At 36.6% G+C, this 72,089-nt stretch overlaps 4 protein-coding genes and 1 long non-coding RNA gene across 7 annotated transcripts; all 5 read left to right on the plus strand.

Annotated features, from left to right (window-relative positions):
* Positions 1–17,521: 17,521 nt before the first annotated feature.
* On the plus strand, positions 17,522–28,854 carry LOC142526277 (uncharacterized). The gene is made up of 3 exons (XR_012815215.1): positions 17,522–17,565; positions 17,646–17,756; positions 28,683–28,854. It is a non-coding gene; the product is annotated as an uncharacterized LOC142526277 (long non-coding RNA).
* LOC142527161 (uncharacterized) lies at positions 20,989–23,291 on the plus strand. 3 transcript variants are annotated; one of them, XR_012815410.1, is made up of 4 exons: positions 20,989–22,143; positions 22,230–22,338; positions 22,431–23,090; positions 23,189–23,286. XR_012815410.1 is itself a non-coding variant. In XM_075631887.1 (3 exons), the coding sequence occupies exons 2-3, from the start codon at positions 22,300–22,302 to the stop codon at positions 23,082–23,084; spliced, it is 693 nt and encodes a 230-aa protein (XP_075488002.1). In that variant the 5' UTR covers positions 21,943–22,143; positions 22,230–22,299; the 3' UTR covers positions 23,085–23,099. The 3 variants fall into 3 exon arrangements, 1 of the variants encoding a protein (XP_075488002.1); XR_012815409.1 differs by having other exon boundaries at positions 22,431–23,291; XM_075631887.1 differs by lacking the exon at positions 23,189–23,286 and having other exon boundaries at positions 21,943–22,143; positions 22,431–23,099.
* On the plus strand, positions 26,177–28,005 carry LOC142527078 (uncharacterized). Its single transcript, XM_075631793.1, has 6 exons — positions 26,177–26,253; positions 26,323–26,526; positions 26,994–27,101; positions 27,175–27,260; positions 27,343–27,691; positions 27,772–28,005. Exons 2-6 carry the CDS (start codon positions 26,362–26,364, stop codon positions 27,811–27,813), a joined length of 750 nt encoding a protein of 249 aa, XP_075487908.1. The 5' UTR covers positions 26,177–26,253; positions 26,323–26,361; the 3' UTR covers positions 27,814–28,005.
* A 2,981-nt stretch (positions 28,855–31,835) lies between the features above and the next one.
* LOC142527147 (uncharacterized) lies at positions 31,836–32,324 on the plus strand. The gene has a single exon (XM_075631870.1). It carries the CDS (start codon positions 31,836–31,838, stop codon positions 32,322–32,324), a length of 489 nt encoding a protein of 162 aa, XP_075487985.1.
* A 19,355-nt stretch (positions 32,325–51,679) lies between these two features.
* LOC142527124 (2-carboxy-1,4-naphthoquinone phytyltransferase, chloroplastic-like) lies at positions 51,680–55,503 on the plus strand. The gene is made up of 10 exons (XM_075631841.1): positions 51,680–51,843; positions 51,928–52,183; positions 52,341–52,444; positions 52,538–52,609; positions 52,701–52,839; positions 52,928–53,034; positions 53,116–53,206; positions 53,294–53,443; positions 54,884–54,949; positions 55,255–55,503. The coding sequence occupies exons 1-10, from the start codon at positions 51,752–51,754 to the stop codon at positions 55,384–55,386; spliced, it is 1,209 nt and encodes a 402-aa protein (XP_075487956.1). The 5' UTR covers positions 51,680–51,751; the 3' UTR covers positions 55,387–55,503.
* Positions 55,504–72,089: the final 16,586 nt, after the last annotated feature.

The following is a 72,089-nucleotide window of genomic DNA, read 5'->3' on the forward strand; positions in this document are numbered from 1 at the left end:
TCGGCCAACTTCTTCTCAGATGTTGTCTGGAGATGTTCCCAACATTCACGGCAACACGTGATCACCACCCTTCAACCAACGTTGGCTTCGCAATTTTTATTGCTCTGAAAATCTCCACTTTATGTATATGTGTATGTTCAATATTGAAGCCGCTTTTCCCATATGCTTGACCTCTTGTTTATAGATGAATAATCCTATCTCCATAAGGAAACCTAGTATCATAAGGAAAGTAAGAGTTTTATTAGAAGTAAACTCTATTTAAACATTGATATCATATCTTTTTAAATCATTCCAATAAATATCATATCTAGACTACTTTTGAATGATTATATCACTATCTAAGAAAGGCAAAATCACATAAAATATTATACTCAAATAAATCAATAAGGAAAAGATATTGTTAGGGAAATAATTTAAAATTCAAGGACTTATATCAATTAAATTCCGAAATAATATTTCCCTTCGATATATATATATATAGACTTGTCAAAACGGGCTGACGGAGTGGGATGGGGCGGGGCGGGCCAGCCCTCCATTTTGGCGGGTCTCTAAATGGTCAATCCAGCCCAACCCACCTTGGGCCGCGAGTTAGGTGGGCCGACTCACTTATTTTTTAAGAAAAAAATGCTGAACAATATCACAGTAAACATGGAAGAAAAATATATTTCAGTCAAATAGTTTCATAAAATACATAAAAACATTGAAATAAAATTAAGAAAGCATACAACATAATCCATAAAAAGTAAAATACTTAAACCAAACATGAAGAAATTAAATGATAGATGTGGTTTTTACATGTTTTATTGCATTAGTTTGTGTGTGTTTGCATTGTGCATGCGTACATTTCATTTACATTTTGTTCATTTTAGAGTAAACATATGCATTTGATCATGTCTCACTTGTGTGTGACAAATTTGCAGGAAAAATGACCGAAAAACCGAATCTGGAGCAAAGTGCGCAAGCCAAGAAGGAAATGGCAGAAAGGCTGGCGTCCAAGCGGTATAAAATTACCGCTCGTGCGCGAGAGGTGATCCGAGCAGCAAATCTTAAGAGAGGATGGCGCTCGGGCGATAATATTCTACCGCCCGGGCGCGAGAAATGATTTCCTGAGAAGAAAACTTACAGAAGACTCGGTGCTCGGGCGGTAATTTTCTACCGCCCGAGCGCGACTGCCACATTCCCCAAGCAATTTACAGAAGGTGTGGCGCTCGAGCGGTAATTGACTACCGTCCGAGCGCCACCTATTCATGGAAAAAGTTCCTTGCCGATTCCTTACCTTATTCCGGGGATGTGGATGATATGGAAGGGATCTTTGGTCGTTTGGAGGGCATTCAGACTTTATTGGAGAGCCATCACAAGCTTTGGGAGAACTTTGCGCTTGGAGTTGAAGATTCGAAGATTTCCGCGCATCGTTCCTCGCAATTTTCGTCAAATCTAGTATTTCTAACTTAGTTTTTATCTTTTAAACATTGTTGTGTTTATGTCTATTATGAATTCGAGTAGCTAAACTAAAATATTTGTTGGGATTTAAGGGGATCCTACCCCGAACTCTGATTTAGTTAATTCATATTTCGATTTGTGATTTATTCTTGATTTTACTATTGTTTTATCGTGTTGTTAAAGCGTTGCTAACTTTAACAACGTTTTTAAATTGCGAGTGAGTTCGAGAGAATAACTTGTGATAGTAACGAGTAGTATAATCCGTGGATCTACAATTTACATAGATATATAAAATTGGATACTGCGTCGATAGTCATAGTCCGGTAGGACGAAAACTAGGGGATTTCATAGATCGGTTTGCAATTCACTCTTGATAAATAACTAAAGACATTTAATTACTTCATTGAGTAGAATTAGTTTGGCATAGCTCGAGAGAGTGTGTTCAATTGTATAGAAAATCCTGTCGGAAGCATACAATCACTATCGAACGAATTAATTATTTAACGATGGGTAGGTGAACCGAAATTCCCAATAAATTCATTTCTTATTGAATTTTAATCAACCATTTTAGATATTATATTTCATTATTTAATTATTGAATCTTTTTATTTGCATGTTCATTCGAGCATAGTAGTACTAAACCAATCAATCAAATTTCGTTGCTAACGATTGAATAACTGAAAATAATAATTGTCAAATACAGTCTTCAGTGGAACGATACTCGTACTCATGTACATTATACTATTACTTGACATTGTGCACTTGCGATTAATTTTGAGCATACAAAATCATATTTTTATTAAGGATTCCACAGTGCAAGTTTTGCTCGATCAAGTTTTTGGCGCCGTTGCCGGGGACTGTTAATCTATAATTTTATTTTCAATTATTTACTTTAACATTCTCTATTTTAATTTGTTTGACACCTTCGATTTCTTCACAGGTATCTCTCTTGTGCATACCAAGGTCTCTAGAGTCTGAACTAGAGATATTCGATCCCGAGATTGAAAGAACCTTACGGAGGAGACGACAACAGTAGAGGCTTAAAGACATAATGAACAGGAACGAGCGTGAGGAGGAGCATCACGAAGATCTAAGGGTCGAAGAGCCAAGGCGCATACCCATGCTTGAGTATGCGCAACCGTCGCTTGATGGAGCACGTCCAAGCATAGTGCGACCAACCATCAGGGCAAACCAGTTTGAGATCAAGCCAGCCATAATTCAAATGATCAAGAACACTGTCCAATTTGGGGGGAATGCGCTAGATGATCCGAACACTCACATCGCCGACTTCTTAGAAATTTGTGATACTTTTAAATTTAATGGAGTTTCAGATGATGCTGTTAGACTACGTTTATTTCCGTTTTCTTTGATTGATAAAGCTAAATCTTGGTTGAATTGTTTGCATGTAGGTTCAATCAGAACTTGGGAAGATATGGCCAAGGCATTCTTCTTGAAATACTTTCCTCCATCAAAAACCATGAAGCTGCGAGCGGACATAACCACCTTCTCTCAATTTGAGCAGGAGTCACTCTATGAGACGTGGGAACGCTACAAAGATTTATTGTGAAGATGCCCACACCATGAGATACCTCTTGGGTTAGTTGTCCAAACTTTTTACTATGGGTTAATTTCCTCTAACCGTACCATGATAGATGCTGCGGCCTGTGGAAATCTGTTGAGGAAAATAGCCGAGGAAGGATACGAGTTACTGGAGGAGATGGCTGCTAGCAGCTATCATCCTCAATCTGAAAGGAACAACCAGCGAAGAAGTGCATGAGTTCTCCAGGTAACTGACCTTTCTGCTATTACTGCACAACTTGATGTCTTGAACAGAAAACTGGACGGGTTGAATATGGGTGGCACTGGCTATGCGTCTTCAAGAGATATTTTGTGAAAAATGCGGAGGAGAACATTATGTTAAGGACTGTCAAGACAATGGTCCTTTATATGTGAATGAGGAGGCACCAGTGAATCAAGTGGGGATTCAAAATCGTCCGAGGAATGATCCTTATTCAAATACATACAATCCTGGATGAAGACAACACCCCAACTTCTCATGGGATGGTCAAGGTAGTCAGACTCGATCACAAGGAGGACAGCAGTATAGTAAGCAACCGATGTATATCGGTATGAGCCTCGAGATGAGAAATCTAGTTTGGAGCAAATGATGTCTAAGTTCATTTCAGCCACCGAGACTAGACTGCAAAACCAGGATGCATCAATAAAGGGCTTGGAGAATCAGATAGGTCAGTTGGCTAAAATGATCACGAGCAGAGAATCAGGGCACCTTGCCAAGCAACACGGAAACTAACCCGAAAGAGCAAGTGAAAGCCATAGCGCTGAGGAGCGGAAAATTACTTGAACAAGAAGAGAAAGAAAAAGAAGATCAACGAAATGGAGCGGTTGAAACATCTACAAGTAAATCTTCTAAATCTACACTCGCACCCACCGCAAAATCTACAATTGCAATTCCCCCACCTTTCCCTGCATCATTAAAAAAGGCGAAATTGGATGCGCAATTCGGTAAGTTCTTAGAGATATTCAAAAAATTGCACATTAATATTCTTTTTGCTGATGCTTTGATGCAAATGCCTGAGCTATGCTAAATTTCTGAAAGACATCTTAGCTAACAAGAGGAAGTTGGAAGATCACATGACGATAAACTTGACTGAGAACTGCTATGCATTGGTACAAAACTAGATACCACCGAAACTAAAAGACTCAGAGAGTTTTTCTATTCCTTGCGTGATTGGTGATATTGTTTTTCATAAAGCCTTGTGTGATCTTGGAGCAAGTATAAATCTTATGCCGTTATCTGTATTCAGGAAACTCGGATTAGGAGAACCTAAGCTAACAAGGATGTCCTTGCAACTAGCAGACAGATCTGTCAAATACCCGCGAGGATTCATAGAGGACGTCCTGGTAAAGGTGGACAAATTTATATTTCCAGTAGATTTTGTAGTACTTGACATGGAGGAAGACGTGGAGATGCCCTTGATTTTGGGGAGACCATTCCTTGCGAATGGCAAGGCACTGATTGATGTTCAAGAAGGGAAGTTGAGATTAAGAGTTGAAGAAATTACTTTTGACGACTTTACTGCTCTTAAGCACACACTGCACACCGATAATTATTTTAGAATTGATGCTGTGGATTCGCTTGTGTGTAATTTTGTGCAGGAGGCCATGAAAGACCCATTGGAAGCCACCCTCACAACTGAATTGGAGGATGACGATTTTGACGAAGAAAAAGCTGAAATAGTGGCATACTTTAATGCCAACCATCCATGGAGAAAGCCAATGAGGATGAGACTGGAGGATTTAGGAGAGCGCCGAGATTTGACCCTTCCAAAGTCAAGCATCGAGGAACCACCAACACTTGAGCTCAAACCCTTACCTCCGCACCTAAAGTACGTATACCTAGGTGAGAATAACACTTTACCTGTCATTATCTCTGCTGCTTTGACAGATGCTATGGAGGAACAATTGTTGAGTGTTCTCAAAGAGCACAAAAAGGCATTCGCCTGGAAGGTAGCAGACATCAAGGGAATCAGTCCATCGATCTGCATGCACAAAATCTTGATGGAAGAAAAGTACTCACCCCTCGTGCAACCTCAAAGACGACTCAATCCAAAGATGCAAGAGGTAGTGAAGGCTGAAACTATTAAGCTTCTCGATTCATGTATTATCTATCCTATTTCCGATAGTGCATGGGTGAGTCATGTTCAATGTATGCCTAAGAAAGGTGGGATTACGGTGATCAATAATGAAAAGAATGAAGGTATTCCCACGAGGACTGTTACGGGGTGGAGAGTGTGTATTGACTATAGGAAGTTGAATGATGCCACCCGTAAGGACCATTTTCCCCTTTCCTTTATTGATCAAATGTTGGAGAGACTAGCGGAGCATGAGTTTTACTGTTTTCTAGATGGGTATTCGGGATATAATCAGATCACTATTGCACCTGAGGATCAAGAGAAAACCACTTTCACTTGTCCTTATGGAACTTTTGCTTTTCGCTGTATGCCTTCTGGTCTTTGTAATGCACCTGCTACATTTTAGCGCTGCATGACTGCTATATTTCATGATATGATTGAAACCTTTCTTGAAATATTTATGGATGACTTTTCTATCTTTGGTACAACATTTGATGAGTGTTTGCAGAATTTGAGATCCGTGCTGAGGAGGTGCGAGGAGACTAACCTGGTACTTAATTGGGAGAAGTGTCACTTCATGGTCCAAGAGGGAATTGTCCTAGGGCATAATATTTCAGAGTATGGAATAGAGGTGGATAAGGCAAAAGTGGAAGTTATCAAGAACTTACCACCTCCGACATCTATAAAGGGAGTTAGAAGCTTTTTAGGCCACGCCGTTTTCTATCGGCATTTTATCAGAGATTTTTCTAAAATTGCCAAACATCTTTCTTCCTTACTTAAGAAAGATGTACCTTTTGATTTTAATGCTGACTGTGTACAGGCATATGAGGGTTTGAAGGAGCGCTTGGTGACGGCTCCTGTCTTGGTGGCACCAGATTGGGATCTATCCTTCGAGGTCATGTGCGATGCCAGTGATACTGCGGTTGGTGCCGTCCTCGGCCAAAGGCGGAAAAGGTTTTTCACACTATATACTATGCAAGTAAGACTCTAGATGAAGCACAACTAAATTATGCCACCACTGAAAACGAGTTACTTGCAGTACTATTTGCACTCGACAAGTTCCATGCATACCTAGTTTTGTCTAAAGTAATTGTGTTTACTGACCACTTTGCTCTTAAATATTTGCTTGCTAAGAAAGAGGCCAAACCACGATTGCTTAGGTGGATATTACTTTTCCAAGAGTTTGACCTCGAAATAAAAGATAAAAAAGGTGTAGAAAATGTGGTGGCGGACCATTTGTCTAGACTAGAGCTTATTAGTAATGACTGTGTAGATCAGGCTATTGATGATTGGTTTCCTGATGAGCAAGTGTTTGAGGTGAAACATTGTCCTTGGTATGCAAATTTCGTTAACTTTCTTGTCACAGGACACACCTCCACCAAATCTATCGTTTCACCAACGAAAGAAATTTTTTTTCTGACGTGAAATATTATTTGTGGGAGGAACCGTTTTTGTTTAAGATTTGTGCAGATGCCATGATAAGAAGATGTGTTGCAGAGGAAGAGTTTGGTCAAATTCTCCACCATTGCCATGACCGTGAGGTAGGTGGTCGTTTCGGACCAACAAGGACGGCATCAAAGGTACTTGAATGTGGCTTTTATTGGCCAACCATTTTTAAGATGCTCGTTCATATGTGCTAGCATGTGATAAGTGCCAGCGGACAGGTAACATCTCTAACCGTCATGAAATGCCATTGAATAACATCATTGAGTGTGAGGTTTTTGATGTGTGGGGGATCAACTTCATGGGACCGTTTCCCAGCTCGTTCACGAAAAAGTATATTTTGGTGGCGGTTGATTATGTGTCTAAGTGGGTAGAGGCAGAAGCATATGCCACTAATGATGCTCAAGTGGTCCTGAAATTTTTTAAAAAAAAATATTTTTAACAGGTTTGGGACACCAAGAACAATCATTAGTGATGGTGTCACCCATTTTTGCAACAAATTATTTGAAATTTTTTGAGCAAATACGGTGTCACACACAAGATCTCTACCCCATATCACCCCCAAACGAGTGGTCAAGTGGAAGTGTCTAACCGAGAGATAAAGCGAATTTTAGAGAAAGTGGTAGGTGTAAGTCGGAAGGACTGGTCTATGAAGTTAGATGATGCTCTTTGGGCATATATGACTGCTTTTAAAACACCTATAGGCACTACACCATATAGGTTGTTGTTTGGTAAAGCATGTCACTTACCTGTAGAGTTGGAGCATCGAGCATACTGGGCCACAAAAGCATTAAAATTTAACTGTACTGCTGCAGGTGAACGACGTCTGCTGCAACTGGATCGGTTGGAGGAATTCCGGAACCTGACATATGATCTTGCACTGTCATACAAGGAGTAAACAAAGAAGGCTCATGACAAGCGGATCGTTGCGATGGAATTCAAGGAAGGTGAAAACGTCCTGCTCTACAACTCCCGATTGCGACTCTTTCCCAGAAAATTGAAGTCACGATGGTCTGGTCCATTCGTGATTTCCGAAGTTTACCCATCGAATGTTGTCTGCTGTCTTTAAATTGTTTTTCATCCTGGATTGTAGAAAAGAAAAACATGCGAAATTTGACGTGTTTAGGTTATATTTGAATTGATGAATTTGAAGACACAATAACAAATCCATTGATTTGTTTTGAAAATCTACTTGACAATGAATTTCAAATCTCAAATAAATTTTTTTTTTGGTATCAAACGTGGTGAATTTCATATTCATCCCAATATGAATTCATCTCAAATCCTCATCTCAAATCAAAATCTTTCAATTCAAACGCAACCTTAGAGTTGCATATATGTAATTAGTCTCATATTGGCCTTAGTTAGTAAATGAATAAATAAACTTAAGTTATATTTTTAGAATTTTTAAAATACTGACTGACATGACACCTGATATTATTCGACACCGTGTCAATACTCATGAGAATAAAATACTGCAATATGACCAAATTTGACTAATGAGATAACCAAAAACCTATATAAATAAACTTATTTTGCTTTTTTCGGACAAACGTTTGTGTTACGCCCCGGGACGGGGGTTGGTCGACACCGACGTTGCTCTCAAATTTACATTCGAAAGCAACAAGCCTCAGAAGTACAAAATTCAGAAACCAGTCTTTTTATTCATAATACTCAATAATCCATTATCTGTTACAACCCAAATACTAATGTTTTACAGCGGAAATGTAAAACCATATATAACAGTATCTTAACAGATGCAGCGGAAATAACATAAACTAGAATCAGAACTGAGAATGGCAGTCTTCTTCACCAGCCCCAAAACTGAATCTGCTCTTCTTCTTCTAATATTTCTTCCTCGTTCTTATCTGAGATGGTTTTGGTGGATGAGTGATATGGTTGTCACTCAGTAAGCGGGGGCGGGAATAACTCTCAGTTTTCGAAATCATTTTCAACAGAAACAGTAATACAAATAATATACAGAAAACTCTTCTTTTCAGAACAGGAATCAATATTCAGAACATAAATTAGAAATTAGCAAGTAAGTAAGCACTGAGCACGTTTGTGAATTTCATGGCTAAACTGATATCAGTCCCTTATATGTTCTCTCTTCTAAGGGGTGAGGCCAGAATCAGAAATCAGAATTCAGAAATTTTCACAATATATATTCCTATCATTAGTTCACTAGGTTTTTTCAGTGCTTCAAAATCAGAGATCAGAAATATATAAAACATGAATTATCAAACTGATTTCAAGATATTTATACATAAGCCCACTTACTGTAATTTTTTATAAGATTTCGGTAGAAGTCTGGAATCTTCTTGTTCTTGCTACTGGTTTCTACTGCTCGAAATTAAACACTCTCTTAGCTCGAAAATTCAAGTGATAATCTCAAGATTTGTGTAACATCAATTCAGAGGTTTGAGGGTGTTATTTATAGGTAAAATTCTGACTGTTAGCCTCCCAATTAATGGCCATAATCTGACATTAACAACCTTTATTACATGATAAATGCTTCAGTTACAAGTCATAAGCTGAATCAGTAACTGTCTGCTGGAATCTCGCTCTTCTGCTGCTGGATTTTACCTGTTGTCTGCTGCAAGATTCTAATCGGCTGGAAAAATACCAGCTTCTGAATTATTAGCTTCGGCTAGAATTTTTGCATTGCTGCTGAAGTTTTGCTAGCTGCTGCAAAAATGCTAGCTAGTGCTGGAAATTCGGGTTCTCACATCCCTCCCTCCTTATGAGAAGTTTCGTCCTCGAAACTTGGCTATACATGACCCTCAAAGAGATATGGGTATTGTTCTCGCATCTTTTCTTTCAACTCCCAAGTAGCTTCTTTCTCAGTGTGATTGGATCATTGTACTTTGACATATGGAATAGTTCGTCGCCTTAGTACTTGGTCTTTGTTATCCACAATTCGAATTGGAATTTCTTCGTACTTCAGTTCTTCATTTAAATTTCCCTCAATCAACAGTGGTCCAGCTTCAAGAATATGACTTGGATCGGAAATATATCTTCTTAGCTGCGAAACGTGAAATACATTGTGAATTCTTGACATGTCGGGTGGAAGTTCTAATCTATAAGCAAGTGTTCCCACTTTCTCAAGAATTTCAAAGGGTCCAACATATCTGGGATTCAGTTTCCCAACCTTATTGAATCGGATTACACCTTTCATGGGTGACACTTTCACATAAGCCTTTTCGACCACTACAAATTCCACGGGTCTTCTTTTCAGGTCAACCCAGCTTTTCTGTCGATCTTGTGCAGCTTTTAGTCGCTCTTTGATCATAGAAAATTTATCCACTGTTTCTTGGATTAGTTCGGGTCCAACGATGGATTTTTCCCCTACTTCATCCCAATACAATGGTGATCGACACTTTCGTCCATACAGAGCTTCGTATGGTGCCATTTCAATACTATTGTGATAACTATTATTGTATGCGAACTCGATTAAGGGCAGATGTTCACTCCAATTACAACTGAAGTCTAGAGCACATGCTCTCAGCATAGTCTTCTAGAGTTTGAATTGTCCTTTCTGTTTGGCCATCGGTCTGAGGATGATAGGCCGTGCTAAGAGTAATTTTGGTCCCCATAGCTTGTTGAAAACTCTTCCAAAAACGGGATGTAAACCTCGGATCTCTGTCTGATAGTATGCTAGCTGGAACTCCATGTAGTCGTATGATCTCATTCATGTACAATGTGGCTAGCTTGTCCAGATTATAGTTCATGCGGACAGGTAAGAAATGCGTAGATTTCGTGAGTCTATCTACGATTACCCAGATGCCATCATGACATTGTCTCGACTTGGGTAAACCAACTACAAAATCCATGGAAATATGTTCCCATTTCCATTCCGAGATTTCTAATGGTTGAAGAAGTCCACCAGGTCTCTGGTGTTCTGCTTTGACTTGTTGGCACACGTGACACTTAGAAACAAACATTGCCACGTCCGTCTTCATTCCACTCCACCAGAAATTTTTCTTCAAATCTCTGTACATCTTGGTACTGCCAGGATGGAATGAAAATTTCGACTTATGTGCTTCAGAAATTACTTCTTGTTGAAGGTTGTCGATGTTTGGTACGCACAATCGTCCCTTCATCCACAAGATTCCCTTGTTATCCGTCTCGAAATCTGGTGTTTTCCCTTCTTTAACTTGTTCTTTTAGTTTTACCAAAACAGAATCTCTATCTTGACTTATTTTGATTGTCTCTCCAAGACATGGTTGTGCTGAAAGTGATGTCAGGATCACCTTACTCGTATTCTTTCGACTTAAAGCATCTGCTACCTTGTTGGCTTTGCCTGGGTGGTAGCTTATTGTCAAGTCGTAGTCTTTCAAAAGTTCAATCCACCATCTTTGCCTCATGTTTAACTCTTTCTGAGTGAACAAGTATTTGAGGCTTTGATGATCGGTAAATATCTCACATCTAGCACCATACAAATAGTGTCTCCAAATATTCAGTGCAAATACCACTGCTGCAAGCTCGAGGTCATGTGTTGGGTAATTCTGTTCATATGGCTTCAACTACCTCGACGCGTATACAATCACCATTGCCTCTTGCATGAGTACACATCCTAAACCTCCTTGAGACGCATCACTGTAGATGGTGAAGTCTTTGCCTTCCACAAGTAATACCAACACTGGCGTGGAGGTAAGCTTCTTCTTCAAAGTCTCGAAGTTTTTTTCACACTCTTCACTCCATTGAAATTTAGAGTTCTTCTGTGTCAATTTGGTGAGAGGTATTGCTATTGAAGAGAATCCTTCAACAAATTTTCGGTAATAGCCTGCTAATCCCAAGAAACTTCGAATTTCTGTCACAGTCTTTGGTCTAGGCCAATCTGAGATTGCTTCAACTTTCTTAGGGTCCATAGATACTCCTTGCTGCTGATATTATGTGTCCCAAGAATGCGACGCTCTCTAGCCAGAATTCGCATTCTTTGAACCTGGCGTACAGTTCCTTTCCTCTCAGCTTCTGGAGGGTGAGACGAAGATGTTCTTTGAGGTATTCTTCACTTGATGAATATACCAGAATATCGTCGATGAATACCACAACAAACTTGTCAAGTAATGGTTTGAACACCCTGTTCATGAGGTCCATGAAGGCTGCCGGAGCGTTTGTTAATCCGAACGGCATTACTATAAACTCATAGTGTCCATATCTTGTTATGAAGGCTGTCTTCGGAATATCGTCTGTCTTGACCTTCAGTTGGTGGTAGCCTGACCTTAAGTCAAGCTTGGAAAAGACTGTAGCTCCCTTGAGTTGGTCAAACAGGTCATCTATCCTTGGAAGCGGGTACTTATTCTTGATTGTGATCTTATTCAGTTCTCTGTAATCAATACACAATCTCATGCTTCCGTCCTTTTTCTTCACAAACAGAACATGAGCTCCCCACAGAGATGAGCTTGGTCGGATTTGCTTCTTATCCAACAACTCTTGAAGTTGTTCTTTGAGTTCTTTCAACTTCTGTTGGAGCCATTTGGTACGGTGTTTTTGAGATTGGTGTAGCATTGGGTACTAAATTAATCTCAAATTCCACTTCGCGGTCGGGAATTGTGCCAGGAAGTTCTTCAGGAAACACATCTGGGAACTCTTGTACTATTGGAATCTCTTCTAGTGTAAGTGGGGTTTCTTTCTTTACCTCGCTTAGCATAGCTAGGTAAACTTATTCTCCACTTTTCATGGCTTTCCAAGTCTGGCAAGCAGAAAGAAGAGTCTTTCGTTCTTTTGTCTTACCATGAAATAAAAGTTTCTCTTGGCGTGGAGTTTGGATTGTTACCGTCTTTCCATGACAGTCTACTAAAGTATGATTCTTGGCTAACCAATCCATTCCAATAATGACATCGAATTCCACCATATTTAGTTGGATTAGGTTTGTCTTGAAACTCTGATTATCTATGAGAACATCAATATCCTGATATAGAGTGCGAGTTTCTGAAATCCTGATTTGCAGGAGTTGCTACTCTATATGGTTCTTCTAAGTTATCAGGTTTAGTTCCTAACTTCTTGGCAAATCTCTTAGACATGAATGAATGTGTAGCACCACAATCAAATAACACATACGCCAGTATATCATTGATTATAATGATACCTGCTACGACATTATTTGAGTTGTCAGCCTCTTCTTGAGTAAGAGCATAAACTCGAGCATTTGTCTTGTTTTCCTTAGGCTTGTTTGGAGTTGTTCCTCCTGCTGGACCATTCCTTGGATCTGGAAGAGGGCATTGAGCAATGCGATGGTCCATCTTTCCACAACGGAAACAATCTCCAGAATTCCTACGACATTCACCAGTGTGAGCGAATCCACAAGTTTGGCACTTGACTCTCTCTTTACTTGATTGAGAAGAAGTGGTTCCTTTGGATGGAGCACTGGTAAATTGGTTGCTTGAAAACCTAGGCTTCTTGAATTGTTGGCCCGATTGGTACTGGCTTGACTGAGGACATTTGAGTTTGTTCTAACCTTCACGCCTCTTGATGTCATTCTCGGCTCTGATGGTGGCTCCCATCAATTCATCAAAACTATCGGGTTCGATAACAGCAAGGGCAGATTGAATACAGCTGTTCAACCCTTTCTTGAAGCGATGTATTTTCAAGGCCTCGTCTCCCATGATAGTTGGGGAGTAAGTTCCCAATGAGTGGAACTTGGATGAATACTCAACCACTGTCATGTTTGGTTCTTGAACCAAGCTTTCAAATTCTGACAGCTTCTGCACTCGAACTGCTGTCGGGAAGTACTGCTTCAGAAATGCCTCTCCGAACCTTTGCCAAGTGATAGGTCCCGCCCTTACCATAGCTGGTGAGACTCTTTCCCACCATTTGGCTGCTTTATCCACAAGAAAATATGTAATCACATCTACCTTGATCCCTTGTGGAACCTCAAGTAGTCGAAGATGGTTCTCCACCTCCTTCATCCAATTCTGTCTGACCTCAGGATCAGAGCTTCCGTCGAAATTTGGGACTCTTGCTCTCCGGAGAGCCTCATAGTACTGCTTAGTCCCATTCTGAGCAGGAGGTGGTGGTGGTGGCTGATTAGCATTAGGGTTGACAAACCCTTGTAGCGTGGTTGCCACAATCGTGGCTATAGCCATCAGGTCCGCCTGGCTGAGGCCAACTGCTGGTGGTTGTTACTGTGCATCCTCATCATTGCGGTTGTTGTTGCGGTTGCCGTGGCGAGGATTGCGATTGTTTCTAACTGGTCGTCCGTCCATTTCCTACAATTATGAAAGTTTTAAGGTTGATGGCAGAATAGAGACTAAACAAAGGAAGCAAAATGATTGAGTAATTGCTCAAAATTAAATATGAAACCAATGGATATAAATAAATTTTTATTGATTTCTCAAGAAAGTGCAATTACAACTAACCATCGAAAATGCTATCAGAAATGTAATTGGAACGAGTGTTATTACAAAGAACAACTACTAATGGTCTAATCTATCACTTCTCCTAATCCCAAATACATAGGATCCTCTTCGATTTCTTCATCTTCTTCGGGATCCTCCTCAGGTTCGTCTTCATGGTTGGCTATTACTGCTTCTAGATGTTCAATATGACCATGCAGAACTGCATTCTGATCGATAAGAACTTCAACAGTGTCCTGCAGCTCTTGAATCTGAGCATCATTCTGTTCACTATACTGATTATGCTGGTGAACGAGTTGGTGATTTTGATATTTAAGCACTTGGATCTTCTCAACCAAGGTATCACGTAACTCGATTAACTCTCCAACGTTCTCTTGGGAGGTTTCGAACTCCTCTTGAGCTTTCCTATTCCCCTCTTCTGCCTCATGCAGATAGTGAGCATATCGTTGAACATCACTTCTCAAGTGTTCTGCTCGACGCTTTAATTCATCTTTGTCCAGCTCTAGACAGTAGTTATATTCCTTTAGTTTCTCTAGCTTCTTCTCTAAGCTCTTAATGTAGCTACTCTGATAAGCCATATCCTTCATCCAAAATATGAGAGTGAAGGTTCAAAATGATCTCAAGAGTACAAGTCGAACTATAGACAATTATTGGAATGAACAGAATCAGTATAGCCTATAACATTCAATGGAAGAAAATAGCTCAAAATTTTTCAGTCTCAGAATCTCGTGAAAAATTTACTAAAAATCCTTCACATCAAGAACATGAAGTGTACCAAATTTGGTGCAAAAATACTGAGCCGTTTGGAAATGAAAATTCCTCAAAGTTTCTAAAATTTGGAAAATTTTACGGAAATGATGATATCCCTATCTAAACAAAGGATTTTGGGTTCGTCGGCGATGCTAGAATAAAATTCTCAATTCTAAGTTTGGTTCTCCTCGTCGAGAGCTTTCCAACCGTATCTTTTAATAGTAAAAATTCTTCCTGGATCAAAAGTTATGGCCGTTTGAAGTTTGTGCGAAAAACACCTCAAGTTCTATACAATCTGCAAGGCCTACTGCATGCGCCTACTGGAATTCACTTTCTACTGCAATTTTGATGCTACTGCAGTCAAGTAAGCTGCTTTCCAGCATTGTTAAGACCAGTCTGCTGCATTCCGATCTATTGATTTTCATCTGCTGGTTCTGATTCCAGACTACTGGTTTTGATACTACTGTTTTTCGGTTATCTGCTGGTTCAGGTCTACTGATTTTGGCCTACTGATTTTTTTCTACTTATTTCAGTAGTCTATTACAGTAACTTATTTTCAGTAGTCTATTTCAGTAGTTTATTTTCAATAGTCTATCTCAGTAACTTTCAGGACTTATTTTCAGAAGTCAGTTCCTCCTCCCCAGATTATGAAACCTGGTTTGCTCTGATACCACTTCAATGTCACGCCCCGGGACGGAGGTTGGTCGACACTGGTGTGCATTTATTGTCCGCTGCGGATACTACTATCCGCAGCGTGCTTTTAATGCATGCCGTCAATAATAATATTCGCAGCATGCTTATAATGCACGCCGTTAATAGTATCAAGTTACTATCCGCAGCGTGCTTTTAATGCACGCAGTGAATAGTAATATCCGCAGCGTGCTTTTAATGCACGCCGTTAATAGTATCAAGTGCAACACTATTAACAGCGCACATATAGGTGCACGCCGTGAAAAGTAGTATTCGCAGCGTGCTTTTAATGCACGCTGTTGATGACGTGCTGCGAAAATCATTTTTTGTAGTAGTGACCGGCGTTGCTTTCAAATTTACATTCGAAAGCAACAAGCATCAGAAGTACAAAATTCAGAAACCAGTCTTTTTATTCATAATACTCAATAATCCATTATCTGTTACAACTCAAATACTAATGTTTTATAGCGGAAATGTATAACCATACATAACAGTATCTTAACAGATGCAGCGGAAATAACATAAACTAGAATCAGAACTGAGAATGACAGTTTTCTTCACCAGCCCCAAAACTGAATCTGCTCTTCTTCTTCTAATATTTCTTCCTCGTTCTTATCTGAGATGGTTTTGGTGGGTGAGTGATATGGTTGTCACTCAATAAGCGGGGGCGGGAATAACTCCCAGTTTTCGAAATCATTTTCAACAGAAACAGTAATACAAATAATATACAGAAAACTCATCTTTTCAGAACAAGAATCAATATTCAGAACAAAATCAGAAATTAGCAAGTAAGTAAGCACTGAGCACGTTTGTGAATTTAATGGCTAAACTGATATCAGTCCCCTATATGTTCTCTTCTCTAAGGGGTGATGCCAGAATCAGAAATCAGAATTCAGAAATGTTCAGAATATGTATTCCTACCATTAGTTCATTAGGTTTCAGTGCTTCAAAATCGGAGATCAGAAATATATAAAACATGAATTATCAAACTGATTTCAAGATATTTATACATAAGCCCACTTACTATAATTTGCTATAAGGTTTCGATAGAAGTCTGGAATATGCTTGTTCTTGCTACTGGTTTCTACTGCTCGAAAATAAGCACTCTCTTAGCTCGAAAATTCAAGTGATAATCTCAAAATTTATGTAACACCAATCCAGAGGTTTAAGGGTGTTATTGCAAAATTCTGACTATTAGCCTCCCAATTAATGGTCATAATCTGACATTAACAGCGTTTATTCCATGTTAAATGCTTCAGTTACAAGTCATAAGCTGAATCAGTAACTATCTGCTGGAATCTCGCTCTTCTGCTGCTGGATTTTACCTGTTGTATGCTGCTGGATTCTAATCTGCTGGAAAATACCAGCTTCTGAATTATTAGCTTCTGCTGGAATTTTTGCATTGCTGCTAAAGTTTTGCTAGCTGCTGCAAAAATGTTAGCTTGTGCTAAAAATTCGGGTTCTCACAGTTTGTGTCTTTTTTGCATATATATATATATATATATATATATAAAATGACATATATAGAAAGGAGAAATATATACAAAAATCTTTTATACCTATTTTTAGCACTTACCGAAAGAGTACGTTTACTTTTTTTTCCCTTCTAATATTTAATTTAATCAATGTGACAATTTTTCGTTTATTTTATCCACTGACATTAATCAGTACATTTCTTAATAATGACAATTTACCCATAATTTATTACTGATATATTCTTGTTTTCTAATTGTGTCATTATTTAATCAAAATTTTATTATACAAAGATAAATGATATTCTCAATTGTTCTATGTATACGTACCGGAAAAAACCCAAATTTTTGTAATTTCTTTGGCTGTAAAGGGATTTCCACACAAATCTGTGTATCATCTAATTTGATGTTTGTTGCATATTTCCGTTATTGCATCATCATGGTCGTGTGTTCATGAGAATAAATTGTAATACAAGAACTTGAACATGTGTATCCATCATGGTACATGGATATATAAATGGCAGCGAGCTTCCAGTATGGAGCACGATTCTTTCGATATCAACTTTTGTTGGTTCGACTGCAGCCTTGATCCTCTTCTGCAGTCACTTCCATCCGGTGGTTATACTCTTTTTCGCACGATCCCGTTTCCTATCACTTTTGGCTATACTAGCTTACTAATCTATGTATATATTGATCATGGAGTACAGATAATTGATTCAGATAAAGGATGATACATCTGTTGGAAAAATTTCTCCACTGGTGAGCTCATGCCAGCCTATATTCGAAACCTAAAGATTAATGGCTAGATGGGGTTGCTTAGTTGATGTCGATTAATGCAGGTGTGGCTTGGTACTGAAACAGGTTTAAAGGTAGTGAAAATGGGTGTATTGGGGATCTATTGGCTTGTGTTTGCCTTTGGACTTGCCCAAACCCTTCCTTATGCTTGTGCTGTAAGTCTTTGCAAAACCCTAGTACCATCAACACATGAATATTGACTAGCTAGAGATGTAAATAAGTGGAATAACATTTAGGAAAAATAGGTTTTCAGTCCATTTAACTTGTTCTATAAAATTTGGCTTTTTCTCCGATAAGTTTTCAAATTTTGGTTTCGGAGCACTAACTATTAACTTTCGACTATTTTCATTCAATCGTTGATGTGTAACTGAAAAATATTGACGTGGCACTGTAAAATGCTGACATGATATCGAAAATTGCTTAGTTGTAAGATGTCACGTAAATAATTTGACCAAAATAGCAAAAAATGAAGAGAGTGTACCCAAATCTAACAGTGAAAACTTAATAGACCAAACTCAAAATTGGACAAGTTAATGAACTAAAAAAAATCATTATCTCTAACATTTGATACTCCCTGTATTTCCTAATTCTAATACGAATTCGAGATTTAGAAATTTATACAGAACCAATTTTTGACTCGAGTTAGAGCCGTTTCTTGGCTTGTTCAACGAGTTCGTTCTTAATCGAGCTTTGCATGCTAATATTAGAATCTTTGGTGTAATAAACTTAACTTACCAACCATTGAGGAAAATAAGAATAGCTTAAATTTGTCTCCGAAGAATCTCCAATATATTAGAACGAGCTCGATAACTTCGAATACGAACGAGTTCGAAAAAATCTGGGTAGGTTTGCACATTTTACCACTACAAAAAAATAGTTGTTTTAGAACCGGTTATATTGAAGCGGTTATTCAACTGCAACTAATGTATAAGGTGTTAGAAGCGGTTATTCATTATCCGATTCAATAGAGATTCTGTAGGAGCGGTTATATTAGACCGCTTCCATTTAGTGAATTCAGAAGCGGTTGTTTGGATGCGGTTTACAAACCGCAGCAAAATAGGAAGGGTTTAGAAGCGGTTACATAATATCCGCTTTAACATAATTTCATTCGAAGCAGTTTAGTTAACCGTTTCTATTTAGTGCATTCAGAATCGGTTATTTCAATCGGTTTATTAACCGCACCTAATGGGTATGGTTTTAGAAGTGGTTATTTATTATCCGCTTCAATAGAATTTCATACGAAGCAGTTAATTAAGTTATACCGTCTTTATTTAGTGAATTCAGAAGCGATTTGTAATTAACGTTTGTAAAGTTTTATTTTGAAGCGGTTGCAACCGCTCCTAAAACTAATACATAAGCAGAATTTCATGCTAATTTAAACGAAACGTAAGCAGAATTTATTTTAAACAAAACGTAATCAGAGTTTTATTTTGAAGCGGTTGAGAAGCGATCAAATCATTTTAAAAAACATAAGCAAATTTTCATGCTAATTTAAACATTTACCTCACATATTTCATTGATTCGATCGACGGCCACCAAGTCCACATTGGAATTGTGCTTGTCATTTTTAGGTAATTTTCCAACTTATTTAGAAAAATTAATCAATTTTTTTTCTTGAAATCCTGATTTTTTAGATTATATTGTGTTCCATTGCTAGATTAATCAACAGTGAGGTTGATAGATATATTGTCAGTTTTGGCCCATATTTTAATTTTTGATGTTTTAGATTATTAATTTTTTTATATAAATGATTTTTGAATACATTCAAAACAAGTTTAAACATATGTATCTAATATGTTTGTTGAAATGACTAAAAGAAAAGGTGTTCGAAATTTTATTTCCTCACATACCTATATGTTGAACTATTTTAGTGTGTTAGGATTGTACAATAGTGAAATTGATTATGTTTGAGTTATATTATAGGTTCAAACAATGAAGGCATGGATGGATTATCCTCGTGGCAGTCTTGAGTATCAGGTGGGAATCCGAAATTATTTACGTTATGCATTTGCTAACACGACTGATGAAGTCACGAAATCGTGTCCTTGTCGTAAATGCATCAACTCATTGAATCATGATCGTGAGACAGTATATGAACATTTGATGATAAACTGCATTTTACAAGATTATCGTATTTGGAATTTTCATGGTGAAAAGTTGATTGTGCAATCTCATGATAACATGAGAGATGAGATTCATAACTCAGGAGAAGTTTATGATACAGTTAACCATGAATCAATGGGACAAGAAACATTACATGATGTATTTGGGATGTCTGAAGGATCACCCATGAGGAATGAAAATTACACTACTACATCAACAAGTCGTACACCGATGCAGTCTAATGTGGAAGAATTCTATAAATTAGTAGAAGAAGGGAAACAACAGTTATATGCTGGATGCACTGATTTTTCTAAATTGACATTTCTTGTTGAGTTATTTCAGTTGAAAGTGAGTGGAAAATGGAGTGATAAGTCCTTTACAACATTATTGGATTTTCTTCGACGAGTACTGCCACCTGAAGCACAAGTACCAAATTCATTTTATGAAGCGAAGAAATTAATTTCTAATTTGGGACTTCACTATGAAAAAATACATGCTTGTCCGAACGATTGCATGATTTATTGGGGCAATGATGCTAATGAACAATCTTGCAGAGTATGTAACCTTTCAAGGTGGAAAAATATGCACAAACAACCGAAGAAGTCACGCAAAGTCGGAAAGAAAAATCTGCAGGTGAAAACTCCAGCCAAGGTTTTTTGGTATTTTCCATTGAAACCCAGATTACAACGATTATTCATGTCATCTAAGACGTCTGAAAATATGCAATGGCATTCTAAGGAACGGGTTTCAGATGGAATTTTAAAGCATCCGGCTGATTCGCCAGCGTGGAAGACATTTGATGAGCGGCACGTTGATTTTGGTGCAGATCCTAGAAACGTTCGTTTGGGACTCGCCACCGATGAGTTTAATTCATTTAAAAATCAAAGTACGTCACACAGTACATGGCCTGTTGTTCTAATGCCTTACAATTTGCCACCTTGGGAATCCATGAAACCTCATTCAATTATTTTATCCACCTTAATTCCAGGACCCAAAGCACCTGGAAATGATATTGAGGTATATTTACGTCCCTTGTTTGCTGAATTGAAAGACTTATGGGAAAATGGGATTAACACTTATGATGCTTCCAACAAAGAAATGTTTCAAATGCGGGCTGCATTGCTTTGGACAATTAGTGACTTTCCAGGTTTGGGATGTTTATCTGGTTGGAACACATATGCCAAGAATGCTTGTCCAACATGTGCTGATAAAACAGATGCGGTATACTTGAATAATGGAAAGAAATGGTCGTTTAGAGGGCATCGCCGCTTCTTACCGGTAGATGCAAAAATCCGAACTATGACAAGTTATGGCAAGCCAGAGCAACGTGAATTAGATTTGAAACCATTGTCAGGATCTGATGTTATACAAATGACCCAAAATCGGAATGTGGTATTTGGTAAGAGTAACATATCGAAACCATTTGTGCGAGCAAAAACAGGTTCCACTGAACAAATGTGGAGGAAACGAAGCATTTTTTTCACTTTGCCTTATTGGGAGTTTAATTTGATAAGACATAATTTAGATCCTATGCATATTGAGAAAAATGTTTGTGATAATATCCTTGGAACACTTTTAGATGATTCTAGCAAGAGTAAAGATAACGTTGCCGCACGCAGAGATTTGAAAATATTGGGTATTATGAAACAATTATGGCCACAACCACAACCAGATGGCACCGAATATTTACCCCCTGCATGTTATTGTATGAGCAAAGCTGAAAAAAAGTTGTTTTGTTCAGTGTTGAAAGATATTCGTGTCCCTGATGGTATGTCATCCGATATTTCAAAATGTGTTGATGTTGGACGTTGTAAGATTATGGGTCTAAAAAGCCATGATTGTCATGTCATAATGGAACAATTTCTTCCAATAGCTCTTCGTCGTGTGTTATCAAAAAAGGTAACTGCACCATTAATTGTTTTGTGTGAGTATTTCAGAGCAGTGTGTGCAAAGTCCTTACGAGAAGATGAGTTAAAAAAGGCTGAAGAAGGGGTTGTATTGGTTTTATGTCAGTTAGAAAGAATTTTTCCACCTTCATTTTTCACAATAATGGTGCATTTGGTGGTGCATTTGGCATATGAAGCAAGAGTAGCTGGGCCTGTACATTATCGGTGGATGTATCCAATAGAAAGATATCTTGGAAAACTAAAAAATTTTGTTAGAAACAAAGCACGACCCGAGGCTAATATTGCAGAGACATACTTAGCAGATGAATGTGTTGTGTTTTGTTCTCGTTATTTAGAGTGTACAGACTCGTTTGGCAATAAATCCGCAAGACACCAGGAGACCCCCGATAATGAGTATCCTTTACTACCATTGTTTCCACAAATAGGACGACCTACAAAAAAAACGTCAAATAGTTACTTTGGACAGCAAAACTCTGAGCCAAGCTCACAGATATATCCTTTCTAATTGCACAGCTCTACAATCATATCGTGAGTAAGTATTATTCTGTTAATGTAATTTCAATTTTATTGTTTTGTCAATACTACATGTTTCTAACCATCAATGTTGTGGTGGAATAGAGAATTAAGAGACGAATTGAAGAGAAAGCATAGATATGGTCATCGTCCAACTAACTTTCAGTTGGATTATATGGTTCGAATGCAATTTCCAGAATGGTTTGCTAAAAGAGTAAGTAACATATCGATTGATTTATTGGTAAATAGAGTGATTATTATTTTAAAAATATTAATATCAAAATTGTGTTTGTGTATTTATTATAGGTTGATCGGGCAAATGAACGAATTGATGACTTAACTCTAAGGGCACTTGCACGTGGTCCGAATCCTGTAGCATTTAGTTATCATGGGTTCAATGTGAATGGTTTTGCATTTCGCACAGTAGAATCCGAAAGAAACAAAAAAATGCAGAATAGTGGAGTCATGGTGCCGTCGATGCATGATAATGACGATAATGAGTCAACCTATTATGGACGGTTAACTGATGTTATCTCACTTGATTACAGTGGTCATGGACGAATAGTTTTGTTCCGATGCGATTGGGTTAATACTACTGTTGGAATGAAAATTGATCCTTTAGGATTTACGATGCTGAATTTTTCGCGTTTGATACATACAGGAGAACGAGAAGAGCATGAACCTTTTATTTTGGCTTCGCAAGCTCAAATGATTTATTATGTTCGTGATCCAAAAGAAGAAGATTGGCATTCTGTTATTCGCTACACACCAAGAGACACATACAACATGGGCAATGAAGATGATATTGATACAATGCAATTCATTCCTAACAATTTTTCAGATGTCGAATTTTTGTTGGATGACGTAAACACTATAGACATTGAGTTAACAAGAAATGATGTAGATGGCTCAATCGTTGATGGCATGCCTGTTGTGAACCATGAAACTGATGAAGAATAGGGGGAGGTTAGTTTACATGTCTTCTGGTAAATTGTCCTCTGTTTTATTTATTATTTTAATATTCTTTAATTATAACTCCCTGACCTTATCTGTTTGAGTTTCAGATTAGCTTGATTCCAGATAAAGAGACAACTTAAAGCCAGGGGTTATGCTTTTATTGAGTATATATTTTTGGTTATCAATAAGGAATGTGATTATTCAACCACTTAAGGCTGATTTATGTTTTTTTCTTTAATAATTTGGTTTGTTTGCCCTTTAATTTGTGATCACTTCTTTCTAGTTGTTATGCTTTATCTTTCAAGTCTCTTAATTGAACTGCATATTCGTATTTGCTACATAGATACTGTATTCATAACAGGACCACATTTCTCTTTTTGGAGTATCGAAATTGTTTTTCTCCCCTGGAATCTGACACTTAACAATACATGTGTTTATCATGCAACTGGTGAAGAGTTTGGTGGTGGACTTGGAACAACTCATGGTAAAACTGTTCCAAATTTGTAGTGGACAGTTGATTAGTGATGTGCATTCATTTTTATCTTTTGATTTTTTTGTTTCGTTTCATGGTTATTGAATGTTAAATTAAATGTATATTCAAATTAAATGTAGAAATTTTAAATAAATAAATGTTGGGATCATGTATATGAAATATGCTTTTATATTATCAATCCACGAGGCATACCATAGGTCTTCTATTAATTACTTCTCCAAATCACATTAGTTGTTTATTATATATAATTGTTCTTATATATTATCAATCCACGAGGGCATATACAACAAGCTTTCTGTTATTCACTTCTTCAAACAATATTTGTTGTCTTTTATATTTAGTTTTTAAAAAATAATTACTATTAATTAATAATGTAGTAGACTTAATTTTAAAATACAAAAGATAAATGTACGAGAAAATCCTATTGTGTAGGACTACATTCTATCAATTTTAGAATGAAAAATTAGTGAACTATTATTAATTATTTTTAAAAAAAATCTGAATTTTACATATTTTTTCTTAAAATAAGATAATTTTACATTATAAATTAATTAAATTATCATATAACTTCGTTTAGACTATAAATAATAAGTGAAAATAGATGGGAATTTGGTTAAGGGTCACTGTTGTCGTTTATCTGGAAAGACCCGAAGGAAATCTTAGACAAAAACACGTATTACTGGTTTAATTAGAAAGAAAATTAGGAGGCTTAATTAAAAATAAAACAAAGCGTACGAACCGAGCTTGTTTCAGAATCCCGCATTTTTTTTTTCATTCCCGCCCTCACAATCGATTTTTCCCCATCTTGTGACCCGACAATCGATTTTTTCCCATCTTGTGTCGAAGAAAATCTATGCCCTATACCGAGTTGCAATCGTTTAGAAAATCTTGTTCTGGAGGTAAATTCTCTTCCCGTTGCAGTAAAATTTCTTTTATTTTGCTAAGGATTTTAATGGTGGTTATTTTAATATTGTTTTTGTTCTTTGTTTTGATTATTTAATGGAAACGTTCTTAAGACCGAGCATACGGGAAGAATTTTATGAATTTCAGTTGTGCAATTCTTGGTTTAGGGTCACCGAGTAAAAAAGATGGATTTATTTGCGTTTACCATTCTCTTATTTGTTTGTTTGCACTATAGTTTTCTTTTAAGCATTTCAAACCTATAGAAGACCCGAAATAATTCAGAAATGATAACTGGTATTTTGGGGATTGTAGCAGAAAGCTAAGCTCTAAAGAGGGAAATATTTTGGATTTATGTTTCCAAACTAAGCTTAAACCTGAAACATGTAGTTGTACTCTGTAGTTGTAGGAACAGAGAATCTGAAGGTGAGGGCAGAAATTATAATGGTTGTGAGCATAGGAAATTGTTCGGTGATTATTAACTTGCTCGATTTAAGTGATAAGTCATCATGAATTTGCAAAGTTTAAACTCTATATTGTCTCTTTGATTTCAGCATTGTAATACTCTTTTGTGATTATAACTGTATGTTCAATCTGAACACAACATATTATACTTTCATAAATATTAATTTATTTTCTATTTGTTTCCAAGAATCAGGGTGTGCAAAAATATTGCTTTAAAGATCAATCACAGTTGAGAATCTGAACAGTATAAAACTATAAATTACTAGATATCATGCAATTATTTTTGTTTCTACTACCGATTAATTTTTTGTTTTGTGTATTTGTGTGTGCATTGAAGATGGACAAGGAAAACGAGGACTGTTTTAAAGATTAAGAATTCCAGCAAGTCTCATGTTGCATTTAAGGTATTCTTGTTGCTGTTTTTGGTGATTTTGTTAATCTAATTGTTAATTCTGATATCTTTTGAATTAATATTTCACATAGTATGTGTCCAGTGAGCGAATAAATGCAAAACGGCTTTGATCTTGGAGCATTTTGTTATAGTATGTGTCCAGTGAGCGAATTTGTGACTTGGGTTTTGTTAACTCTTATGTAAAAATAATCTTTCTTTTATTAATATTTTATGGTTATATCCAATTGTGACATTTACTTTATCTTTATACACATTCAAGCTATATACATAAATCCTTTAAACTCATACTAGTGCAAATTATGGTCTTCTTTATATTTTAACCAGACTGTTGTAATTTTATATTATTATTATTCTCAGGTACATATGAAAAATGGCAAACAAAAGATTTCAGAAGTTGATTAAGAATATCATAAAGCGGTCTAGGGGACAAGAATCAAATAACATGTGTGATGATGAAGTTGGATAACAAGACATAACATCACATTCACCACCGGAGACCCAAAACAATGCATTGGAATCACAACAAGATGACGAGGAGTTCCATGAGGAAGGTTGGAAATATATTTTTAATATATATGATTTAAGTTTAAAGCACCAAATAACAATCATAATTTGCATATATATATATATATATTTTTATCAGGCGAAAATGAAGTGTTGCCTTCGCAGAGGCAGCCAAATAGACGTGGGAGAACTGTAATGAAAGAGGTTCATGCATTGCATCATGATGATTTGTTACATGTAACGTTTAATGAAAGAGGCCAACCTTTTGGAGATTTACAACCGGCACTGGCAAATTATGTGGGGACAATAGCTCGAATGGAGTTTTGTTGCCCCTTGATTATTTAGACTGGAGAAAAGTTCCAAAGCATCGGTTGGAGGAGGCATGGAAACTTGTTATTGTAAGTTGAGAACTACTTAATATCACACATGAGCTTCAAACATTAACATATTTATGTTTATGTTTATAGGCACGATTCATAATCTCCGATCAACATCAAGATTTTGTGATGCAAATGATGGGGGTTGCATGGAGGCGATGGAGGACCGAAGTTAAAGCTACATCTTATGACTCCAATATCCCATTAGAGGAGCTTGTGTCCATTCGCCCTATTCCTCATGGGTTGGCAACAGAAGTTTGGGAAAGATTATGTGCGTACTGGAAGGCTACTGAGGTAATCATGAGTATTTATTATTAAATATATGTATATATATTTTTATGGATATTCTTAGTAAAACATAAATTTTTTTTCAGAAAAGTTCTAAAATAAATCGAGAAAATGGGAAAAAATAAAAAAGGAACTCATGCACAGTGACGAACGAGTATCCCTTCTCTGGAAGACAAATTTGTAAGCACTAACCTGTATTTTTCTTTGCAAAAAGTCTCATATTACCTATTTGTTGTTTGAACTTTGATGTTATAGATAACTAGTGTTATATGCTTTTATGGTGTTGTAAATATAGATTAATAATTATATATGATGTAGTTAAAATTTAAAGATATGTTGTTAATGATCGATTCTAGTTTTTCTTATCATTTATTTTGTTGTTTGTGAATGTGTGAATTAAGAGTATAAGTCTTGTTGTTTGTAAAATTTCAGCAGTCATATTTTTTGTATATATGATATTGTTCTTCTATTAGTTGAAAGAGAATGGTAGGAAGCCGACTCGCATCGAAATAATGCATTTGAGTCGGAGAAGTAAAAAGAAAGGAGGTGCTCCAGTTGATGCTGAAGCCATACGCTATGAGGTGCTGATTGGTTACAATTTTATATAATGATTTTTGAATAAGTTTTTCATTTACTTGACGTTTTGTTTGTTAGAATTTGTTGGATGAGGCTGTTCAAACTCGCTTACAAGACATGTCTGAGGGGACACAAGCAATAGAAGTGCATGAGGATGCATTTCGGTTATATTTTCTTTAAAATTTCATATTATTTTTGTTAATGTTATTACAAAATATATATGTATTAATTACAAGTTTTATGCAGTGATGTATTTGGAACCGAGCATTCTGGCCGAGTTCGATGTCTGGGAGCAGGAGCACTGCCTAGCCAAGTCTTCCCTGAACAATGCAGGCGAAGCTCATTCTACAATAGGCAAAACTATCATTCTACTTTGGAGATGACAAATAAATTCAAAGAAATGCAAGAACAAATGAAGAAAGATATGGAGATGCGTGAATCGCAGTTGCGAGCAGAAATGGAGGCGCAAAAAGCACAACTCCAGACAGAAATGGAGAAAATGAGACAAATGCAAGATCAATTCGAAAGTTTTACACGGGTTATGCAGAGTATGATACCTGGAGGGTCTAGTGGGCATGAATTGTTACCAACACAGGTATTTACATGTTAATAAATATCAAATGAAAAAATTGTTTGCTTGTTCTATTCTATGATAATTTCGATTTATTTTTACAGATGACAACTGTAATGACAAACATCATTCAGAAACCCATTTAAGCCACATCCAATGAAAGAGAAAATGATGGCAGAACTCCTCCAGAAGAATCATCTGGTGATTAGATATTTAAGAAAAAACATACTTTAGTTTTGGCCTTCGTTTGCAATCATCAGTATGTTTTTTTTTTAGAATTTTATGTTTCTGCAAACTTAGATATTCATTTGTGGATTTTGTTTGGTTTCCCAGTAAATGACAAATGTTTTTGTTGATTTCGAGTTATTTATTTTATATGTATCATGTTTTTTTTTTCCATTTTCTTGTGTAGAAGGAAATGAATATAATAATTTGGAATTGTTTTTTTAAAAGACTTATGAATTGCTTTACAACCGCTCCTATAAATAATACAAGCGTTACTTAACCGCTCCTATATCGCCTCGAGAGCAAAGTAACCAAAGCGGGTCTTTTCATTCGGTTCCCAACCGCTGCAAAAGAAATGGAGCACCAGCGGTTAAAACCCGCTTGTGTTGCTACTTATAGGAGCGTTTATAAACCGCTTCAAAATAAATGGACCACAAACGGTTACTAGCCACTTGTGTTGCCACTTGTAAGAGCGGTTTCATACCGCTTCAAAAAAAATTCCGCACCAGCGGTTACACACCGTCGCTTGTGTTGCTACTTACCGGAGCGGTTTTTACCCGCTTCAATAATATTCGTTAGAATCGGTTTCTATTGCTTCACCACCGGCTGTGGTTACGGTGCAATAGGATGCTAAGAGCGGAAGAAATGGAGTCAGTTCAATAACCGCTTCGAATAGCGGTTAAAAACCGCTGCACATAGTCCCAAAAACCGGTTTTAAAACACATTTTTTTTTGTAGTGTACTCATCTATCGATTTCCAAACTTCAGGCATTCGTTGTTGTGATTTGCAGATTCTTTGCCTTATGACATCACCGGTGGGGAATTCAGTAGTAGCTTCGCGCAAGGCAACCACAAGGTAATTATGCATTACATGATGTGTAAATTTCTTTCCAGGAAACAATTAATTTAGTTGAGTTGTAATCCGCGATGAACTCCTAAATTTAATTTAAAGATAACAAATTAATATATTTTATTGTGAGAAATATTTTTAAAACTTTTTTTAACATGAATTTAGTTTTTAAATTTAAATTGTATAATTGTCCAGTTGAATAATATTTGAAATAATTTTTGTCGTACAAAGCGCAAACATGTAAGATCAAGTAAAATTTTTCTGAACTCGATGTCATTTTTGATAATTTATAATTTCGAAAATCTGCAGTGTAAAGTTAACTTTAATTATAAAGTTTTTTTTTTTAAAATTTTGATAACTAAATGAAAATAACTTTTATGATGTTGCATATAACGTTACTAATATGAAATAATTATACATAAGTAGATCTAAAATTTTTGAACGAACTCTCGAGCCAAACTTGGTGATTTAAACTATGGATCAAAATTCATGAAAATATATATAAGCGATGGAGCAGCTTTGGCGTGTGGTCTGGTGGGTACTCGATTGCCACTTGTTGAATTGCAAATTTATTAATATTCATAATCATGTTGCTACCAAAGCTTCGTGTGTGGATTAATTTGCTATATTTATTATTATCCGAATATAATTTTCTTACAATTTTTAAAACATATAATATATAATTTAGTATTACTAAAACTGTGAGAATCGAAAATCTTGCAATAATGTAATTAAAATTTGGAAAGAAATTTTATTAGCATAAGATTCTTTTTATTGTATTAGAATAAGATGACCATGTTGAAATCTTTATTGTCAAGCAAATTTCGAATTTTGGGGTAGGAAATATTACAAATTATTATATCATACAAGATGCAAGGAAACAAGATAAAGAAAATCTCGGATATTCATATAAATCAAGGATTTATATCTCACGAATTAGGAAGAGAAATCATCAGCAATGGCAAGGATATTTGGAGTCAATATTAGGAGATTTGACATGAATTTTTGGTATGATTTTAGTGCCAAATTTAGCTCTACCCTCTTCCCCTGTAAATAGTGCATCAACCCCACTCATTCAACACACATAATTTCGAAATCCTAGAGCTGAAAAACTCGAAAATTCAGCAACTCTCCCTAGCCAAAATACTGCACAAAAATCGTCCCGAAAATCGTCAAAGAAATCGAGCCGGAGCGCTACCCGAACGAGGAGCGCGAAGTGATCCAAACCAAGCCGTTCACTCAATGTTTTTTTAAGTACATCCAAACACAATAAGTGAGCTGTTTTAAATTTTGTTTTATGCACATGAAAATTTCGGTTTTGTGGTTTAAAAATACGGTCGAGTACCGTCGTTTTGTCTATACGTTTTTACGAAAGTTATTACGTTTATGTTTGACACTGTGAAGATTCCCTGAAAATGAGTGGAATTCCAATATATGGCCCTTAACAGTGGGATAGAACTGTTTTATGGCCTCGCCTCCTTAGAGGATTAAAACTTAGGGACTGACGTCAGTAAACCGTTAAATGATGAAAAAATCGCAGTGTTATTATGTTATGAAATTTACGTTATGTTTATGAAAAGCATGATGTACGTTTATGATATGTTTTGAAAATGTTATCAAATTGGTTATGTTGTGTTCAAAGTCCCCAATTTACTGAGTATTCCAAAAATACTCACCCCCCTTACAACCCTTCCCAGATAAGTCTGAAGAACAGGTTGAGGAAGATGAGTCCAAACAGTTCTGGGGATGGTGATTCACGAGACTAGTAGTAGTTATGTTCGAATTTTCTGATTTTAAAGAATTGTAAGACGCTTCCGCATTATTTACTATTTCGTTGGATTTTGTTATTGTAAGACAATGTTATGTCGAGGAAATTATGATATATAAACTGGTTTCGGTTTATACTGTGCTACGAAAGGCTTGTTGTTTCGATTGTGTGATTGTTAAACAACGCCGGTGTCAATCCCGAGTTTCGGGGCGTGACATTTAAGTGGTATCAGAGCCGCCAGGGTCATAATCCGAGTGGGAAAAAAATCGATTTTCAAAAAAAAAAAAATCGGGAATTCCGGCCAAACAGGTCCTTAGTGCGATCCGCCGCATTTTTCGCCGATTTCGGCCGCTTCCGGTAGTATTTCTTTGATCGGAGACAAGATCTAGGACCGCCTCGACGAGACGAACAAAAGCCCTCAAAAAATTTCAGATTTCGTGCTCGGGTGCAACCGGAATTTTGGATCTACGGATTTGGCGTACGAACCCTAACGCCGAATCTTATTTCGTCCAATTACCCTATCAATCATACTCCGATTTTCAATTCCTTTTACCCAAACATTATACTATCCATGGGTAACGTTTCCCAACAATCAATTTTGAGATCGGATCAACTAATCGAAAACGCCCAATTTCAAGTGAGTTAACCGAGTTTGAGCGAGTTCCGGCCAATTATGTAGTTTTCCGACCGATTCTGGCCGTGTCACCACCGGTTCCGTGATGCTGACCTCTTCGCCGACGCACGCATTTCCTCAGACCATACTCCGGCAAGTCAACTCGACCGAGTCAACGAGTCAACCCGCCAGCATGTGTCCTTCGATTTTTCGTAAGAAACTCTGAATTCGGTTCCGTCAACTGATCTGAAATCCTCTCGACATACTCTTCGAATCCATATGCCTATATCAAAACTTTCTATTTTTCGAAATTTTCAAAAAATTTTAATTTTCAGTATCTTACTCTATCCTGATATTTTATTCTGTCTTAGTGATTTTGTTCTAGGAGTTTTATTTTACCTTTCTTTTTCCGTTGTTGCTATTTTATTCAGTACGACTTTTATTTCCTTCAGATTGGTCATGTTCTTTCTTTTAGAAATCAATAAAAATTTGTTCTATTTGGTTCATTGATTTCAATTTATTTCAGCACAACCTATTGTATGAACTTTACTCGTACAACAAATTCTTAGAACTTGCAATCTGTAGGAAATGGCCGGCAGACCCCCAAGACAGAACCGCAACCCGCGTTATGCTAATATCAACCGTGAAGGCGGACAGGAGAACGAGCAAGAAAATGGACCCCGCCGGCATTCAACTTAAGCCAAGCTGATCTTATGGCCATAGCCACTATTGTGGCGACAACACTGCAAGGGTTGGGAAACCCGAACGCCAATCAGCCACCACCACCTCCACCACCAAATGGAATCAAGTTCCACTATGAGTCACTCCGCAAGAATAGGTGTCCAACCTTTAGTGGAGCCTCTGACCCTGAAGTTAGCCAGAGTTGGCTGAAAGGTATAGAGACTCAACATCGCCTATTGGAAGTTCCCGAGGCACTGAAAGTGGACGTGACTGTGCCGTTCCTGGAAGATAAAGCAGGAAAATGGTGGGAAGCAATCTCGCCAGCCATGACAGCTGCAGGACCAATGACTTGGCAGCGATTTCGAGAAGCTTTTCTGAAACAGTATTATCCAGCCGAGGTCAGACTGCAGAAACTGAGTGAGTTTGAAAACTTCACTCAAACTTCGGATATGTCAGTTGTAGAATACACCTCCCAGTTCAACGCCTTAGGATCTTATGCTCCGGCAATCATGGCGGATTAAGTTCTAAAATTACACCGCTTCAAAAAGGGTTTGAACAACAGAATACAGTCGGCTTTGGCAGTCTACCAACCTGCGAACTTCTCAGACTTGATGGGCGCAGCCATCCGAACTGAAACTAATATCCAGCGCAGAGAGAAGGAGATTAGGAACAAAAGGCCTATGAATGATCAGTCCTCTCATGGCAGTCAGTCGTTCAAGAAACCGAACCACTCCGGCGAACCACCTAAGGGGCCTTCACCCGCCACCAACTACCAAGCCATTAAGCCTTGCCCAACTTGCCACTTACGACACCTGGGAGAATGTCGTAGAGCCAGTGGCGTCTGCTTTGGATGCGGAAAACCAGGACACCGTATGGCAGATTGTCCAGCCGCCAGCAACAAAACAACTGGACCAGGTAAAAGAGACGGGTTGAGCTCAGGGGCGAATGCCAATAAACCACGGGAGAACAAACCGAATGCCAGGGTGTTTGCCATGACGCAGGAGGAGGCAGATGATGCAAGCGATGTTGTGTCAGGTACCATATTTTTCAGCAAGTGCCTGCTTATCTGTTATTTGACTGTGGCGCTACACATTCTTGTATATCTAAGAGATTTGGTAAGAAGTTAGGACGTAAGCCCGATAAGCTAACCGAACCTTTCCAACTAGCCAAGCCTACTAGTAGAGCCATTGAAACTGACGAAATTTACAGAGATTGAAAAATCAGTATTGGTAATTAGATTTTTAGAGCCGACTTGATACAGTTGATCATGGTCGATTTCGATATCATCTTAGGAATGGATTGGTTAGCAAGAAACAATGCGATAGTAGATTGTAAGGGAAAGGAATATCCCTACCTATTTGGAGACCAGGCCAACTCCAGTTTTGATGACGAAACTTCTCATAAGGAGGGAGGGATGTGAGAACCGAAAATCTTGCAATAATGTAATTAAAATTTGGAAGGAAATTTTATTAGCATAAGATTCTTTTTATTGTATTAGAATAAGATGGCCATGTTGAAATCTTTATTGCCAAGCAAATTTCGAATTTTGGGGTAGGAAATATTACAAATTAGTATATCATACAAGATGCAAGGAAACAAGATAAATAAAATCTCGGATATTCATGCAAATCAAGGATTCATATCTCACGAATTAGGAAGAGAAATCATCAGCAATGGCAAGGATATTTGGAGTCAATATTAGGAGATTTGACATGAATTTTTGGTATGATTTTAGTGCCAAATTTAGCTCCACCCTCCTCTCCTGTAAATAGTGCATCAACCTCACTCATTCAACACACATAATTTCGAAATCCTAGAGCTGAAAAAATCGAAAATTCAGCAACTCTCCCTAGCCAAAATACTGCACAAAAATCGTCCCGAAAATCGTCAAAGAAATCGAGCCGGAGCGCTACCCCGACGAGGAGCGCGAAGTGATCCAAACCAAGCCGTTCACTCCACGTTTTTTTAAGTACATCCAAACACAGTAAGTGGGCTGTTTTAAATTTTGTTTTATGCACATGAAAATTTCGGTTTTGTGGTTTAAAAATACGGTCGAGTACCGTCGTTTTGTCTATACGTTTTTACGAAAGTTATTACGTTTATGTTTGACACTGTGAGGATTCCCTGAAAATGGGTGGAATTCCAACATATGGCCCTTAACAGTGGGATAGAACTGTTTTATGGCCTCGCCCCTTAGAGGATTAAAACTTAGGGACTGACGTCAGTAAACCGTTAAAGGTGAAAAGTCACAGTGTTATTATGTTATGAAATTTACGTTACGTTTATGAAAATCATGATGTACGTTTATGATATGTTTTGAAAATGTTATCAAATTGGTTATGTTGTGTTCAAAGTCCCCCATTTACTGAGTATTCCCAAAATACTCACACCCCTTACAACCCTTCCCAGATAAGTCCGAAGAACAGGTTGAGGAAGAGGAGTCCGAACAGTTCTGGGGATGGTGATTCACGAGACCAGTAGTAGTTATGTTCGAATTTTTTGATTTTAAAGAATTGTAAGACGCTTCCGCATTATTTACTATTTCGTTGGATTTCGTTATTGTAAGACAATGTTATTTCGTGGAAATTATGATATATAAACTGGTTTCGATTTATACTGTGCTACGAAAGGCTTGTTGTTTCGATTGTGTGATTGTTTAACAACGCCGGTGTCAATCCCGAGTTTCGGGGCGTGACAAAAACTATTTGTAAGATGAATTAATTCAGCTGCTCTTTATTACTCTACTAACATGTTAACAAAGAGATTATGGAAGACATACTTTAATGTGTTGAGTTTGAATTTTTGTACGTCCGGGTTGAAAAGGGTGGGAGTGATCGACAGTGTTAAAAACCTGTGGAGACAAAAAACAGCTCCTTGAAGGCTTCTAGACGATGAGGAACACGAATGAATTGATCTAACTCCAAAATGAGATGTATTCCAAGTCTCTGAAGGTATGAGACTGTACAGTTATTGATGACTTACAAGTTTTGATAGTTATTACTCGTATCAATAAGACACATCTTCTTGTCGAGAGATCTTAACTTAATAAATCTAAAGTTAAGCGTGTTTGTCTTGAGAGAATTTTGGGTTGACTGACCCCTATGAGAAGTTTCTCAGAGTGCATGTGAGTAAAAATAAAGCAAGTTGGAAAGATTCGTGTTAGTACAGTAGGGACAATCGTTGAATTTGGGGCGTCACATTTTTCATACTTAATGTTTTTAAGGGTAAAATTATATAAATATAATGTATGTAACACAATTCTTAACTACTATTGTTTTTAATTTGTCTATCTAATAATGAACCAAGGTCCGAGTGTGAGAATTCACGCCTATGAAGTCGTGGTGGATATTTCTAGCTTCTATTCTTATCAAACAAAAAGGGCAAAAAAGAAGACGTTTCGTCTTAATTTTTTTTTGAAGAAACAATAAAGTCTTAATTTAGTAACGCTAATATAATATACACACATTTCTAAACAACATATCCATATTGAATTCTACATCTATTAGTTTATCACTTGGATGCTATGAAAATTAACTTTGGTCTTAGTATGACAACTTTATTTTATAATGCTAATATACATACATTTCTAAACCACATTTCCTCATTGCCCTACATTTTGGCTGGTTAGCAACCTTGTTTATGGAAAAATAGAAAATAAGAAGAAAAAATTTATTGCTTTGGAAGCTATCCATGCATGAGGGTTTTCTAATTAATGGACAAACAATTTCTTATAGTGAAAATTGCAATTCTGGTCATATCTCTCTCTTTGTAATTTAATCATCTATCTTGTTATAATTGTATTAGTTTTTATCAAGAAAACTAATCATGTGACTATAAAAAAACTGATGTGACGTACATGAAAGGTCACATCGGATTCATGTCGACTTCACATTGACGTTACAACAATGTCACGTTAAAAAACTGAACAAAATTGCAAAAATTAAATTAAAATAAAGTTGATAATTAAGATTGAAATTTGACAATATAGATAACAAAAGAGATATTTCTCATTTAATTTCTAATAAATAATTGACGGCCATGAGATAATTTGTTCTACAATCAAATTTTACAGAATTTTTTCTTGTTTCCAACGGGTAAATTCTCATAGATTCGCACTCATAAAAGATGAGCTTATTTTTACTTAAATAAATTTTCTACTCTAGATTATCTAAATACTTCTAATAACAAATATTTGGTCAATTAAGTTTTTTTTTAAAAAAATAATAAAAAAATGTCACTTTGTCTAGAGTTAGTGTCTTGTAAGACGGCCTCGCGAATGCTTTTAGTATAAAAAATAGTTTTTCATTAGTTGTATAACGACCATAGATTATCTCGATCTTAGACTCCCTCTGGAGTATTTTTCTGCACGAGCTTTCTCAAGCACAATTACTCATAAGATATCGACATCTCTGGAAAACATGTTCCTTTCTTCTTCTCCAGCACTTTAACCTAATACCTCTAGGATATGTACTTAGATGCATGGTACTCGGTACCATGAATCCCAGTATCATGAATCTAAGTACACATTTTGTAGGTCTTAGGTTCGAGTGCTGAGGCATGGATAATGATATCCTATGAGTAATGGTGAATGGAAAAACCCATAAGGGAGAAGACTCTAGTGTGAGCTCGTTTATGGGAGAAAGCCAGAGAGGGAGCTCCAGATCGGGATATCTCATGGTTGTTACAATTAAAGCCACCTTTTTTTTATTATAACGACAATTGGATATCCCGATCTTGGCTTCCCTCTGGAGCCTTCTCTCATAAACGAGCTCTCTTTAGGGTATTCTCCCTCACTGGCTTTCTCATGCGCCATCACTCATAGAATGTCTTCATCCTTGGAGAACGTGTTCTTTTCTCCTCTCCCAACACTCGAAGCTAAGATCTCCAGGATTAGAACTTTGATTCATAAGAGTAAGTTGAGTATAAAAATTCACGAATCCACTAACGAGAAATTTTATTCTACTATTATGAAAATTATGAATTTATATGCAAAATTTAGTTTGATGTTTTTCAGGTACGAGTATAATCCGGTGACGAAGGGAATCAATATTAGCATATGAACAAGATATAAGAATTTTAAAGTAATAAAAGTTTACTATGCAATTTTTATTTAAAACTAAGGTATGCTATTTAAAATTTGAAATTATATGGAAAAAAAAGTATTTTAAAGGTTAAATTTAAGCCTTATGGGCCAGCTTCCGGCCCTGTAGACTTTTCTATTAAATAATTAGGATCCAAGTGTAATACAGTCAAATTTTTCCCCTACGTTATTTTTCACGATTGCAGCTGCCTCTCTATCTTTTCCCATAGGTTTTCAAAAATTTCACCCCGGTGTTAGGAAGATTTTGAGTCTGGTTCGTTCGTTTGATTGCTAGAATCGTGTTCCCAGAATCTAAATTATTCCCTACCGATGATCAAAGACAAGTTTTATTCAATCATTTGAAAGCACTATCCAAACAATATTAAATATTTTGATAATGATGTATGTAAATTAAAGTTATTATCTTTTCTTGCGAGGAATCTCAATATTTTGAAGGAAGCAAAATATGATGATGAGTACACGTGAAACGTAAGCCGTTCTCGACGATTTAGAAGCATGGATTTGGGTTTACTGGTTTGAAAAGTTAAAATCCTTTTTTTTCACTCAGAAGAAGAGTTTTGATGTGTTTTTGGTGGTCAAAATTCTTGAGTATGATTTGAAAAAAGGGTGTTTTGTGGTGTATTAGGGGTCTAAGCCATGGGGAAAAATCATGTGTTATGCGTGCAGATGCGGGGACTAGAGTTTTGCGTACATGGGGTACTTAAGGGAATCGTATTCATGCAGGTGGTCGTTGAGTCACCCATGCGAAGGGGAACGCGGGTGTTCCCTCCAGCGTGGGATGGGCAGTGCGTGGGAAAGTAGCCCATGCGAAGGGGCAAGCGAGCATGCTTCCCCTTGTGGGTACATATGGCAGATGTTTTACATTTGTTTTTGGTCATGTTTTGTCCTATAGCATGCATGTAAGTTTCCGAGAGTGGTCTTGTTTGCATGATGCATGAATTGTTGTCGAGAACGTGGAGAAATGCTTATATGGATCACTAATTATACGTAATGCATGATGGTCTAAGTATTTCTTTCCATGAAAGTTATTTTAGGTATGAAAGCATGATGTTTATGAAAATTCATGATACGTGTTTACTTTTTTGTTAATGGCATAAACGATTTTCAAGTATGAATATTTATGAGCACGAAAACGTTATTTTGATGTAAATGTGTACTTGTGGTGATATTATGAGATTGATGCCCCAATACGATATCTGGGGAGGCATTTCCAAACAAGAATGGATGGTACGTATAATGACTTTGGCTAGTATCGACCTTATTAAATGATATACCTATGTTGGACAACTATTTATATGATCACATAACTCAATGAATGTGATAGAATGGTGGTTATCACATTTTCATTATAGTTCATCACCCAAAGCAAAGAGTGTTATACTAATTTTATGTTATGCTCACGTTCTACGCATGTATGATAATTTGATTATGTACTCGTTAGTAAATGAATATGTTTGTTGAGTCTTTAAACTCATTATGTTTGGATGATGCAAGTGATGAGGATATATTAACGAATTTGAAGATGGACAAAGGACGAAGTAGCCGAGGATGCGGGAAGGTTGCATGACAGACTCTCTAGCAGCATGTTCATGAAATTTTGGCATCTTTTTACGACCTAAATACTTTATTTGATTTATGAATGATGTGATAGTTGGAGTTAAATATTTTGTTGGTTTCTAGTGCACATGTTAAGAAATTTCTTGGAGTTTATGGATATTTTGGTTGGGAACGATTGCATACGGAGTTTTGATTGATGTTTATGTGACCACAATCATTCGTCCCTATGGATAAAGTAGTGCGAAATCAAGAAATAAAATCGTTGAAAGAAAATGAAAGGGTGGGTCAGGCTGAGAGTTCCTTGATTCTTCCCATTTCAGGTTTCGCTCTCAAATGTTGGAATAGATCAATAGATCGTAGCGATTTCGATAAAAGGTTGAATCGAAACTGAATCACTTACATGCATTTTTCTTCAATTTACTAATGGTTTTGGATTCGTGTTAATTATGATTTGAACTAATCTGAAATAAAAATTTAAGTTTAAAGTTATATTTACTAAGAAAAAAATTAATTGTAAGACTTGCAAGATAATCAAATTATTTAGTTTAATTATAAATTTTTTATTTAAAAAATAAAAATAAGGGTTAAATTTATTATGAATAACTATAAATAATTTAAGATTAAATTACTGGTTTCGTCATGATCGCGGTCATGATTATATAGTTTCGATTCCATTTATTTTTAGCAAGCCACAAGTCCTCGATTCTGGTTTAAACAACTTCGATTTGGCAAAAACTTGTGTGAGACAGTTTCTGGGGTCATATTTTGTGAGATGGATATCTTATTTGGGTCATCCATGATATTACTTTTTCTTGTGAATATCGACAAGGTTGACCCGTCTCATAGATAAAGATTTGTGAGACCGTCTCACAAGATACCTGCTCCTTCGATTTTGATTTCGTAGACGGTTTCAGTTTCGACTTATGCTTCCAACGGAATCAAAGTTGGATCTAATAACAATAATTAAAATAGGATTTATAGAGAAAATATTTACAGGAAAAAAAATTTAAAGAATTATTTAGGAGTTTTAAGACTAAAGCAGAATAGAATTTTGGTACCAAAAAGATTACAAGTCTTAAATTTTCATCTTATACAGAAAGAAATTTCCAATACAAAACAAATATTTCTACTTTGTTATAATTTCTTACTGAAAATTGATTTTTTTTTTTTTGTTTCATTATTTTGTCAAATTTTGGGTTCTAGTCAATTAAATTTCAAAGTTTTGTTTCGACGTGACGTCATAATTTTTCAATGTCATATCAGCATTTTTGGTGTCACGTAAACATTTTTTGCTGACACGAAATAGTCGAAATTGAAAATTATTATATCAAAACAAAAATTTTAAAACTTAATCGACCAATACTCAAGATTTTACAAGACAAAAAAAAAATATTTTTCCATTATTTATTTGATTATATATATTTTTAGACTTTAGATTAACTCACTCACAAATTAAATTAATGCATTTTATTGGCGCAGTCAATGTATCCCGGTTGCCAATATAGAATGTGATTCCATGTGGCCAATATCAATTTCTGTGTTCATTAATTGAAAAATCACGTATTAGTTTCAAGTCAAAGGCTTTTTATTTTTTTAAAAAAAAAAAATCGTCCACAAAGTTTCAATATGTAAATAGATTTTTATACATACATACATACAATATTTCCAGTATCATCGCAACTAGAAGGATTTTTTAATGGCAAAAACTTGTGTGAGACGGTCTCACATGTCGTATTTTGTGAGACGGATCTCTTATTTGGGTCGTCCATGAAAAAATATTATTTTTTATGATAAAAGTACTATTTTTTATTGTGAATAACGGTAGAGTTGACTCGTCTCACAGATAAAGATTCATGAAACCGTCTCACAAGAGCCTACTATTTTTTAATATGTAAAAACTTGTGTAGACGGTCTCACGGGTCGAATTTTATGAGACGGATCTCTTATTTGATTCAACTATAAAAAGTATTACTTTTTATGCTAAGAGTACTAATTTTTATTGTGAATATCGGTAGTGTTGACATGTCTCACAGATAAAGATTTATGAGACAGTCTCACAGAAGACCTACTTTTTTTAATAAGTAATGATTATATATATTTATATAGAATCGGTTTCTTGAGATACGTATACATCAGTGAAACGGTCAATCTAATATATCTTTATTATATAAATAATATTTTTTAATAAATTGAGTCCGATCGAAAATATATCTAACAAAATTAATCATTAAATGATTTGACCGAAAATTTTGTGATTTATATATAAGAATATCAGTAGTTTGCATATATAGAACAACGCACCAGCAAGCACGTCGGTAGGGTCATCGATGTTTAATATTCTTGAAAAGACTGGTGTGTTAGAAGTTGACGGCACAACTTGACAATTCAGCACTATGATTGATGAATTCTGCCGCCACTGGAAAATTGTTACGTACTTTTGTTTTATTAGTGTTATATATATATAATATATATATATATATATATATATATATATTTGTACACACACATATATTATATAAATATGTAATTTAGTACGTGAATTTTAATTTGTTCTTTATTAATTGTTTTAAAAAAATACGTGTGATTATTAGTGTTTGGCTAATGGTTTAGATTTTTTTGATTTAGTTTTGATTATGTAAATTAAATTAATTAAAGTTTAGAAATAACTTATTGCTGACAATTGAAGTTTCTTTATTTTTTATTGATTTTTTTTATGTCCTCAGTTAATTAGATTGTGTATAGTTTATTTTGTTTGTTATCACATTTTATTTTCATTTTCATTGATTATTTTAAAATATGGCTATAACTTATGTGTTTAAATAAAAATTATTTGCAACTAATATTTTTTAAGTGGTTTATATTCATGAATTACTTGAATATAACATAGTTAAAAATTATTGTTATATACATGTTTTTAGAGTTTCTAATTTTATTTCTACAATATAGTCATTTTGTTTGTGACTGTTGGTTAAAACTTATGCATTTAAAAAAAAAAATTGAGCCAACATTTTTTGAGTTTACATTTATAAATTATTTAGATAAAATATGATAAAAGATTATATATTATGATATGTCATTTTTTTAGAGATTATAAATTTCTAATATCTTTATTTTACTTGCTATTAGCTTGAAATTTTATATATATAACTCTTGTGAGACATTCTCGTTTGTCAAATTTGTGATACGAATTTCCGACACATCCGACATATGAAATGTATTACTTTTAATGTCCAAAGTATTATTTTCACTGTCAAAATATCATTTATTGTTTTTTACATTACCAAGAAATATTGTGTAATATACTGATTTAAATGAAAATATTATTTTTATATCAAAAATATATTATGTAATATATACTGATTGAGTGAAAAATATTATTTTTTATGTAAAAAATATTTTTTTTTTATTGGAGATGTGAATCGAATCGACATATCTTACTGATATAGATACGTGAAACTATTTTTTATATATATATATATATATCGACTGTAATTTAACAATTTTAGCATAAGTGACATGGCCGATATAGATCAGATAGCTAGCCAACTTTGACGGATAGAAAACAAAAACTAAAAAAAGTGTACGCATACTTTTGAAAATCTCCATTAATTATCAAACGAATATGTCTGCCAATAAGATTAAATTACCAATAAAATTGGTTTACAAAGATCATGTGTTAAGAGGGTTAGAGGGACGTACGTTTTAGTAAAACTCATCGGTCCTCGTACTCATGACATAGTCAATATGCTTACTTATTTAAGTAATAAAATCACCATAATTTTTTTTCATGGATTCATCATGATAAGTTTAGAATAAATAAAAAGTTAGGTATCTTGTTAGATGATCTGACATATTTTTATTCGTGAAACATGTTAATACTGCTCATATTTACAATAAAAAACAAAATTTTTTCATGGATGATCCGAATAAAATATTCGTCTAACAAAATTAATCCGTCAGACTGACTCACATGAGTTTTAGCGATAAATAAACTATGGACCGTGGGTCACGGGCGTGCAGCATGCGCCATATGAAGTTTCCATGATCCTGTTGTCTTCAAGTCAACCAAATTCCTTTTTTTTTAATCCCCTCACAAAATTAATAATTCATTCCGAATTTGAAATATTTAAGCATTAATCTCATAGTCAATATGCTATCTTATTTAAGTAATAAAGATAAATACAACCTAAATTACTATCAGTATTTTTTAATTTTTTATTTTTGAGAAAAGAGGATGTTGCCTCCTGTTTGCTACTACAGGACACCAACGCGCAAAAGAATAGACTAATGTGTGCACGCCCCGATAGAATTAAGCATGCAGCATGCATAATTGTCAGTTCGAGACATTGATATCAGATAAGCTATGAGTCATCTAACCATCTATATTTGTAACTTGGAGGACATATATTGTAAATTTATTTGAGCATCAGAATGCATAAATTTCTCAAATCACCGTGAATTCCCTCCATTAACACAGAAGCATCCATATCCTTGATCGTGCTTCGCCACCATATCTGCCAAGTAAAGGAGCACATTCGAACATCATAACACAACTTAATTGGTAGACAAGGTCATCAAGGATGAAGAGTGCTCACTTTGCAACATCTTGTTGCTGCATACCCTATTCAACCTTCACACCATTTCAAGAACAACTGTAGAAGTTAGACTTTATCTCCGCACATATCGTCCGGTTGATCGGTTGTAGGTCATTTAAGACTTATCGTCTTGACTAATTGAGTATAATAGGAGTCTCAGTTGAGATTGTAACATCAGCTGAGATGAGTTTGTAAACATTATTGTATAAATCAAGGTCTTCTAGTAGAATCTTTTTGACAACGAAATAAAGGAATGCATAGATAGTTTTGATTTTAGAACTTCCAGAAACAATCTTGTGAGTTCTATATATTTTTGCACAATTAGTTACAACACACACATCTTTTATCGGTTTACAAGTTTTGTTATCAATTTGATAAAAATATTTGATATATCAGCTCGAGTTTTTTTTCCCATAATTTCGTATAAAATTACTCAACTGATCAGTTTCGATTAAAAAAACAGTTTCATCGGTTGTTAACTCAAACATGAAACATCTATTCATTACCAAATAAAACATAACAAAATGAATATTTAAAATAAAATAAAAAAAATAAAGTCCTTTCGAAAATTATAATTATGTTAGAGTAGGTGCTCAGGTAATCAACTTGTAGCTTGTGTTTTATTGGCTCTAATGTAAAAATGATATTTATTTTAATAATATTTTAAGATTTTATCCAATTATGATATTTACTTTATATGTATACTCATGCAAGCTGCATAAATAAAGTCTTTAAATATATAATAAGCACCATGAGGTCTGCCTCTCAATGTAATATCATGAAATTATTAGGAAATGTACCATATATTCTAAATAAGTTCCATATCGAATCAGCCATCTAAAATTAGGATAAAGACAAATTGAGCTTGAGACTAGTATCGGTGATATAAACGTCATGTTTCACCGGTAAGAATATGAAGATGTCTATTCATATAGATAAGTGATCATTTGATGATTCACTGAACAACCCTTATCTCCTCACTCAAAAATTTCGGCCAACATCTCCACGTTTGGAAAGAATTTCGGCCGATAATTTCTGAATGCCGCCGCTCCATTGCCATCACACTGACTTTGGATTTCTGAAATTCTTTTGTCCTAGTATCAACGCAGAAATTGGTTGAGATCTGCAGTGCGATCCAAACAAGGAATACAGTCTCCAATCATAGACTTAATTTAACGATCAAATGAGGGTGATCCGTTCAAAAGGATATATAAGAAGAACTAATTCCGCTTAAAATCCGGAATGGTTTGGAACCAGTGTTAAATACACAAAAAATAACAATATAAACATCCTATGGATATTTAAATTCATACGACGCCTAAGGAATGTTTCAAACGTCGAAACAAAAATTGTAAATTTCAACTATGCTTTGAGTGCGAGAAAATGGTACTCTATTAAATTCAACACCTAGACTTTTAAACATGTTATTATAAATTTTTTTTATCATAATTAAGACAAGATGCATGTTTTCATCAGCTTTCTTTAGTAAGGCGTCAAATACCAGCAAATCACTGGCTAGTTACCTTGAAATTTATGTTTTTTTTATATATATTATATATACATATACCCACCCCTTAAAACAGTCAAACAGACGTGTTCGATGGCTTTTTTTGGGATTGTTACTCTCTGTATATATTTTTTCTATCAAGCAAGATGTATTAAACTGTGTGAAACGCCGAAAGATCCACTACAACAAAAACATTATCTCTTGTCGTAGTCATTTAAAACTGTTGTAACTGATAGTATTGTTGAAATTGCGTAAACTGTTGTCGAAGCTATCGTATTGCGACGGTTTTTCAAAAACCGTCGTTAATTTTACCGACGGGTTTTGAGTAAGCCGTCACTCATTAGCGACGGTTTAAGATATATCGTCGCTAAAATTAGCGACAGCTTTTGACTAAGCCGTTAATCCGTCGCTAATTTTTTAAGTAAAATAAAAAAAATTACTTTTATAATTTAATAAATCTACCAAAAAAACTTTACAATCTGACTAAGCTAATAATAACATGATCTTAACTAACATTTAAAAATTTACTAAGAATTGAAGCGAAAAAACTTACCCTAAATCGAAACTAAAATATCTAAGAGAGAGACATTTATCGTAGATTAGGGGTGTCAAAATGCGACACGATCCACCAACCCGACACGACCCAACACGAAAAAAATCAGGTTCGGGTTGGGTGGATTCGGGTTAGTGCCATGTTAGGCGGGTTTCGGGTTGGGTCGGGTTGGGTCGCGGGTTGACCCGCAAACTTTTTTTTTTGAAAATATTACCTATATTTTTATATATTGTATGTTTGAACAAAATTTATTGTATATTTATATGATAATTTTTCATCATTTAATATTTATTTTGCATATTTTTATTTTTTAACAATTTTTTATTTGATTTAGTAAATATACTTTTAATTTTCTACGATTAAACTTTCAAATTTAAATCGGAAATTTTGTTATTACGTGTTTAAATTAAAATATTATTTTTTTGAATTTTTTTCATTAATTTTTTTTAAAAAATTTTAAAAAATAAAATAAAATTCGGGTTAGGCGGGTTAGACGGGTTGATTCAGGTTATACGGGTTCGTGTTCAAGTTGGGGGTTTTCGGGTTGCTTCGCGTTCGGGTTGGGTTCGGGTTGAAAAAAAATAAAAAAAATTTCGCGGGTTGACTCGAAACCCGACCCAACCCACACGATTAACACCCCTATCGTAGATGTGAAACGTTGTAGAGGAAAATGAACTGAAAACGTGAATATTTATAAACACTTTGCGACAGTTTTTACCTAAAAATGTTGCTATTAGCGACGGTTGTTTATTAAACAGTCACTATTAGCAATGGTTAAGCAAAACCGTCGCTCAGTTTAAACAAAAACCGTCGCTATTTAAAAAATTAAAACTGTCGCTATTAGCGACGGTTGTACCGTCACTATAAGCGACGGTTTTAAAAAATTGAAATTGTCGCTATTAGCGACGGTTGTTAGTAGCGACGGTTTTTGTTTAAATCATCGCTATTTTAAAAATTACGACGGTTTTAATAAAATCGTCGCTAAATATACCAACACTTTTAGTGAAAACCGTTGTTAAAAAGTAAAAGACAACGGTTTTTTTTTTTTTGTAAAACCGTTGTCTTTTAAGTGTTGTGTATTCAATATTTTCTTGTAGTGAGCTCGGGTCATGGATGACCCGGGACAGTAAATGGACATCCCAGATCATGGTAAGGAAAGTGCTCTGTACGTCATTTACCCTGGCAACCAGAGACTCGAGCCCTTGGGCGAATTCCCAAGTGACGGCTCTTTACTTGGGATACCTCAGTAATAGTACCGCACTCGAGTGTGGGAGCATGTGATATCTTATCTCGATGAACGTGTCTGACAGTATCTTATTGATTTCACATAATGGAAAATTCAAAACGACGTGACAAGAACTTTATGTAGGTGGAGTGTGTACTGAAAACAATGAAAAGTCATCATCTTCTTTCCTATAAATAGCGGGTTTGCTTTGCATTTATTTCGTTCACATATATTGACATATATTCACAATATACACACTAGTGACATTTATTTCTATGTAAACGTTATACTGGTTTTCTTCATTTTCCATTTGCTAAATTAAGCATCGGAGTGGCCATGCTAGACACCCCTTCGTCGCCTATTCACAAGTTTGATTTTCTGTGTTCACGACGTCAATACAGCTCTTTTTCCTCATCAACTTCATAACAAGATTCGGTCGATTGCCCGACCCAACTCATCCTATTCACTCAGATCACATAACTGTGTGACAATGACAACCAAACGTGTCAGCCGAGCTAATTTTTCATTCACCCGAGCTAATTTTTTTATAACCTTGTTACATATACTTGTACTCCAAAAATATGTATAGTCAAAAAAATTCAGCCGTCGTATTAGGCATTATCTTCTTTTCTAAAAGTTTTGTAGAGATTATTTTTCTAATTTGGGTACATTGAAGATTTTAGTTTAGAATTCGATATCATATCTTAAATTTAGCATCTTAGTGTTATATGAGTTATAAACCGTCTGACATATCACATAAAATGAATCGGGTTATGAGTTATAAACCGTCGACATATCAAATTAAATGAATTTGGTTTGTATAAATTATATAAAATTTGATTATAGTTTGAAAAAAGTGGGTGGATCGTTCCACTAATTTGCATTCAAATTGTGCATTAACATTTCTCAAATTTCATGTAAAATATACATTTTACATACCAACACAGAAAAACTTAATATCTATAACGTGAAACAACTAATTAAATTTCGATTTATTATTAGAAATTTTAATTGGTTTTCACAATTTTCATAATATAAATAATATCGTGTCAAACTCTTTTTTTTTAAAAAAGTTATAATTATATAACAACATATCTCATCATTATTTTAACTACCAAATGTCGTGACACGAACGATGCGTATGATACATAAAATAGAGAATAAATTAGTATTTTAATTTAAAATGGTAGGAGAGAAAGTAAGATTGAAAGATCAACGTGGAATATGAAAGTAAGATTGAAAGATAGACACGGAATATGAACTTGAGTAATTAAAAAATATTTTTAGAATTGTAATTTCTACAAAGATATCAAAATTACTTTCTCTTGAGTAAACTTTAAATAATAATAATAATATATATATTATTATAATGTATGTAATCAGAATTCTAAAAAGACCGCACGAACTTCCAAATTTATTATTTTAATTCCCCAAATTAAGCAGTTGATTTTTTTAAAAAAAGCACAAGGTTATAAAAATATAAATCCAACTACATTAAAATTCTATGACAAATCAAACTACAGTATAAATTTTATTAATATTCTACCAAATTCCAACGACTAATTTTTTTTTGACGGTAAAATTCCAACGACTATTAATATTCAAAGTGTCATTAAATTCTCATATATCATTATCAAAAGATAATATATAGAAAAGAAAAAAAAATCGTATCGGTAAATTAAAATGATAATAAAATAAAAATTTAGGGTTCCATATTAGAGGAAAGTCTATTCTGGTGGTACGTTAACATTTCTTAGAGATACTCGAGGATTCTGGCGAAATATGACTTGAAAGCAAAAAAAATTGAAAGTTAGTGTACCAAAACCAGAATTTGAAAATTAGTGGATCAAAACAAAAATAAACAAAGTTAATGAATCAAAAAGATTATTTCCCAAGATTTTTTGTAGGACCGAGTGCTTACCGCTTTACCAAAAGCTATAACTAGTAGTAATGGTGCAACTCAAATCTTTTAAACCGCACAGCAGCTCAAGCACCACGGTTCGATCGTTCTACCAAGCAGGGACAATTATTGCACCCAACAATCCCCCTCCCAATAATTGTACTCCTTGCAATCGATGAGAATCGAATCCATGACCTTGGCTCTGAAACCAATTGTAGGACCGAGTGCTTACCGTGATGCGATCCGGGTGAAATGGATAAGCAGGGTCGGGTGCTCCACCGGATCTGATCAATAATGTTGTTCAGGAAAATGAGCAAGGTAGATGGATCTGTGAGCTATTGTTTCCACTGTGACCTGCAGACAGGGAGATGAACTCGTGAATGGGCGCCGGAGGGGATGTCCGGCGTAGCCACTCCGATGCTTAAGTCAGTGAATGATTCAAGCCAAAAAACCAATGTAACCAAGTGATGGTTGTGATATTGGTGTGAATGAATGAATGTAAATGTAAAGAGAGAACCTGATATTTATAGTAGGAGAAGTAATGATGACCTCGTTCTCCGTGCTACCTACTAGTTATAGTAGGACGGCTGAGCACACCCTATATTCTGTCATGTCAAATCATATAATAGTCACATCATGCCTGTCTGATTCCGTCAACCACTTGGATCGATGTCAGAGATGAGACAGTCGCCCACATCCTATTCTGCTAGTATACTCGAGTGCGGTGCTCATATCGAGGTGGCCCGGGTAGAAAGTTCCCGGGAGTTTGAACGAGAGCCCGGGCGTCCGGTGGCCCGGGGAAGAGACGTCCCGAGCATTCACCCGCCCGGCTCCTGATAAACCCTTCCTGCCGACTTGTCCCGATTCTGGCCATCCATCCAGTATCCTGGGTCGCCCATGACTCGGGCACAACCCGGGCTATCCCGAGGGTATCATCACTCCCTCCTTAAATAGTCGGACTAGAGTCATACTCGCTGTCCCGATTAGTCTTGTGAGCCCGATCATGGAAAATATTTAATTTGTCTGTAAAAGCTATCGGGGGCTTCATGTATCCCAGAGATGGGATGAGGTGCCAGAGTCTCGTGTCTTATGGACTTGAGATAAGATGTTGGGGCCTCGTGCCTCCCGGTCTTTGCATAAGATGCCGGGGCCTCATGTCTTCCCGGGCTTTGCATAAGATGCCGGGGCCTCGTATCTCTCGGACTTAGGAAGTGGTCGAGGTGCGGAGCCCCGAGCCAGGTTTGAGAACCCTGGGCTTATAAATAACCAAGGTGCGGAGCCTTGGGCTGGGGAGCATGTCCCGGGACTTGGGAGTGGTCGAGGTGCGGAGCCCCGAGTCAAGTTTGAGAACCCTGGTCTTAATAATAACAGGGGTACTGGGTCCCCGGGCCAGGGTACGGATCTCTGGACTTAATATAATGTGCCGGGGCCTCGTGTCTCCCGGACTTAAGATAATGTGCCGGGGCCTCGTACCTCCCGGACTTTCAAGAATGTGCCGATGCCTCATACCTCCCGGACTTAAGATAATGTGCCGGGGCCTCGTACCTCCCGGGCTTAAGATAATGTGCCGGGCCTCGTACCTCCCGGACTTTAGATAATGTGTCGGGGCCTCGTACCTCCCGGACTTAAGAGAATGTGCCGGGGCCTCCTACCTCCCGGACTTTAGATAATGTGCCAGGGCCTCATACCTCCCGGGCTTAAGAGAATGTGCCGGGGCCTCATACCTCCCGGACTTAAGATAATGTGCCGGGGCCTCATACCTCCCGGGCTTTCAAGAATGTGCCGGGGCCTCATACCTCCCGAACTTAAGATAATGTGCCGGGGCCTCGTACCTCCCGGACTTAAGATAATTTGCCGGGGCCTCGTACCTCCTGGGCTTAAGATAATGTGCCGGGGCCTCGTACCTCCCGGACTTTAGATAATGTGCCGGGGCCTCATACCTCCCGGGCTTAAGAGAATGTGCCGGGGCCTCGTACCTCCCGGACTTTAGATAATATGCAGGGGCCTCATATCCTCCCGGGCTTAAGAGAATGTGCCGGGGCCTCATACCTCCCGGTACTTAAGAAATTTTGCTTTACCTGCTGTATTAGTTTTATTAAAAATCAAATCACTAACCTGGAAATATTGAATTCGAATTCATTTTCTGTAGAGTGAAACTTCTCTGGTTGAGCTAAATTAGGTGACTAATATAGATGTATGCTATTGAGTGCATAGCAAATGCTCTTCATGCCAATCCGGGATAGCTGCTGAGCTTTGAGCCCATATGAAATCCACATATAAGATCTGAGTGCCGAGCTGGTCGGACTTATATGTTTGCCAAGCAGAGTTGGGCTTATTTTTGAATGGAAACCATATCTACGTCTTGAGCTCAAGTTCCCACAGACGGCGCCAATGATGCGATCCGGGATGAAATGGATGAGCGGGGTCGAGTGCTCCACCGGATCTGATCAATAATGTTGTTCAGGAAAATGAGCAAGGTAGATGGATCTGTGAGCTATTGTTTCCACTGTGACCTGCAAACAGGGAGATGAACTCGTGAATGGGCGCCAGAGGGGTGTCCGACGTAGCCACTCCGATGCTTAAGTCAGTGAATGATTCAAGGCAAAAACCAATGTAACCAAGTGATGGTTGTGATATTGGTGTGAATGAATGAATGTAAATGTAAAGAGAGAACCTGGTACTTATAGTAGGAGAAGTAATGATGACCTCGTTCTCCGTGCTACCTACTAGTTATAGTAGGACGGCTGAGCACACCCTATATTCTGTCATGTCAAATCATATACTAGTCACATCCTGCCTGTCTGATTCCGTGAACCACTTGGATCGATGTCAGAGATGAGACAGTCGCCCACATCCTATTCTGCTAGTATACTCGAGTGCGGTGCTCATATCGAGGTGGCCCGGGTAGAAAGTTCCCGGGAGTTTGAACGAGAGCCCGGGCATCCGGTGGCCCGGGGAGGAGACGTCCCGGGCATTCACCCGCCCGGCTCCTGATGAACCCTTCCTGCCGACTTGTCCTGATTCTGGCCATCCATCCAGTATCCTGGGTCGCCCATGACTCGGGCACAACCCGGGCTATCCCGAGGGTATCATACCGCTATACCAAAAGCTATAGCTAGTAGTAATGGTGCAACTCAAATATTTTAAACTGCACAGCAGCTCGAGCACCACGGTTTGATCGTTCTACCAAGCAGGGACCATTATTGCACCCAACATTTTTGTTAGTTGATTTTGAAATATATTTATAAATTTAATTATGATTTTTATGAAATAATATATAAATAAATTTAAAGTTATTTATCCTATTTATAATAGTTACTATGAGAAAAATGTAGAAAAATTCGATGATGAAACGGTTGGAATTACTAATATATATACATAAAATCAAATTTTATTCAAATGTGTATATATATATACATATTTAGGTATCATGCCACATTCAAGTGATGCACAACTCTTCTTCGCTTCACACTTAGAAATTGGCAACCTTTTCTTCAATTCTATTTAGCAATGGCAGCAACCTATGTTTCCAAAGCTAATAATGGATTTTGTGTTGCCAAGACCAATGGAGGGTACCATTCGTTGAGACACAGCGTGGCGAGGCAAGTCCGGTTTACATTGGCCAGTTAATAATTAAGCTCTGCCCTTTTTCCCCATGATCTTTCAAAGAAAGGCTTTGTTTTCAGGAACTATGCAAGATTGTCGATGCCGCATTCGACACAGAGGTCATTCGGCAGCTGCAACAAGGCATACACGGGCATGTTGTCCTTGAAAAAGCAGGTTACACATCGTCGTTTCATCCAAAAATGTAGAGCTGCTGAAGTTGCAGAACCGAAACTGCTAAATAATAACGCTCCAGTCGAAGAAGAATTGTCGAGATCGACTTTAATATGGAGAGCTGCGAAACTACCTATGTACACTGTTGCTCTTATTCCAGTACTTGTAAGCTTGCAACAACGTTAATTGTACTTGATTCTGTGTTGTTGGTTGAGTATAATATTCTTTTATTAGAATATATAATTATATATTGTTCCATCACTTCCTTTGAATCCAAAATTGTTATTGATTGATCTCTTACAAATTTGTGATATTCGAACAGGTGGGATCCGCAGCTGCATATCAGCAAACGGGCCAGTTTTCGTTCTGGCGATTCTTGGTGTCGTTGGTGTCTTTTGTAATCGTGAATGTCTGGGTAAATTTAAGGTTAGAGTGACTGAGCTTATGATTCTGCTGTGTTCTGGATTACCACTTTCGAATTCTATGACTTGATCAGACAGCTAACTGTTTTTTCTGCAGCAACGATGTTTACGATTTCGACACAGGAGCAGATAAGGACAAGAAAGAATCCGTTGTCAATCTCTTCGGCAGGTTGGAATCAGCCAGTTTACATTTTCTTGATTAGCAGATTTTCTTTCTGTGACGATTTAACTGATGGTGTCTTATATTACTTTTGATCTAGTCGGGAACTCATCAACACAGTTGCTTGGTCGTTACTTGTTATTGGTTTCTCCGGCATTTCGTGGTTGGCGGCCGCGGCCGCAAGTGGGCGTTCAATAGTACTATCGGCCTTTGCTGTGTTTTGCTTCTTCCTTTACCAGGTAAAAAAAGTGTTCTGGTGTTGTCTCTCTTAACAGTTCAAGTTTTCATATCGAGTGATCAAATTTTGGTGTGATGATGCATAAGCAGTGTCCACCGTTTCGTTTGAGTTATTTTGGTGTGGGAGAGCCCTTACTCATGATGGCATATGGCCCGCTTTCGACCATCGCCTTCTACTTATTCCAAAGCCGAGCAAGGTAACTAAACTTTTCTTTCTGGTGATCTTGTGACTCAGGAACCCGTACCTAAACGTAGACTAATCGTTGCGACGATGTTAGTGAGCTGCCGATATCGGGGACGATTGTTTGGTCATCACTGCTTCTCGGTTTTACGACGGCCCTGATCCTTTTCTGCAGTCATTTCCATCAGGTACCACTCCGACTCTGTTTCTATTTCTTCGGTACAATGAATTTTTTGTGTTGTTTCAAGGTGACTTGGAATGTGCCTGAATTCCAGATCGACGGCGATAGGGCTGTTGGAAAAATGTCCCCATTGGTAAGGATTGGGACTGACAAAGGCTCAAAAGTGGTGAAATTTGGTGTTGTTGGGCTCTACTCGCTTCTACTGGGTCTTGGATTCTTCCAAGCTCTTCCTTTGCCTAGCGTTGTACGTGACCATGACCTTTTTAGCACCTCTCTATGTTATTTCTTTCTCGCGAAAAATATAAAATATTCCAAAATCAAATAGATCGTATATCTCTGGCTAAATCATAAGCATATTCTAAATTGTTCATACATAGGCAGACATCTACTTGGATTTCAGAGAAAATGTTATCCAGTTTCATGCAAGTATCCTTAAATATTGTCGTGTTTTTCCACACCAGAACACGAAAGACTGTGCCAGAAAAACCCAACGCTCAAACCTTCATAATCCGGGATGTACCTCAGTAGCCTTTCTTGAAACGTCACTCCTAACGCTAGTCAAAACTAACAGGTGTCAAAAATTAATCCCACCCGCCATATCAACCCGAACCCACCCGAAAAACACCAAGTTTCGGGTTAGATCCGGTTGAACCAGAAAAGCTGACTCAAAATTTTTTGTTTTTTGGTTGGATTCGGTTGATCTCATTTAGGAGTCAGTTGACCCGTCGACCCGACCAAATGGACTTGTTAAAGAATTTTTGTGCATTTATATGTAGTAATAATTTTATTTGCAACCCAACCTACCTGTTTAAATAATTATTTTGTTAAAAATAATCTATTAAAATTAAATCCGATTGGTCGAGTTCAAGTTCGAGTTTAGAATTTTCAAGTTGTTTTGAGACTTGGGTTTATAATTGTTTTATAATATACTACCCGAACTCACCTTACCCCTTCCCCTAAATTAACAAAACATAGGTTTGTTATCGTGCATATAAATATTTGTGTTAAATGTTGACACTTGACCGTCGGCATTTTATAAACATCAAATTAATTCAACTCCCAAAAGCATGCCATGAGTTATGGTCTGGTGAATAAAATAATTTGAATAATAAAAATAATTTGACTTTTTAGTAAAAAAAAATATTCTTTTTTATTCATAAAAAATTAATTTAGTTGATATTTGATGAAATATATTCTCAGTATATTTATTTTAAAATAAAGTTGAAGTATATTGATTGGAGATGAGTTATGTCTTTTGACAAAAACTTGTGTGAGACGATATCACGGGTCGAATTTTGCGAAATAGATCTATTATTTGAGTCATCCATGAAAAAATATTACTTTTTATGCTAAGAGTATTGCTTGTTATTGTGAATATCGATACGGTTGAACCGTCTCACGGATAAAGATTAGTGAAACCGTCTCGAAAGAGACATGTTTATGTGTTTTAGTAGAAATTTTACTATTTTAACTATCGTTTGGTATTTGCTAAATTAAAGCTATGAGTTAAAAGACTATTTTTGTATGATAGAGTATGAAAAGTTAGTACAAGATTCAAAATTAAATTAAAATAAATCAACATAAAATAGACTAATTAATTTCCACTTGTATGTTTCCCATTATTTTTAAAATTAAAAATGTTTTGTTACCATTTACTAACTTTTTTAAATTTTTTTTTTTTTAGATTCTTGGTTTCATGACACTTCCAATGGCGAACTCAGTGGTTGGTTTTGTTGAGAAGAATCACATGGTGAGTATCATGCTTTAACAATTTATTAATCATAATATATTTTTAAAATAATTACATTTTTTTCTCCAAAATAGCCTTATTTTTATAATAAAACAAATACCGTGGAGACTTTTTTAATATTACTATACTTTATAATATAAAATTTATTATACATAAAATATATGCATAAAATTGTTCATTTTTTTGTATGCTCGTTAGAATATTCTTATTAAAATAATAGTTTTATTTTTCAGTGATTTTTTATGATTATTTTGAATGATAATAATAAATTTCTTTTTTTAAAAGAAATTTTGTGAAATGTATAGGATAAATCGAAGATTTTCATGTCAAAGTATCTGTGCGTGAGATTGCACACTGTATTTGGTGCCGCATTAGCTGCTGGATTGACGATTGCTAGAATGCGTGCACCTGCTGCTGCTGCTAAGCTTGTCCTCTGATTTATTACTCCCCAAATTTTGTATCAAACTCAGTATACAAAAGTTACTGTAAAACCTCAATATTGGGGCCATAAAAAATCATTATTTTAGCAATGTATATGTTTCTTCAATAAATAAATAATTTTGATAAACCTATATTAATTGTGGCGATGAAAATAAAAACCAGCAGCATTCGTTAAGAACAGTAGACAATATGAAAAGCACTGTGTCAAAAACAGAAGCAGTAGAACAGATAGAATATCATAAACAGAAGAAGATGTTTTCTAACGGAACTAATCTTAAATGTTACCGTTAAGGGTCACCTAGTACTAGTATTAATTGTAGCATTAATTACTGTACGAAGTCATTTAATTCGCTTTACCGATTTTAGTATAAAACAGGACCGATTGTTTTATAGCTTTTCTGCAGGAACCTATTTCGGTAATAAAGCTGATTCTATCAGAAGTCAGAAGACACTTTCTGATTATAGACGTTGAACTCAGTCACCTATATATGGAACAAACCCATATAGAAGAATGCGCTTTATCCTTCTCAAGAATCAATTGTATTTCACAAAACAAGAAAACCACGAATATTTGATATCCTTCGAGTTCAACATAAAGAAAAGTAGCACACGCTTCATAGCAGATATCTGATCTAATGAGATCATTTTGTGCTACTGTTTCTTACACTCTTCATAATTATTCACAGTACTCATATTTTATCAAGAAGAGTTTGTAATCTGAAAAGAGTCTTTTCAGAACTTTGTTGTATCGTATTTTTACTGTGTTGAGTAACTAAGAGTTTCAGTAGTCAAAGGGTAAGTCCTGCTGAAGTGGGTGTGTACAAGAGTTGTACTGTAAAATCCAAAGTCTTTTAGTGATACCTTCTGAAAACAGAAGAAGGGGAGACGTAGAAGACTTTATCTTCGAACTTCCATAAACAATTGCTATCTACTGATATTACTATTTTCATTCACTCTATCGGATTGTTTCCGCACTTAATATTGTAATCTGTTGGAAGTATTCACGACAAGATCATCTACTATCTCTAACAGGATTCTAGCACTTTCTTTATCCAAGAAAGAAAAGAAGAAATTGGAGAAGAGTTCATTCACCCCCCTCTAAACTCTTCCTCGATCCCCAACAATTGGTATCAGAGCAGGTTATTCTTGTCCCTGAAAATACATACAGATGGCACACTTCAGCAAGGTTCCCATGTTCTCGAAAGAAGATTTTGATGATTGGAAGATCCGTATGCAAGCTCACCTTGCAGCGCAGGATGATGATATGTGGTATGTCATCACAGACGGACCATTAAAGATCTTAAAGCCAAATACAGCTATTGCTGTTACTGAGGGTGCACCTCAAATGGTTGAAAAACCACGAAACGAATGGACTGGCGAAGATAAGAAGAAAGCCAATCTTGATAATGTCGCGAAGGACATTCTTTACAAAACTCTTGATAAGAAAACATTCAGCAAAATCAAGATGTGTTCTACTGCTAAAGAAATCTGGGAAAAACTCATTCAGATATGTGAAGGAAATGAGCAAACAAAAGAAAATAAACTGTCTGTAGCAATGCAGAAGTTTGAGAATTTAAAGATGAGGGCTGGTGAAACTCTAAATGAGTTTGATGAACGTTTTAGTAGCCTAGTCAATGAGCTAGCAGCTCTGGGCAAAGAGCACGGCAATCGAGAAATAGCGCTCAAAGTAATGAGAGCATTACCCAGAGAATGAGACGTGAAAACAATGGCAATGAGAGTCCCTAAAGATCTAAACAAGTTGGAATTACATGACTTGTTTGCTGACTTAAAAGCCTATGAGTTCGAACTAGAAGTAAGAGGTAGAGAAGAGCCCTCAACAAATCTGCCAACCAAAGCCCTTGCTGCTACTACTGCTATTACTTCTACTGCTGCTACTGCAAGCATCTCACAAGCAGTACCTGCAACTATTACTGAGAGAACTTCTGAAAAGACTGCTGAAAAAATCAGCAATGAAGCTATGTCCTTATTTGTGAAAAAGTTCTCTAGATTCATGAGAAAGAATCACCGAGCCTACCAAAACCCTAATCGCAACTTCAAGAAAGATTCACCATCTGGTGATATGGCGTGCTTCAACTGTGGAAAGATTGGTCACTTTATTGGTGACTGTCCAAAGCCCAAGAAAGATGACCAGAAGAAGAAAGAGTACAAAAGGAATGACAAAAAATTCAGAAAAGACCGCAAAGCGATGATTGCTGAAGAAAGCAAATATAAATGTGCGGATTCCAGCTCTGAGTCATCTGACTCAGAAAGTCATTCTAGTGAAAGTGATGCAGAAGAGATTAAATGTCTTATGGCAGATGTTGAATCAAACTCAACATCTGAAGAGGTATTCGACTTCGACTCTGACGAATTTACACGAACTGATTTAATCAAAGCAATACATGACATGGTAGGGGAATACTCAAGACTTTCTCAATCATTCGAGGAAGTTAAGATTGAAAATCTAAACTTAAGAAATCAAGTCAGTAAATTCACTTGCTTGCAAGAGAATAGCTGCGATGATTTGAAAGTGGAGATGAGTAAGTTGAAAACCGAGAATGAGAGAGTAAAAGCAGATTACCAGACAATGAAATCTGAAAATCAGAAGCTGTCTGTTCTGGTAAATGCTTGGAATAAGTCGTCCATTTTATTGGAAAAGATGCAAGAATTGCAGAAGCAATCCGGAGATAGAAGTGGTCTTGGATTCAGCAATGATGAAATCACTTCTGAAATCAGTACTCAGCCAGAATTGGATACCAGCAAAACAAAATACATTCGATTGGTTAAATCCAGTGTGGCATATGAACCAGAAGTACCGACTGTTCAAGTTGAAATAAATGTAAATCAGATGAACAGAAGAAAGAATTATGGTATTGGTTATATTGAACCTAAAGGAAGAGTTGACCAAAGTTCTGGATCCAGTAGAGGATTTAACTCAGGAAGACAACCCCCTATGAAGGTTAAAAACTACCAGTACTATAATTCTAGACCTGTTCAGAAGAGATACATGCTAGACAACAGGAGCAGAATGGAAGAACAACATTCTGAGATGCATAGAAATAATAGACCCTCTGTTGCACACACCTCTATGGATACCCGAAGTACACAAATATGGGTTCCTAAGGGACTAATAAGGTTGGACCCAAGTAGATTGGGTACCAGATACTAAAATTTGTGTTTGCAGGAACTTGTAAAGAAAGCTAAAGTGAGCAGCTCCACATGGTATCTGGACAGTGGATGTTCCAGACATATGACTGGACAGAAAAATCTACTTTCAGAAGTAATAAGTTGTACTGGACCAAAGATAACTTTTGGGGACAACTCAAAAGATAAAACCGTGGGTAAGGGTAAGATTATCCATGATAACATTACTATCAATGACATACTATTGGTTGACAATCTCTGTTATAATTTAATCAGCATTAGTCAACTGTGTGATAATGGTTATTCTGTAGTTTTTCAGAAGCACACATGCATAGTTAAAGATTCTGCTGAGTCTACTGTATTAACTGGAAAGAGAGATGGCAACACTTACAGAGTTTCTTGGAACTTAGATCATGTTAATACTCCTACTTGTTTAGTTGCTTCTCTTAGTGATAAACATTGGCTCTAGCACAAGAGGTTGAATCATCTGAATTTCAAATCTATCAACAATCTCAAAAAGCATAATATAGTCGATGGTTTGCCTGACATTAATTTTGTTGAGAATCATGTTTGTTCTGCTTGTCAACTTGGGAAACAGATAAGATCCAGCTTCAAGAACAAAGGTAGCAAATCAACCTCAAGATGTTTGGAATTGCTGCATATGGACTTATTTGGTCCAATCCCTATCATGAGCTTAGGGAGAATGAAATATACCCTTGTTGTTATTGATGATTTTTCTAGATTTACTTGGGTAATATTTCTTGCTGGAAAAAATCAAACCAGTAGCCTCCTGATCAAGCTTCTGAAAAAGATTCAAAATGAAAAATCTCTTTCTATCATTAAAATCAGAAGTGATCGGGGTACTGAGTTCACTAACAGAATTCTTGATTTGTACTTAGATGAACATGGGATTCATCATGAATATTCTGCTGCCAGAACGCCTCAACAAAACGGAGTAGCTGAGAGGAGAAACAGAACTCTTAAAGAAGCTGCTAGAACAATGCTAGCAGATGCGGATATTTCTCAGTGCTTCTGGGCAGAAGCAATCAACACTGCATGTTATACGCAAAACAGAACAATGATCAACAAAAGGCATAACCAGACTCCTTATGAGATATGAAAAGGGAGTAAGCCTAATAAAATCTTATTTTCAAGTTTTCGGCTGCAAATGCTTTGTGCTCAATAATGGCAAAAACTATTTAACTGCATTTGATTCAAAATTAGATGCTGGACTATTCCTTGGTTACTCTGCTGTGAGAAAAGCTTTCAGAATCTTCAATAATAGAACTCTTAATGTTGAAGAATCGGTTCATGTTGTCTTTGACGAGGACAACAGTGCTCCTGAAATATCTAATATGTCAAATTTGAGTAACAGGTTAGACAAAATTCACTTGGAACTGGATAGTGAAGATGATGCAGAAGCTAGTATAAAAGATGTTCAAAATCCAGAACCAGACATTCCATTAGGCAGAACCAGAAGTACAAATATTAGACATACCAGTACCTGCAGCTGATAATCCAGAACCTGCTACTGGTTCAGAAGAGATCAATCCAAATATATCAAATCAGGAAAAAATCCCTTTAAACCCTTTTATTTGGAGAAAATCTCATCCTCCCTCTTTGGTTATTGGAAATCCAGCAGCACCTTTGAGAACCAGAAGGCAAATGATTAATGAATATATGCATGCTGCTTTCATTTCTCAGGATGAACCAAAGAAAATTGAAGAAGCCCTTCTTGATCCTAGTTGGATTGAAGCTATGCAAGAAAAGATGAACCAATTCAAAAGAAATGAAGTTTGGTTTCTAGTACCTAGACCATCTCACCAAGCTGTCATTGGAACCCGGTGGGTATTCAGAGACAAACTAAATGAAGAAGGCATAGTGATCAGAAATAAAGCAAGACTGGTGGCTCAAGGTTTTAGACAAGAAGAAGGAATAGACTATGATGAAACCTACGCACTAGTAGCAAGGCTCGAAGCTATCAGAATGTTTTTGGCCTTTGCTGCTTTCAAAATTTCAAAGTCTATCAAATGAATGTAAAGAGTGCTTTTCTAAATGGTCTACTACAAGAAGAAGTCTACGTCGAACAACCTCCAGGTTTTATTGATCATTTCTCACCTCATCATGTATTCAAATTACACAAAGCCTTGTATGGTCTAAAACAGGCACCTAGAACATGGTATGATACTCTACCAAAATTTCTTGTCAATCATGATTTTACAATTGGGACAGTAGACAAAACTCTGTTCACTCTAGTCAATAATAAACATATCCTATTAGTACAGATTTACGTTGATGATATTATTTTTGGGTCAACTAACCCCAAACTATGTGCAAAGTTTGCTAAGTTGATGCAGGATCAATTCGAAACGAGCATGATGGGAGAATTAACATTCTTCCTAGGATTACAGATCAAACAACTTAATACTGGAATTTTCATAAATCAGGCCAAGTATACTAAGGAGCTTCTGAAAAGGTTTGGTATGGAAGCATGCTCTGCTGCTTCCACTCCAATGAGCTCATCTACCAAGCTTGATAAAGATGAAAGTGAAATTCCAGTAGAGGTAACTCAGTATCGTGGTCTCATTGGCTCATTGTTATATCTTACTGCCAGTAGACCAGATATTATGTTTGCTGTTTGTATTAGTGCAAAATTTCAATCTAACCCTAAACAATCTCATTATATTGCTGCTAAACGTATTTTGAAGTACTTGAAAGGAACTCAAAATGTCGGCTTATGGTATCCCAATGATTCATCGTTCAATCTTATTGGATATTCAGATGCTGATTATGCAGGTTGCAAATTAGACAGGAAAGGCACAAGTGGTTTCTGTCAATTCCTTGGTGATAGGCTGATCTCCTGGTTTAGTAAAAAGCAGACTTCTATAGCCACATCTACTGCAGAAGCAGAATATCTGGCTGCTGGAAGCTGCTGTTCTCAAATACTATGGATGCAACAACAATTAAAAGACTACGGAATTCAGGCCTCCGAATCACCCATCTTCTGTGACAATACCAGTGCCATTGCAATCACACAAAATCCAGTACTTCATTCCAGAACGAAGCACATAGTTATCAGACATCATTTCATCAGAGATCACGTGCAGAAGAAGGACATTCATCTGGAATATGTCCCTACTGATCAACAAACATCAGATATCATTACGAAACCTCTGCCTGAGAATAAGTTTTCTTATTTTCGAAATACACTTGGATTGATAGACTTAAATTAATTGTTTGTTATCTTCATTCCATTGATGTATTGTGATTTAGTCCTCTTTTGTGATTGTTCAGTTTTAGTTTGCAGACAATAAAAGCTAAGCGAAAGAGACAATCAGTAAACAGAATATAAGAATTTCATTAATAATAGAAGCGGGGGCGTACATTCTTTATTTCTTTTTTAACGTGCTCTCCAGATTTCCAACCAAGTGGACAGCTCTCCGGTAGAGGTACGCAGAAACTCCTCTGAAAAAGCAATCTTTTTCAGAGTCCTCTACTCCTTTAAGAGCATGAGGAGGTAGACGCCATCTTCAGAGAAGACGTTGCGCTATCAGCACTATGAAGACGTCGATAATACTTGTCCATTGCTAACAGCTCCTTGGAAGAAGACACCAGCCCACCTTCAAAGGCGGACTGAAGCTCCTGGACCTTAGTCCAGGTAGCAAGTGCCTTTTCCAGCACCTTGTCTTCAATTGCCTCCTTCCTTGCAGCTATCACTTCCTTCATGAACTCCTCGGCCAAATCAGGACAATTCTCTCTTGCCATATTCTTTCTGTTTAAAAGTGACTATATGACTAACCTCTATGCCTGTATTTATAGATGACAAACCAGGTACCAAAGATCGAGGTAATCATGACTGCAGTAGGAAATGTGAAGCGTTCTGTGTCAAGCTATCGATGGTTCAATTACCAAGAATTATCATTTAATAATTGCATTAATTTAGGGGGAACTTTATTCTGATTATACTTGATTTTATGTCAGACGCAGAAGGTGATTTGTCTTTTCGATAAAACAAGGCATTCTTTTCTTTCTTCCAGAAGAAGCTATCATAAGACGACAAATTCCCTTCTGAATTATTTTTATTATTCAATGAAAGCAGTAGATAAACAAAAGCTGTCAAAATATTCTTTAACCAGAATCTTTACATTGAGTTTATCTACTACATTTGTTGTTATCAGCAGCTTGAAGTACTTTTCTTGTTGCAAAGTACTTCAGCAGGAAAAAGATGGTCTTCTTCGGAAAGATTCCAGCAAGCTTGAGTCTTATAAGACTCTGGCAAGCTTGGGTCTTGTCAGCACTAACGTATTTGAAAAAGATTTCTTCAAACATCTGCTTACGAGAGACTGAAAGTTGTCTTTGGAATTCCTCTGCTGATTCTGACTCTGGAGAAGACTCCGAGAGATCACTTGCACCTATCATGTGTATTGGTTTGATAAAAAAAATCTTAAATGAATTAGTTTGTGAACTTGCAGGCACTTATATAGAGTCTCAAAAAGCTGAAGAGACGACAATTTGGTTACATGAATACCAAGATTCATCCCTCTTGTCCTCAGATATCACATCTCTGCATTTATTGGTTGCATTTATCGAGGGGGAACAGTATCTTAGTTAAACTAAGATTTTCGTATCTTTTTCCGAAAACAGATAGAATGTCTGCCCTTTTGATAAAACAACAAGTCTACTGGTTTTATCAAAGTGCCGCTGACAATGTACTCGCTTTAAGGCCTAAGCCAACTGTGGCTGAATTTGTTGCTTTAAAAAGGGAGATTGGAGACACTACTTCTAAGGATCAAGGATTTCAAAAGAAGATTAAAAGAAAGAGAGTGGTTATCTCTACTGATTCTGACAAGACAGTGTCCGAGGAGTCTGCTGCTCCCATTAACCATCTCTGCCCCTACTCTCAGCAAAAAGAAAGCTCGAACTGTTCTTCGGATCAAGAAGACAGCAACAATCTCTGAATTAGATGGTGTTCCGATAAGGCAAGTGTTTCCATAAGTTGTTTCTTCTGCACGACCCACTGCTCCTATTTCACTACCAACTGCTATCTCTGTTCCAACAACATCTACTGCTTCAACTTTCAGACCCGTGTCTGGAATTGTTATTCGAGAATCAACTACGGGGTCTTCTGCTTTTCGACCCGTATTGCCTGTCTCATCATCTGCTAAAGGGAAAGAAAAATTGACTGAAGAACCACAATCTCTTGGACCCAAGGCATTTGTGACAACTGGTGTTGATCTTCACTTAGCAGAAATAGAAATTTCTGCTAGTGACGACATAAATTTCATTGATGAATGGCACAAAGTTCGAGTTTTTCATTCTTTCTCATACTTCAAGAAGAAAGACTCTTATGCGAAAATGATGAACACTGAAAGGAAAGTTTTTAAGTTTGCCAAAACTGAAAATGTGATTGAAGCCATGCGTAGACGAGGCTACATCTTTGAACAGCTAAAATGTCAGAAGTTAGAATCTGTTCTGAAAACTCTCGAATCAAATTTTGATCCTACAATTCCTACTGCTACTCAAGATAAACATGTTATTCATATTCTGACTGCAAGATTGAGACAGATGAGCGAGCAACTTCTTGCTCAAGAACAAGCCTTTGGAGAGCCCATTCAATATCATGTAAGCTTTGTTCCAGACTTTACTCAGATTCAGACAGTTGAGGAACAGACTCCAGCTTCACCAAAAGCTCCTGCTCTCAGTACTCCTGCATCACCAAAGAAGCCTATTCAATCCTCATCTCTCCTATCTGTGCGTGAACTAGCTTCGGTGGAAGAAGTCATTGAATCAATCGTCCCTACGCTCTCTACTGCTCCAAAAACCGATCTAAATACTGCTTTAGATCAATTATCTTCTCCAACAGCAGACCAACCCATACCAGACTCAGATGCTGCCCCATCCTCTTTATTGCCAAATCTAGAGAACTTTTCTGCTGAACAACAAGCACAAATGAAAGCTCTTTTGAAACAGCAATCTGAACCTGTGTCTGCGGAACAACCATTTGGAACTACTGAAGTTGTTCCATCTGAAGAGAATATGGTTCCTGCATCTATTGCTCATGTTGAAGAGATTGTTCCTAAGAACACTACTGCAGAACCACTTGTTACTACTGTTCCAGACGCAAGCTCTGCTGAACCTGGCCACTCTACTGATCCAACGGATGCTATTCCTCCTACAAAATTTCAAGACTCTACTGCATTGGTTGTCGCCAATCCTGTACCAACTGACACTGATACCAGACTTGCCGAGATAAGGCAACGCTTTCTTACACGAACTCCATCACCTGAATCGGAACCATTTAATTTAGAATTTCAGATTGCTACTCTACAAAAGGAGCTCCAGAATCTTTCTGATATAGTCAAGCGGTTATCTATTGAAAATGCCGTAGAAATCAGTGGTGCTCAGTTCTTCCGAGACCGTATGTCCAAGGAAATATATAAAACGGCGGAATCTATGCATAAAATGTATGCTGAAACCATTGTTTTTCGACAAGCTATATCCAGAAGTTCTAGTCAACTCACGCTCGCTCAATCTGACATTCTTGACCGACTCACCAAGCATGATGACCTTATTCGCTCAGTTTCCACCACCATGGAATTAATGGATGCCAAGATTGATTCTTAATCTAAATCTCTCACCATTCTTAATGATCGAGTTTCTACTCAGGCTCCATATCTGGAGATCTTGACTAATGGCATTCAAAACTTGTCTGGACGAATGGATGATTTCATTGCTCGTATTATTGCCACTGATACCAAAAAAGGGAAGTAGAACAAAGAAGAGGAAGAAATCAAACAGAAGCAGAACAAAGAAGAACAGGAGACCATACGGAATCATCAGCTAGAAGAAATCAGGATATTGGAACTGATGATTGACAATCTTTGTTCTTTAATTTCACTAATATTATCTTCTGATTGTTATCTGTTTTATAATGCTTTTATGCTTTTATATTGTTCAGGTTTTGGCATCACCACAAATGGGGAAATTGATAAACCTAAATTAATTGTTGCTATGAAAATAAAAACCAGCAGCATTTTTTAAGAACAGTAGACAATATGAAAAGCACTGTGTCAAAAACAGAAGCAAAAGAACAGATAGAATATCATAAATAGAAGAAGATGTTTTCTAACGGAACTAATCTTAAATGTTACCGTTAAGGGTCACCTAGTACTAATATTAATTATAGCATTAATTACTGTACGAAGTCATTTAATTCGCTTTACCGATTTTAATATAAAACAGAACTGATTGTTTTATAGCTTTTCTGCAGGAACCTATTTCGATAATAAAGCTGATTCTATCAGAAGTCAGAAGAAATTTTCTGATTATAGACGTTGAACTCAGTCACCTATATATATGGAACAAACCCATATAGAAGAATGCGCTGAATCCTTCTCAAGAATCAATTGTATTTCACAAAACAAGAAAACCACGAATATTTGATATTCTTCGAGTTCAACATAAAGAAAAGTAGCACACGCTTCATAGCAGATATCTGATATATTGAGATCATTTTGTGCTACTGTTTCTTACACTCTTCATAATTATTCACAGTACTCATATTTTATCAAGAAGAGTTTGTAATCTGAAAAGAGTCTTTTCAGAACTTTGTTGTATCGTATTTTCACTGTGTTGAGTAACTAAGAGTTTCAGTAGGCAAATGGTAAGTTCTGCTGAAGTGGGTGTGTACAAGAGTTGTACTGTAAAATCCAAAATCTTTTAGTGATACCTTCTGGAAACAGAAGAAGGGGAGACATAGAAGACTTTATCTTCGAACTTCCATAAACAATTGATGTCTAATGATATTACTATTTTCATTCACTCTATCGGATTGTTTCCGCACTTAATATTGTAATATGTTGGAAGTATTCACGACAAGATCAGCTACTATCTCTAACAGGATTCTAGCACTTTCTTTATCCAAGAAAGAAAAGAAGAAATTGGAGAATAGTTCATTCACCCTCCTCTAAACTCTTCCTCTATCCCCAACAAATTTATTATTTTAAAGAGTATTTTTCGATTCAATAAACATAAATTTAATGACAAAAAATGGTGTGCTACACTGATATATGTATTGTTGGGTGCACTAATTGTCCTTACTTAGTAGAGCGATCGAACCGTGGTCCTTGAACTGTTGTGCGGTTTAAAATATTTGAGTTGCACCATTACTACAAGTTATAGCTTTTGGTAAAGCGGCAAGCGCTCGGTCCTACAATTGGTATCAGAGCCAAGGTCACGGGTTTGATTTCCATTGATTGCAAATAGTGCCATTATTGGGAGGGAGTTTGTTGTGTGAAATAATTGTCCTTGTTTGGTAGAGCGATCAAACCGTGGTGCTTGAGCTGCTGTGCGGTTTAAAAGATTTGAGTTGCACCATTACTACAAGCTATAGCTTTTGACAAAGCGGTAAGCACTCGGTCCTGCAATTGATATCAACTCCGCAAGAAAAGTGCTTCAGAACTTGAAGTCTAAACTCGATCATCCTTTTTTAGGATAGAGACATAAATGTATATTATTCTTGGGACCGGTGAAAGGATAACTTGACTTCAAGGCGGTGTAATACTTTGAATGTGTAGTGCCGATCAGATAATATCTTTGAGCAATAAATAGTTCTCTTTAATGAACCGGTTCCAAGCTTCTTTTTATCCAGACGATTGTATATGCCAGGGGTCTGAAATTCGCGTGTTTTAGACTTCCTGAGCTTTGGCCGGTTTCGAAGCTGGGCGGTTGAACTGATACCTGTTACAACGAGCTGTCTGGATTTTGTCATACACCAAAATTCTTGGGTAAATAATATTTTCTAGCATGTATGATATTCCTTTTTATATATATATTTATAAAACTAAATGAGATCATTGTATTTAAAAATAAATAATATTAATTGTTTTAACTAACCAAATAAAATTCGCTATTTAATGTGAGTACAAGCCACTTGTATCTATGAGTTCGATGTATTATAATTAAATACATCGGAATTTTTTGGATGCAATGAGAAAAGTTATAGATGAAATCCAATTAGATTTAAATTTAAGAAAAAACACATACCCAATAATCATATTTTATTAAATTGTTCTAGTTATCTTTGTAATATTAGAGAATTTTTAATTTATGATATTGGCAAGACCATATGTGTCACGCTCCAGGAATGTGGTTGGTCAACACTGGCGTTGCTCTCAAATTTACATTAAGAAACAACAAGCCTCAGAAGTACAAAATTCAAAAACCAGTTTTCCATTCATAATACTGAATATCCATTGTCTGATACAAAGTCAAATGACTAATGTTTTACACCAAAAATGTAAAACCAAATATAACGTCTTAACAGATGCAGCGGAAAAACATAAACTAGAACTGAGAAATGACAGTCTTCTTCACCAGCCCCAGAACTGGATCTGCTCTTCTTCTTCTAATAACTATTCCTCGTTCTTATCTGAGATGGGTTTGGTGGGTGAGTGATATGGTTGCCACTCAGTAAGCGAGGGCGGGAATAATTCCTAGTTTTCGAAATCATTTTCAACAGCAACAGTAATACAAATGATATACATATATTCTTATTTTCAGAACAGGAATCAATATTCAGGAAACAGTATTCAGAACAGAAGTCAGAAATTTAACAAGTAAGCAAGCACTGAGCACGTTTGTGAATTTCATGGCTAAACTGATATCAGTCCCCTATATGTTCTCTCCTCTAAGGGGTGAGGCCAGTAATCAGTAATTAGAATTCAGTAATGTTCAGAATATATATTCCTACCATTAGTTCACTAGGTTCCAGTGCTTCAAAAATCAGAGATCAGAAATACATAAAACAGGAATTATCAAACTGATTTCAAGATATTTATACATAAGCCCACTTACTGTAATTTGCTAGAAAGTTTCGGTTGAAATCTGGAATCTGCTTGTTCTTGCTACTGATTTCTACTGCTCAAAAATATGCACTCTCTTAACTCTAATTTTCAAGTGATACTCAAGATTTGTGTAACACCAATTCAGAGATTTAAGAGTGTTATTTATAGTCAAAATTCTGACTGTTAGCCTCCCAAATAAATGGCCATAATCTGCCATTAACAACCTTTATTCCGTGTTAAATGCTTCAGTTACAAGTCATAAGCAGAATCAGTAGCTATCTGTTGGAATTTCGCTATTGAACTCTTCTGCTGCTGGATTTTGACTGTTGGAAAAATACCATATTTTGAAATATTAGCTTCTGCTGGAATTTTGCATTGCTACTGAAATTTTGCTAGCTGCTGCAAAAATGCTAGCTAGTACTGGAAATTCGGGTTCTCACATCCCTCCCTCCTTATGAAAAGTTTCGTCCTCGAAACATGGCTATACCTGATCCTCAAAGAGGTAAGGGTATTGTACTCGCATCTTATCTTCCAACTCCCAAGTAGCTTCTTTTTCATTGTGAAGGGACCATTGTACTTTGACATATGAAATAGTTCGTCGTCTTAGTACTTGGTCTTTGTTATCCACAATTAGAATTGGAAGTTCTTCATACTTCAATTCTTCATTTAGATTTCCCTCAACCAACAGTGGTCCAGCTTCAAGAATATGACTTGGATAAGAAATATATCTTCTTAACTGTGACACATAGAAAACATTATGGATCCTTGACATATAAGGGGGAAGTGCCAATCAGTAAGCAAGTGTTCCCACTTTCTCTAGAATGTCAAAAGGTCCAACATATCTGGGATTCAGTTTCCCAGCCTTATTGAATCGGATTACACCCTTCATGGGTGATACTTGCACATATGCCTTTTCGCCCACTAAAATTCCACGGGTCTTCTTTTCAGGTCAGCCCAGCTTTTCTGTCGATCTTGTGCAGCTTTTAGTCGCTCTTTGATCATTGCAACTTTATCCACTGTTTCTTGGATTAGTTCGGGTCCAACGATGGCTTTTTCCCCTACTTCATCCCAATACAGTGGTGATCGACACTTTCGTCCATAAAGAGCTTCGTATGGTACCATTCCAATAGTACTGTGGTAACTATTATTGTATGCGAACTCGATTAAGGGCAGATGTTCACTCCAATTACCCTTGAAGTCTAGAGCACAAGCTCTCAACATATCCTCAAGAGTTTGAATTGTCCTCTCAGTTTGGCCATCAGTTTGAGGGTGATATGACGTACTAAGAGTAACTTTCGTCTCCATAGCTTGTTGAAAGCTCTTCCAAAATCGAGATGTAAACCTAGGATCTCTGTCTGACAATATGCTAGCTGGAACTCCATGTAATCGCACGATATCATTCATGTACAATGTGGCTAACTTGTCCAAATTATAGTTCATCCGGACAGGTAAGAAATACGCAGATTTCGTGAGTCTATCTACTATTACCCATATTCCATCATGAGCTTGTCTCGACTTGGGTAAACCAACTACAAAATCCATGGAAATATGTTCTAATTTCCATTCCGGGATTTCTAATGGCTGAAAAAGTCCACCAGGTCTCTGGTGCTCTGCTTTGACTTGCTGGCACACATGACACTTAGAAACAAATATTGTCACGTCTTTCTTCATTCCACTCCACCAGAAATTTTTCTTCAAATCTTTGTACATCTTGGTACTGCCAGGATGAACTGAAAATTTTGATTTATGTGCCTCAGACATTACTTCTTGTCGAAGGTAATCGATGTCTGGTACGAACAATCGTCCTTTTATCCACAAGATTCCTTTGATATCTGTCTTAAAATCTGGTGATTTTCCTTCTTTAGCTTGCTCTTTCAGCTTCACCAAAGCAGAATCTCTATCTTGACTTATCTTGATTGTCTCTCGAAGGTATGGTTGTGCTGAAAGTGATGTCAGGATCACCTTACTCGTATTCTTTCGACTTAAAGCATCTGCTACCTTGTTGGCTTTTCCTGGGTGGTAGCTTATCGTCAAGTCGTAATCTTTTATGAGTTCAATTGTGGGGCCCTTAGCTCCTAATCGTTATTACAATGCAATCTGATTAGGGTTAATTAATTACAGCGGAAAACGAGTTTAAATTTTCTTTACAATGAGCCCAAATCATTTTATTTGAATACTAAAAATAGTATTTCATCTCAATTCATAAAACATGCCCACACGTAATCAACACCAATCATATACAAACAACTCATATCCTCGGGACATGCCCCGGTATATAAATACATATACATATATACTGGGAACAAGACATAAACATAAAACCTCAGCCCAAGCTGTGGCTCCCTCCAGAAGTACCCTCTCCGGTCTCCTGATATCCTGGAGTACCTGCCATTGTCCACACACAAAGACAACAACAGCCCCCCTTGGGGGTGAGCAAAGCTCCGTATGGAACAACCAATCATATATATCACAGATATCTAAGCAATGATATATGGTATGCAATGCATGTATGTCGTGGAGGTATCGGGTCAAATGCCCATCCACTGAGCACATGTCAGAATCAATCGAATCGCTATCAAATCAATGCTCGAGCTGGCACACCGGCCAATATGGGATACTCGTATGATAGCGTCGGCAAAGCGCCATCAAATCCCAAATCTCATATCCAATCATATGGGGCCACAATTGTCTATGCTTTACGGGTCATATAATACCGGCATAGCGATTGTGTTCACAAACCCCGGAATCCAATCCAATCATATCAAGGTATCCAAGGATCATAGCTCAACGTGCATGTCATGTATCGATATATGCATAAAATGATGTGTGTTAACAAAACATTTATTTTATACATCGATATCTCAATCTCAATGTCATGTATGCCACATCAATCAACAAATAAGGCATATGGACACATAATCTCATTCCAATCAATCAAATCAATCCGACATATATCATATAATACAGATACCTGTCGTATGTTACCCGGTCGCAACATACCTCAATTCTTCGTTTCCAGTTGATGTAGCCTGAAGATATTGATATTACACTTTATCTACATCAATAACATACTCATTCCAATCAATAACATACTCCAAAATCATTAATATGAGTTTCAAATATCATTTGAAACTTCAAAAATTCATATCAAATCAAATTCATATCATAATTCAATTCTGACTTTGAATACAAGTTTCTTGTCGGTCATTCTACTACATATCAGAAATTCAACTTCAAATACATGCTATTCCAGCACTTTGATATTTCGAGCTGCTGGAACTAGAAGAAAATTACCTCAGTCAAAAGCTCTCGACGCGACGATCACAAATATATAATTTGTTTCGCGTGTAGACAGCGTTTTGAAGTCGATTTGGAAGAAAGAATTTCGAAATCTTTCGAATTCCCTCGAAGTTACTGAAAATAAATGACGGAGGAAAGAAAGAAAAGAACTTATCCTTATCCCACCGCCTCTCGCGCTCGGGCGGTAGAATTCTCGCGCCCGAGCGCGAGACATTCTGCCCCCGGCTCAAATATGTACCGCGCTCGGGCGGTCACAAATTACCGCTCGGGCGCGGCATGTTCTGCCCGAACATCCATTTCACATACTCTGGCGCTCGGGCGGTCACTTTCTACCGCCCGGGCGCCACACGTTCTGTACCATTATTTGATTTTTGTACTTATTGGCGTCCGGCTTCTCCAGTCGAGCTCTT

The sequence above is a fragment of the Primulina tabacum genome, chromosome 15, assembly GCF_025594145.1.
Source record: "Primulina tabacum isolate GXHZ01 chromosome 15, ASM2559414v2, whole genome shotgun sequence".
In the NCBI taxonomy this organism is placed as follows: Eukaryota; Viridiplantae; Streptophyta; class Magnoliopsida; order Lamiales; family Gesneriaceae; genus Primulina; species Primulina tabacum.

Coding starts and splice junctions, on each gene's coding strand:
- LOC142527161 (XM_075631887.1), top strand. CDS start 22,300: ATGGTTCGAATGCAATTTCCAGAATGGTTTGCTAAAAGA. Junction 22,339..22,430: donor CAGAATGGTTTGCTAAAAGA/GTAAGTAACATA, acceptor TATTTATTATAG/GTTGATCGGGCAAATGAACG.
- LOC142527078 (XM_075631793.1), top strand. CDS start 26,362: ATGCAAATGATGGGGGTTGCATGGAGGCGATGGAGGACCGAAGTTAAA. Junction 26,527..26,993: donor CGTACTGGAAGGCTACTGAG/GTAATCATGAGT, acceptor TTCTTCTATTAG/TTGAAAGAGAATGGTAGGAA. Junction 27,261..27,342: donor GTGCATGAGGATGCATTTCG/GTTATATTTTCT, acceptor AGTTTTATGCAG/TGATGTATTTGGAACCGAGC.
- LOC142527147 (XM_075631870.1), top strand. CDS start 31,836: ATGGCCATAGCCACTATTGTGGCGACAACACTGCAAGGGTTGGGAAAC.
- LOC142527124 (XM_075631841.1), top strand. CDS start 51,752: ATGGCAGCAACCTATGTTTCCAAAGCTAATAATGGATTTTGTGTTGCC. Junction 52,610..52,700: donor GTTGTCAATCTCTTCGGCAG/GTTGGAATCAGC, acceptor CTTTTGATCTAG/TCGGGAACTCATCAACACAG. Junction 52,840..52,927: donor TTTGCTTCTTCCTTTACCAG/GTAAAAAAAGTG, acceptor ATGCATAAGCAG/TGTCCACCGTTTCGTTTGAG.